At 46.7% G+C, this 60,948-nt stretch overlaps 3 protein-coding genes and 1 long non-coding RNA gene across 5 annotated transcripts in view; 2 read left to right on the top strand and 2 right to left on the bottom strand.

The window, feature by feature from the left end:
• Window positions 1-922: 922 nt before the first annotated feature.
• On the top strand, window positions 923-13,851 carry TADA1 (transcriptional adaptor 1). Its single transcript, XM_033093736.1, has 8 exons — window positions 923-1,104; window positions 3,618-3,709; window positions 3,976-4,041; window positions 7,621-7,718; window positions 9,147-9,356; window positions 10,596-10,747; window positions 12,530-12,692; window positions 13,077-13,851. The coding sequence occupies exons 1-8, from the start codon at window positions 1,031-1,033 to the stop codon at window positions 13,227-13,229; spliced, it is 1,008 nt and encodes a 335-aa protein (XP_032949627.1). The 5' UTR covers window positions 923-1,030; the 3' UTR covers window positions 13,230-13,851.
• Window positions 13,852-16,231: 2,380 nt separating this feature from the next.
• POGK (pogo transposable element derived with KRAB domain) lies at window positions 16,232-30,529 on the bottom strand. 2 transcript variants are annotated; one of them, XM_033092758.1, is made up of 7 exons: window positions 30,382-30,529; window positions 28,997-29,121; window positions 23,574-23,700; window positions 22,809-22,907; window positions 20,748-21,550; window positions 20,078-20,693; window positions 16,232-18,079 (listed from the first exon to the last, which is right to left on the bottom strand). In XM_033092758.1, exons 2-6 carry the CDS (start codon window positions 29,117-29,119, stop codon window positions 20,091-20,093), a joined length of 1,755 nt encoding a protein of 584 aa, XP_032948649.1. In that variant the 5' UTR covers window positions 29,120-29,121; window positions 30,382-30,529; the 3' UTR covers window positions 16,232-18,079; window positions 20,078-20,090. The 2 variants fall into 2 exon arrangements, with proteins under 2 accessions (XP_032948649.1, XP_032948648.1); XM_033092757.1 differs by having other exon boundaries at window positions 20,078-21,550; window positions 30,382-30,528.
• Window positions 30,530-31,443: 914 nt separating this feature from the next.
• LOC117014662 (uncharacterized) lies at window positions 31,444-45,029 on the top strand. The gene is made up of 3 exons (XR_004421575.1): window positions 31,444-31,924; window positions 33,443-33,516; window positions 42,524-45,029. It is a non-coding gene; the product is annotated as an uncharacterized LOC117014662 (long non-coding RNA).
• Window positions 45,030-57,487: 12,458 nt separating this feature from the next.
• Window positions 57,488-60,948, bottom strand: part of LOC117015160 (dimethylaniline monooxygenase [N-oxide-forming] 5-like) — a 12,858-nt gene continuing 9,397 nt past the window's right edge. Inside the window, exon 5 of the mRNA XM_033093607.1 lies at window positions 57,488-57,814. Coding sequence (XP_032949498.1) covers window positions 57,611-57,814 — 204 coding nt within the window. The 3' untranslated portion in view covers window positions 57,488-57,610. The remainder of the gene's footprint in view (window positions 57,815-60,948) is intronic.

Genomic DNA, 60,948 nt, shown 5'->3' with positions numbered 1-60,948 from the left:
CCTTTGCACTGTATTTGTACACAATTATATTGACAACCCTAAATGAGGACGAGCCTTATGCATAAAGTTTATTACAGTATTGCTTTTAACAGACAAAAAAATGAAAACGATCTGTCTACCAACTGAGAAACAAGCTACCCTGTACGTTCTGTCGGTGGGGTATTTATCTAGTGTGCTGTCACGAAAATTACGATTAAAAAGACACTGTAATACCAGTGGGAAATCTTTATATTATTATATTAAGATAAAAAAAAGGAACCCCAACCAAGATGCACAATTGAAGATAGAGTATGATTATAAATTATGGGGTGTGTGGGGGGAGAAATCTCAGGTAAGAGTTTGTGGAGGGGGTGGTGAAACACTTTTTCTTTCTTTTCTCCTTCTCCTGTGTGATCCCTAGTTTTCATAATTACTCCATTCACTCAGCAATTATTTATTATGTGCCAGGCACTGCGCTAGGAATTGGAGAAACAGCAGTGAATAAACCACAAATCCTGTCCTCACGAAGCTTCCATTTGAGTTGGAGGAGGCAGAAAATTAACAAGAGAAATCCATGAAATGGCATATCAGATGATTAGAGCTCGACGAAAATTAAGGCAAAGAAAGAGAAGAAAACTGATGCTGCACTTACTTTCTGACCTGGAGGGGAAGCTACTCAGCCAGGTGTCAGGACTCGGGAACGAAGGCCGAGCTTACGCAGCGGATGACACGCAGAAAGCGCGGAAACGCGCCAGCCCAGCAGGCGGCGCTGCAGGCCGGCCGCACGGGCGGGGCAGGCTGGGAGGGCGGGGCAGAGGGGTCACGTGAGGGGCGGAGGGGCGGAGCACTGAGCCGACGCCCGATTTGGCTCCGCACTTTATCTTCAGACAGGCGGGCGGGGCCGACAACCAAACAAACGTCTTCTGAGCGTCTGGGGGCGGGGCGGGCGGGAGCGGGCTGAGTCTCCGGCCGCAGTCCCGGGACGCGTTGGTTTTTCGGTTTTTGGTCGCTGTGGCCGAGAGGCCTGCGGTCGGGCTGAGACGTGGGAGCAATGGCGACCTTTGTGAGCGAGCTGGAGGCGGCTAAGAAGAACCTGAGCGAGGCCCTGGGAGACAACGTGAAACAGTAAGAGCCGGCCAGCGGCCTCCGCGCGGGCACCTCAGCCCCGGGGCGCCCACCTGCCCGGAGACGTCCCCGCCGCCCGGGCCTGTGCAGCCTCGCTCTTGCCGGGCGGCGGGGCCTCTGGGCCAGGCGGGCCGCGGGACTCAGCGCGCTGGAGGCCGGGCCTCCCTGCCTCCCTCGGGACCGGGACTGTGCACGGCTGGGCGGGGAAAGCGCGCTTCACGCCCGAGGGCCTGCTGAGCGGGTGCAGGCCCTGTGCGGGGTGCGAGGCGCGGGGTGCGGGAGGCCGGCGGAGCCCGCACCGCGCTGGGCGGCCCGCCACGGGAGGGCTTCCTGGAGGCGGAGGCTTATTGAGCTCGAGTGAGGTGTAGGCGCTGTCGGTAGGAGCGTGGACGGCAATATCGGAAGGCAGACAGACCCTCCAGTAGAACAATAGTCACCGAAGCAGTAGCGGACATTTATCGAGCACCTTTCGAGCGCGCTGAATGGATTGTCTCATCTCATCCTCACGGCGGAGGTGTGAGCTAGGTGTAATCCCCATTGGATAGATGAGAAGACAGATCTAGAGAGGTTAGTAACTCTTCGAAAGTCACAGCAGGATAGGGACCCTTGCGTCTGCTTTTTGGCTCTGGTACCTAAACGGGGTTGCAAAGGACCCCACAGGTGCCCAGCCAGACTTTCCCCCAAGTTACCGCAAGGGACCGAGGACACAGTGGGGTCAGATGCGGAATGGCAGGGTGTAAAATCAATAATTCAGCCAAGGCCCCACCAAGCCAGGCAATATGGTAGAAGGAACCTATGAGATGCAAGGACAAGTTTGGAAATTTTCAAAACATTAATTGTTATCACAATTTTACTTTTCAAAATACAGGAAGCCGATTTTAAACTGCACATGAGAATGCCTGTGTTTGTTGCAATTAAATGCGCGGTGACATTCTACACATTGGCGTTCCTCAGTAGATGCACCCTGTCAAAGGCTATTGCTGGAGGGACGCGGGGCGAGTTTTCTCCAACACTTTCTTTCTCATCTTTCTCTTTCTGTTCTTTATGAGGGCTGGATTGAAGTTACTTACCTTGAATGTCATACGTGATTTTTGCAGTGTTCCCTTCTTGTGCAATTTTGGGGTGGCAGAGTTGACAGTACTTCTCATCCTCACAAGATACGCAGAATTCCCACGGAAGACACCTTACACACTCGTGGCCTACATGGAGCGACTCAAAGCAAGATATCATTCCTAAAGATTATTTTAAGATTATGAATGTTCGTAAATCAAACTTAGTACAAACACGAGAATTAAAATCGAATCTGTTATTGTGGCATCATTTTTAAATTTTTGGCAAACATTTATTGACAAAGAGAAATGTTCTAACTAATATTTTAATATTCATGTGTACTGTCAATCGGTTTCTTTGCTTACTTAATTAAAAACTCTTAATTATTTTAACAGGTAAAATCGACAGCTTTCACTTCATTAAAAACCATACCTTATTACTTTTGTACTACCAGTAGCATTTACGTTTTTTGAAGCACAGTAGACGTTTCACTCTGTTACATCTAGGGTGCTTACAAATATTTGAAAAGGAAGGCTTCCATACTGCAATAAGTCTGCGGACCTGGCTGGTGAGTGTGATTGACTGGTCAGAGGTGACGGTAACCTCTGTGGTCCCACACTCATCACACAGGTTTAGGGTTGCCAGTAAGTGTCGATGTTAATATTAGACCCTATTTTGTCTGTAAAAGGCTAGCACTGGCTCCCCGACATTGGTCAGATACAGACTCTGAAGCTAAATTTGGAGCACGTGTGGGATGAACCTCACTAATGAAGCAATCACATCGACCTGTGTGCCAGCAGCAGTTAGTGGTCCTGGGTGGCTCGGCAGTAGCAGTTTTTCTGCTCTTTCAACGGCTTTCACCCCATCTCCTTAAAAAGTGCTTCTTGGTTGAACAGTCTGTAATATTGCTCTACAGTCACTGCTCACATTTCCTCTGTGAGCAGTTTGCTTTGGACCGTCTAAGGGTGGTCCTGGGTAGGCAAAACCTGTAAGGTGTATGAGGAACTCAGGTGTGAGTAGTTTTCTGCTCACCCAGTGGTCCAAGGGTCCTTTCTGTCAAGTTGTGTGCCCACTTCAGCTCCTATGGAGACATCCGCTTTGCTGGCTAACTCACTGTATGCTGTGCCCAGTCTCTCTCTCTCTCTCTCTCTCTCTCTCTCTCTCTCTCTCTCCCTCTCTCCCTCTCTCCCTCTCTCCCTCTCTCCCTCCCTCCCTCTGTTCGATTTCATCTTATAAGGACACCAGTCACATTGGATTCGGCCCCCCCACCGCAGACAATTCCATTGTAACCAATTACCTCTTTGCAGCCCCTGTCTCCAAATCCAGTCCGGTTCTGAGGTATCGGAGGGGATCAGCCCCTAACACCAGGGGGAACAGTGTCCTTCCTGGGCGTGGGAGCCGATAGGGTAAACTCGGGAAAGAAGCAACACCTGTGGTTCTCAGTGCTGTTCCTGCCTCTGCAGATACTGGGCCAACTTGAAGTTGTGGTTCAAACAGAAGATCAGCAAAGAAGAGTTTGACCTTGAAGCTCATAGACTTCTCACGCAGGATAATGGTAAAATGATGACCTGGGGAGTTATTTTCCTGTTCTGAAGCTTTACCAGAATTACAGCAAATTACAGGCTTTTCACTTACAAAAGTAAAGGTTTGGTTTTAGTGGCGTGCAAATGTACTTTAATAATGCGGATATTTAAAATGAAGTGTAAAGAATGGCAGAGCAGGGGATATCCAAAATCCTTAAAAGCTGGACGTTATAAAATAGTGATTTCTTTGTGTTGTAAGTATGTTGTGCCTAACTTGTGACACTCTTCCCTTTTTCAGTCCATTCTCACAACGATTTCCTCCTGGCTATTCTCACGCGGTGTCAGATTTTGGTGTCCACACCAGGTAAGGGAGTGGAACTACTCGCGGGGGTGCCCATCCGCAAAGCCACAGACACCTCTGCTGTCTGTTCTGCGAACGACGAGGGGACATGTTATTATGTAGGCATGGATTCCTTTACAGAACCTTGTGAAAGCAGGTGACTTCCCTGGATTGACCTTGACGTTTGGCCTTGACTCCCCACTTAGCTGGATTTTAGATACTGAAGTCATGAGCCGTGAGGGAGGGCTGGGTGGTCAGGGTGAAGGGAATGCACAGCTGGCAGCTGGTGTTAGGAGAGGGTTTCCCCAACAGAGGGAAGGTGAATTACAGGGAGGGGAAGTTTGGGCGGAGCTTCTGCTCCTGGGTGTGACAGATGATTGGTGGAGAACAGAAGGGCGTGGAGAGGTGGGGAGGTGGGGAAAAGCTCAGTCTGTCACTTCAACCTGGATAGGTATAGATATAGACACCCTTCCTCGGGCCCCTAAGTCTTTGGAGCTTACGGGGTACACGTTACCTGTTTCAACGATCTTATTAATTCATTAGTCAAAAACAAATAATTAAATACATTAAAAACTTGCCCCAGGATAAAATGTATCCTGGACTCTAGTTAAAACTTGGGTTCGTAGTTACCTCCTGCTGCAGATTAAGTTGAATGTATTTTGGTTTTAAAGGGCCATGGTGATCATTTATTAAAAGCCCATGTTTCTCTAGAAATGGCTAGTATTTTACCTCGATTGTCTGAGAGAGTTCAGATAAGATCACCTGGAGCCCACTAAGTCCCCTTTGGCAGGAAGAGTGGGACACGGTGAGCATCTGTTTGTGGGGAGGGGCCTCCGAGAGCAGGCGCCGTTCCCGTCACTGCGTGTGGGAGATTTCTCCTGTTCTATTGAATTTAAATAGAAGTGGACTTCAGCCAGTGGGATCATAAAGGAAAGCCAGCATTGTGAGGATCAGATGGTACTTTTTAGGTAGGCATCTTCTGAAGTGCCACACACTTCAGGTAAGTGGGACAAAGGGAAGTGCGAACCCAGGTTGGTGGGAGTCAAGAGACTGTGGTTCAAGTGTAGTGTAGATAAAGGAGTTAATTACTGGGTGTTCTTAGCTTTCACATTTATAAAATACAGACAGTAACACCTACCCTACAGGGTTATAAAAAAGCAGACGAAAGAACAAGTGAAAGAGTACTTTTCAAAATAAAAAATGTTAAACAAATAAGGAGACTCATTAGGAAGTGTAGGTGGCCGATTTAAATTAAAGAAAAGCCTTTGATATTCGTGCATGTTTGTTATTGGTTATTTTTAAATAAATGAAGAAACATTTGGAATCTGACAAGTTATTTCTGCATCAAACACCCAAAATATATTTCCTCAAAGTGAAATTAATTAGTATTTGCTGGCAACAAAGAGGTGATTTTTATTAAAAGTAAAATATAGATAGCTCTTTGCACTTACACTCATTGTGGGGGAGTTGTTTTATTTTTCTAAGCGAGGTAGGAGAGAGGATTTGAGTACTGTTATTTACTGAGTGACTGCAAAGCGTGACACTGTGTGCATTGTCGGTAATCCTTACAGATAGCTCTTCAGGGAAGGTGTTAGCCTCTTTTTATAGATTAGGACACAAACTTCCGAGAAAACAAACACCCCAGGCCCTGTCCAAGCAGCCAGCGGGAGTACTGGCTCCAAAGTGGAACCCAACGGCTGCCCGAAAGCCCCCCTGCTCATGCCCCTCTTCCGTCGGTGCTTCCCACGCTTTGCTCCCACAGCCAAGGTGTTTGGCCATAGGACGCAGTGTCACCTAAGGGCCACTGAGCAGGAGTGTGTTTCTTTGGGAAATCCTCTAGGATTGGCCGAACCTACCAAGTGAGGCCTGGGTCTGCCCAAGACACTGAATGTGCTGGAAAGGAGGAACTTAACTTCCCAGACAGTTCTTTTTGAAACTGAGGAATTGGGAGGCTTTCTCCTCCCCGCCCCCAAAAGCTTTAAAAACGCATCCTTCCAAAAACATCACAATGGAAACAATGTTTTGCTAGGATGATGGGTGATTTTTTTGTTGTTTTCTTTCTTAAAAAAATTTTGGGGGGTATGTTTTTCAAGGGAACGGTAATGAGCTTGTATTATTTTGACTTTTTTCGTTAACACTAAGTGTTCATGGTTAAAAAGAATAGTACAGAAGGTCTTATAATGCAGTCGACCCCTCCCTAAACCTGTTCTCAAAGACAGCTAGCTTTGCTTTTTGTTTGTGTGCTGGGTCCTCCATAGCGCCTCATACATGCTTCAATCTGTTCATGGATTGGCTGATTTTAGACACCTGTCATTGTCTTAAGGCTCCGTGTTTCGTAAGATTTTCTCCACTCTTATCTTTCAGCCATTGTGTCAAATGCATTCTTTAATTCAGCAATTTCTGTAGAATCTTTTTGCTTTATGGACACGTCCTCAAACTTCTCCGAGGATACCAGTCAGAAGTGATTTGTGTCCTTTGTGTCAGCCGGCTGCTTTTTCTCTCAGACCTCTGTTTTTTGTTTGCTTAGCTTGGTCTTTCTTATCGTCGTACAGATTATCGTCAAACATCTGGTGACTCATATTTAAGAATGAAGCATAAACTAATCGTGCTTTAGAGTGAGCTGACAGGAGGCCAGGCATTAAATTGGGGTTGCCCTCGGTGCCATCATCCAGACCAAGCCCCTTAGAAACCCCAGAAGGTTTGTTCCAGTCAACTAGAGGGGAGCCGTCCATTCTCTCCCCACCTGTTATAATACCTCGTGTGGACGGGAGGAACAGGGCTGGCGGTGAACTGCCCGGAACTCATGCTGTTTAGTGTCCCACCGCGGCTGTCTGAACGGGGGTCCCTGCGTTTTTGTCTTGAGCCCAGCCTGTCCTGGGGTGAGGGAAGGGGTTTGTGTGGATGACCTTCCACTGATCTTGTTTTTAGCTCTCCTGAGCCCGCCTGGTGCCCACTGCACTCAGCTTCTCCAAAACCAGAACTTCCGATTTCTGCCAGGCAGGTTGCCTGCTCCCGCCTCACTTACCAGCCTGTTACTTAGTAGATCTCTTGTTTTGGCTAGCTAGCCTGGGTTACAGCCAACCCGCATCTGCTTCATAAGGCAGAACCTTTCCAGACCATCCTTGAAATTTGTGGAGATCTCATCTTGTCTGCCACTCATTTTCCTTGTAATCTCTGTTGTGCAAGTGTGTCCCTTAGTTTCCCCCTGTTGTCATTTTTAGCAGGGTCTTGAAAGAGAGAAGAGGTAAGTACCGTGCTCAGTTCACCATCTTGAACTAGGAAATCCTGTCCCTACTTTTATAATACTGCTGCTACTGATAAGCCAACAAAACACCCAGTAAACGTCAACTAAGAATATGAAAGGCAAATTTGTCTTCCTAAAAGAATAGTTTTGGTCACAACAAGAAAAAAAATGTGATTTGAGAGAACTTAGGATTTTGTGTGGAGAGTTTAGAGAAGTAGAAAGAGAAGGTCTGGATTTAAGTATTTATAATTTATTTTCATTACTAGACCGTTCCATACTTTGTTAGCCCCAAATGAAATCAGGCTTAGCAGTTATCGGTTGTCATTATTTTCTCTTATGGTTGTTTTTCTGTCTCCTAGAGGGTGCTGGATCTTTGCCCTGGACCGGGGGGTCTGCAGCCAAACCAGGAAAACCAAAGGGAAAGAAAAAGCTTTCTTCTGTTCGTCAGAAATTTGATGTAGGTTGTGCTTCAGTAGACCTTGGTAATGACTGAGTTAAGTACAGGCGTGATAGAATTGGCTTAAGTTTTTAAATGAGTATTAAAATACTGGTAGTAGAGTTGGTAAAAAGGGGGGAGGGGGACATCCTTTAGGGAGAAAAGGTGTTAACCGTTTGTGAAGTTGGTGAAGGTTTCAAAGACTTGTCAGTCCAGGTGCCTGAATTTGTATAATTCTAGTTTGTTACTGCATAAATAGTAATTTGTTACCATTAGCACCTGATGATTTTTCAGTGATTCAGGAACTGTGTCTGGGTCCTTTCTCCTCCTAAATGTTTTTCCGGAAGGAATGGTGTTTCTCGGATTGACTTCTGCAGGCCGCTGGCAGGGTCCTGCTGGTGGCCAGCAAGGCCCCGAGCCTTCCCGGGGTCAGAGAAGTCAGGCAGGCATTTGGCTGTAAAGTTTGTAAACATGAGAGTAACTTGGCTTTTCCAGTTTCTATTTAGGGAACAAAGTGTCCCCAAAGTATCCCTTTTATAGATTTTGACTGGGTCTTGATAGCTTTATTGATTGACATCAGCAAACATTTCTACTTTTGCTCTGTGTTTTATGTCAATGATTTTCAATCTGGAGGCTATAGTATCTCCAGAGGGGCACACTTGGCTTCCACAGGCATATTCGGTACAAAATGCAGTTTTTTACCTGGAAAACGGAAAAACAAGTGTTGCTGTTAGAATACAAACTTCCAACAGGGACAAGCCTTGTTCGCTCCCAAATCTTGTGTGTTGGGCTTAAGCAGAATCCCCACGGATTCTGGAGAACATAACTGGGCTATCGGGATCTCCCAGAGGGAGGCTGACGTTTTGTGAGGGGAAAGAGGTTGAGAAAAACAGTTTTAAATAATTGGTATGACTACGTCTTGGAAAGATTCTGTATTGAGAATCGTAAGGAGAAGAGAATAGTAACTAAATGGTTACACTGCACAGCCTTATCTTGGAGTATTTTTGTTAGATCTGTTATGTTGCTTAGCTGAGCTTTAATTAAAGCGTTCAGTATACATTTAAATTTTTCAGAACCTGCTTACTTACCCGTAGACTTAACATGCTCCGACTTGTTTGAAAATAGTTTGATGTTTCTCCATCTCCCTAATTGTTATGTTTAGCACAGAGCTACCTATTCTGTGGTTACCCAGGTACTAATTGATTAGAATAAACTGCTATGCATACTGCCATTACTTCCCTTAATTCACGTCTTCTTTAATACCATGTAATGCACGTGAATCCGTGACTATTTGTGCGCAAAGTTGCTTTTTTTCTTTTTAATCCCTGTGGTCTGGTTTTGGTGGCGTTCTTCATTTGTGGGCTCTCAGGCGCCAATCCACTTACTTTTGTTTGTGTCTTATTACTCGCCACTGTAATGAATAACTTTGAAAAGTTTTCTTACTCGTAGCATAGATTCCAGCCTCAAAATCCCCTCTCGGGAGCCCAGCAGTTTGTGGCAAAGGACCCCCAAGATGACGATGACTTGAAACTTTGCTCCCACACCATGATGCTTCCCACTCGGGGCCAGCTCGAAGGGAGGATGATAGTGACCGCGTACGAGCACGGTCTGGACAACGTCACCGAGGAGGCGGTGTCCGCCGTGGTCTACGCCGTGGAGGTGGGTTTGCTGGGGGCAGAAAGAAGTTTCACCGGTTGCATGTGACGAGTGCGTGTGTGGTTGAGAGTTGGTACTGTGGGAAAAGATCCACAGTGTCACTCTGATTGCAGAATTGTCATCACTGACATTTTCTTTTGGGGGGAGAAACACATCCCATTGCCGACGGTTGCCTTCACTTAACATATGGAGCTTTCAGGAAGGTTACTTTGACATGACACTTCCACTTGATCTGATGCGTAATTTGTCAGTGAGGGAAGAGTTTTGAAGGGAAACAATGAGGGTGAGAATGCGGAAGATTCCAGTCACGTGTTTGTGCTGTGGGCGGGCGTTCGAAGGGTGTTCCACGTGATGTCTGAACACTGGTTGTCTCACCACACTTTCATTCATGCACTCATTGTATTCACTGAGTTATCTGACAAAATAGACACTGGGCTTCATGGTGCACAGGTACTGTCAGGTGACTTTGGGTCATCTTTCAATTCGCTGGGTCTCCGTGTCCTCACCTGTACCTCAAAGTTTATGTTATAAACATGAAATGAATCTGTGTGTGGAGATTATAAATTGTACCGTGAAGTCGTGACACGAGATGATCTTACTGGTATAATTGAAACGCCAGCCCTGATCCTGCTACCCTGCTAGTAACGGGAGGCTAGGCCTACTTCTGTTTCACAGACGTCCTCCACCCGTTATTACTTGGCTCTCATAAAGGTGAAGAGATGTGAAATATCTCATTTTTCATTTCCTATATATTTGTTGTTTATGTGGCTTCTGAGAGAGCCATGGTTCTTTTAGTGCAAGGATTTCAGTAGATTTGGCAACACAACCAGTAAATCCTAGATCTTGAAACTTTTTGTCCCGTTTTAAACCAAGTTTCTTTTTAAAAATGTGTTTATTTCTGTGCTTTTGTTTAAAGGTATCCGAAAGTTATTTTTGGGAGTGAGGAGACCATTTAGAGATACACAAACTTCTTTCATAACTTTCATGTAGAACAAGCCCAGCTTAAATAGAGCTAAATAAAAACAGCGCGTGTCCCTCATTCCTACACCCCTCCCCTGCCCCGTCTGGTCTGGCTCTGTGGCTCGTTAGTGAACATTCATTCATTTGGTTCCAGCCGTGCTAGTGTGTCCCGCGTCTCCATCCACCCAACGCCAATAAAAGTATTGGGTCAATGGATATTTTACGATTTGCTTTTAAAGAGGAGTTCATGCTTTTTTCTTTTTCTCTCTCTTGTTTTTACAGAATCACCTTAAAGATATACTGGCATCAGTTGTGTCGAGAAGGAAAGCTTACCGGTTACGCGATGGTCATTTTAAATATGCGTTTGGTAGTAACGTGACCCCACAGCCGTACCTGAAGAACAGCGTCGTGGCTTACAACAGCTTGATAGAAAGGTACAGAAGTGGCTCATGGTTCTGTGTCGTCCTCTGCCCTGCGATACGCCCCTCTGATGTCACAGATCATTGGGAAATGATTGCTTGTTGCGTTTCTGTAAGTCTAAGGTAGAACTTTTCTTTTATTGTGCTGGACTCGTGCGTGATAGCTAGCGAACTCTGTACCAGAAGCGAAGGTGCAGTTTGGCTGCTATGTGTGTTCAGTGTGATGTCCCCCATTCTGAGGACGAGTGCCCTTGGGCTCCTGAGGGGCAGCCCCTGCCTGCTCTCCTCGGAAGTGTGGGCTCTGGTTCTTGGGTCAAGGCAGGGTTCCTTGGTGGAGGGGGGAGTGGTAGGGGTTTCTCCAAGCCCTCACCTGGCTCCTGCCGCTGTAGCTCGACACGGTGGCCTGTGCCGGGTGTCATCAGATCACGCGTGGCTCCCTGCTGTGCCGAGCTGGGACCCCTGTCCGAATTCCACTGAGGGCTCCCAGGACCGTCTGTGAGGTGACCTGGATGACCCGTGGGTCGTCTGTTCTACCCCTCCGCCTCCCTTTCTACCCCCACCCACCAAAAAATTTTTGGTCCGAATTTTAAGCTTTTGGAGCGGGGGATACTATACTTTTCCTCGTGGTAACTGAAGTGACCGCATTTCCCTGAGTGCTGGACTTCGTGTATCTGGTTATTTAGGGAGAAGAGATAAAAAGATGACAGGGAGACGCAGTTCAGAGAAGAGAGTGTGATTGGGGAGCAGGCAGGCGGGGTGGGGGTACAGAAATGTCAGGGAGGGGCGGAGGCGCTGTGATGGGACAGGACACGGGTCAGTCTGAGAAGTGGTGTGGCCCCGCCCCGAGGCTCCCCGCAGCGCCCCGAGCCCTGCCCTGCCTCTGAGGGCCCACGCCCCCAGGGCCCACGGTGAAGCCTCCACAAACTGGGCTCCGTTTACATCCACTTCTCCATCTCAGGCAGACATATCTGTTCGGAATTACTTGTAAGGGATTCTTCTGTAGAGGAAATCAGACTCCACAAAGTGGCTGCTTGGAGTGGTGGCCGCTGGCCTCCCTCCCTCCTGAGCCGGGCGTGAGGGCTCCTGCCTCGGATCGCACCTCCTTCCCGGAACAGGCTGCCTCTGTCGCGGCTGAAACCCACACTGGGGCCCCCCTTGCCCTTTGCTCCGAGTCTCCTCCTCTCGGTTGCATCACCTGCCTCGTGCTCTTCCCAGCTGTACAGGTTCTCCCCCTCTGTTGATAGGAAAATTATGCCTCACCTCCCAGCGGTTAGTATATCTGGGTCCTATTTTGGGCCATTGGCAAGATCTGGATTCATTTTCCCCACCCTCCATTTCCGCCTGTGGCTTCCTCTGTGCCGGGTCTTTTCTGGCTTGTTATTTCTGATCCCGTCGTCCTCAGTACCATCTGCCTTCCTCTCCAAGTCAGTTGTCTTCCATTTCCTCTTTCTTTCATTGAGGTCTGTTATTGTTTCCAACTAGAAGGTCTTTCAGGGCAGGAAGCAATTCTGGCTCAGTCTCCCGAGCCGAGCGTAGTTAAGTATGGAACTTTGTGGAGGGAAGAGGGTAAATGTAGCTGCTGTACATTTTGTTTCCCGCCAGGCAGAGGGGCTGCCTTTAAAACGTTAAATGACAAATTTGTGTGCGCACTCGCTGAAAATCACTGGGTTTCTACTTCATTTTCAGATCTCTCTCGTAAGATGAGGATTCTTGTTCTCTAGCTCCCGTCCCTCCTCTAGCCGTCCAGTTGTCTCCTCCTTCGTTGCCAGGAGTGTTTCTAAAATACTCTGTTTTCAGCCCTCCAGCCTTTTCTGGTCCCTGTGCTGGCCAGAACCCAGCTTGCCACCCACCGCCCGACGACGCGGAGCAGCAGGCTGCGCTCCTGCTGGCCTGCTCTGGGGACACCCTCCCGGCGTCTTTGCCGCCAGTGAACATGTACGACCTGTTTGAAGCTTTGCAGGTAACTCTGGGCTCTGCAAGGTTTACCTAGATTGACAGCTAGGCCCCAGGTTTCTTCAGGTCGACAGAGATGAGGGAGTAGCTTTCCCACTTCCTGGCTTTATGTGTCTCAGTTTCTGTTGTCTGCTATTAACGTCACTCATCAAAGCCTCATTTTTCAAATCCTGGGCCTAGGGGTCCCTCCTAATTTGCCCACCTCCCCAACGAAAGCCAGAGAAGGAAAAACACCCCCTTGTTTTCTTATTCCTGTTTTGGAACCTTGTTATTGCCTAGTTTCTCCTCGGCTGGTTTGGGATTCGTTAGGTTCTGGTTTCACGTTTACAGGTTTGTATGCTGGAAAAGCCAGTACCTGCAGTGTAACGAGCCCTGCTCGTTTCCCTCCCAGGTGCACAGGGAAGCCATCCCCACGCATACTGTGTACGCTCTCAACATCGAGAGGATCATCACGAAGCTCTGGCACCCAAACCACGAGGAGCTGCAGCAGGACCAGGTCCACCGCCAGCGCCTGGCCGCCACCGAGGGGCTTCTGCTCTGCTGAGCCCGGCGAGGGGGTGCATGGCCCTCAGCACGTGGATGGATCGTTAGAGAACGGAATGCTTCCTGGGTCCACACTTTGAGACTGAAGTGTATAGTGTAAATATAACCTTTCCTATGGAAATGTGACATGGAGTACCTTTTGTGTTGCTACTGTGAAGCCATTAATACAAGTCTGATTTTGACAGTGACCCCTATGTGTGTATGTGTGTGTGTTCCCATTACGGGAGCAGAGGCGGCACTGATGAAATCCTGGGCCTGGAATGGAGGTGTTTAGGCCCCGGAGGTTTAGCGTCGTATGGCTGCCTGTAGGCGACCGACCTCCTAGAACTGTTGTAACTTAGTCCCCCACATAACTTAGTCAGCAGTATGTCATCTGTGTGTTCAGTGCCACCATCTGTTCTGTACCTGACACGTCTAAAATGTCTGCCTTTCTCCTGAAGAACCGTGTGCCCTTGCATTTTGAAGTAACCTACACAGTGTTCAAAGTCAGACCCCTCCTTTAGTGGTCAGTTTAATTTTTAACAGCTATAGGTAGCTCCCTAAAAATGCATCACAACTCCATAGAAAACATGACTTAGAAATGCTGTGCTGAAAGACAAAATAAAGTGTTTTGCATTAAAAAACATCAAAACTCTTGGAATGTTATTAACCTCATAAAACGTCTTCTCGTAACTCAAGCTCCTTTCAAAGAGTTAATATGCCCGGAGACTTTGGTCGGCAGCTTCATCTGTTAACTGTCTCAAGCCCGTGTGATCACACTGCAGTTACGCTCGGTCGTCTCCCCGTTCCTATGAAATATATTCCTAGCCTTTCAAATGACAAAGTGAAAATAATTTACATTTGGCAGTGTTTCTAATAACCAAGTTTGTTCTTAGAGATACGCTGCTTTTTTCTCCAGAGAGTGTTGGTGGATGTATAGTTGACACTTGAACAAGGAGGGGGTCCGCCGACCCCAGGCACAGTCAGAAATCCACGCCTTATGACTCCCCAAAAACTCAGTGTCCCTCGGTATCTGTGGGGGATTGGTTCCAGGACCCCCCCACATGCACACCCCCCCACCCCTATATAATGGTGTGAAATGGTACATACAGTCAGCCCTCTGGTATCTGTGGACTCCCAACCACAGATCTTAAACAGCACAGGTATTTATTGAGAAAACTACGTGTATAAGTGGAGCCCCACGCAGTTCAAAGCCGTGATGTTCCAGGGTCACCCACGTTACAGTGGGTTTCTGTGGGTTGAATAATATACGTACCAACATGTACACATGGTTTGCTGTCTGGATCTGTGTATTTGATTTTGTGCTTTAAACATGACAAACAAACCTTTTGGGAGAAAACTTTATTAAACAGATAAGGAATGCTGCCTTCTACAAAAATATGAAAAGCCCTGCGTGATAAGACCTAGAGACGTTGCAAAAGAATGTACTAGATGAGGAAGATTAAAAAGCTGGTTCCAATTAAGGTATGTCATCTCCTTTTGTGATACGTAGATTAGGACTAAAAAGAAAAACTAAACAGTTTCAGTTGCTAGCACCAGTCTAAAAGGCCCATTAGCGGTTCAGATGAGATAACCCTTGAGTATTTTAGTGTTTGGAAGAATTGGAACCAATATGTACCTTACTGTAGCGGTTTTGTCTTGGACTGTGTGTGTCCTGGGCCGTAATGCTGAGTCTGTGTTCAATTTCATGCGTTCCATGATGCAGAGGCAGCCAGGGGCCTCAGCCATGTCCTGCTGCCCATCTCAAGGGTGGGTTCCATCCAAGTCCAAACAGAGAAATTCCCCAGGGCCCTCTAGGACCTGACCTAAGTCCCCAGTCACCTGCTCAGGTGGCACCATGCCACACCAGAGGGCTCCCTTGGCCTTGCGTTTAAGGCCCACACTCCAAGGGCAGGAAGGTAGAGAGATTCTTAGGAGGGTTTTCAAGAGCCCCCTGTAAGACGTTCGGACACCTCGGTTCCACCGAAGGCCGGCTCCAGCTCCGGCACCACTGCCACCTGTGCGATCCTGAGTGAAACCATGAGTGCTTGTTATCAAGTCTCACATCGAAAAATCGTGAGGAACAAAGCCATCGAAACCCGGTAATTTCAGCCTTAGCATAAGGCTTATTTCCTGCAGGAGTTTCAGCAACTCCTTCAGTTACAGGTGTATCCCTGCAAAACCAGGTTCACTAAGACCCACCCGACTTTACCCCGGGCACATGTCATCACCTTGACCAGCCATCACTAGGAGCCACCAAGCACAGTTCTGCAAACACTTCTCATTGCCTGAGGTGACCGCGGTGTTCTGATGGCATTTCAGTTACCCTCTGAATGATCACGCTGCTTTGACTAGAGAGAAATGCCTCAATTCATCAGGGCTTTGACCCCTCACCACATGCCTCCAGGATGTGAAAGCAGCATAAGGATGCCAGGTTTCAGGGGTCAGACGAGAGGCCCTGGCCAACAGGCAGGCTCATCTCACTCTGATGCCTTAAAAGGAAAAAGGTCTGGATTCTTCTTGGAGAGCAGACTACTACTTCTCGAATTTACAGGTAAATTGTCAGGACTAATCTTACTAAAAGCACAGTGAAAGGGCCCCTAGGTTCATCGTGCTTTCATCTTTAAAGACATTTATGAACGCAGGATACTAAGTTTTCTGTCTGTCAACGTGCTAGCGTGTTTTCACTCACTCAAAATCAATATCCTTTGATGGATTTCCTTCATGTGATTTTGGTAATGTACCACTCGTGACAACATCCAAAACATGACTGATGGAGGGAAAGAGCTATTTATGCCAGGGCCCCCCACCCCCCACTTAAAAGCCAGTTTAAAACCACACACCTCATGTTTCCTCCCTTTGTCTTCAAAGACACTGTATTACTTACACTGCCACCCTCTAAACAGATCCAAGGGGGCACCATATGGTAGAATGGAGAACAGAGTGTAAATGATAGTTTGAAATGGGACTTTGTACTAGACAGTACTAGAGGTAAACGATAAATAAAACCACCATAGCCGATGGTCTTTATTACCAAAGTTTATTGTTGGGGTCAGTTCCTACCTAGTGGGGGGACAGCTATGTGTCAGTGTGTGCTATAGTAACTCTAGGGGACTAGCCCTTCTGCAGACTGGTTGCACTGGGGCTCTGTCGGACGTAGGTCGTAGCTAAGTCAGTGGAAGCGCGCGCCCAGGAGAACCCTGACAGTAGAGCCATCACTCTCGGAAGGTTCCAGTGCTGTGGAAGCTCTAAGGCATCTTCTATCAGCGGATGAGACTCGAGGACGTGTTGGTGGAATGAATCAGGAGTTGAACCCATTTTCTACTCTTCTCTGCGAGATAAATATGGCTCCAAGGCAGGAACCCAAAATTAGGGTTTGGAAAAATCCTTTAAGCTCCCCAAAAGCAAGTAAAACGACATCAAGAGGAAAGTGCCGGGAACCAGGAAAATGGAGGATAAATTAAGTGGAAGTGGAGGGAATGGAAACTTCTGGAATGCAAAGTAGCTGGGTTTAGATGCCATTTGAGATGACAAAGAATACAGTACAGTTTGCAAGTGGGGAAACAATTCAATTATTGAAAGTTATTCAGATACCAGAAATGAAGTGAGATTTCCCCTCTTGGAGGACAACTGGTTTTAAAAAAATGAGAAAAGTGCATCACTACTAGGAAAATGAGTACCTGAGTAGAAATAGGTGTTTCAAGATGCCAAGAACAGTATCATACACAAATAAGCTGAGTCTGTAGGACGGGAAAGTGGTAGTAGCCTGTTACCAGATTTGACATTGGAATGACATTTCCAGCAATGGCTTTGTCGGTAAGGTTCTGGCATATTTTCTGTAGCACAGATAGCTCTGAAGGAATGTTTTCATAACACTCGACTTATGTGGGAATGCAAATGACTAAGCGTGGAAAAACTCAAAGACCTCCCCCCCATTCCTGCAGGGTGGAAGGAGTAGAATTCTCGAAACAGCTGTAGCTAAAGGCCCTCGCACGACCCTCATGAAGAAAGTATTAAAGAAATTACCAATGTCAGGTGAGTCAGTGAACCTTGTACCATGGAGACAGCAGATGACGTGTGCTGACTTCTGCAGGCAGCCTGAGAAACTGAAGAACATGTATACTAAATGCTGCCCTACCATTAAATATAATAAGGACAACTAGGGCCGTTAAATGAGACCCGGAAAAGGTCTAGCTGCCAACCAGACTGGGAAGATAAATAAGACAGCACAGTTTTTTAACCTGTACCTTCCCCACGAAACTAGTTCGTCATAGAAAAGCCATCTGCTGGCACCAGGCCAGTACGTCTGAATTACCCTTAGTATGTCATTCTTCTAAAAGAGGAAATGTGTTAAGTAGCAGGTGTACATCAATGACACGTTTCTACGAAGCCTTCTCCACAGTCTTGACCTGCTGAGGACAGGCTCTACTCTTGGAAGCATTGTTAAGGGCAGAAGAAAATGATGATTTGCTTGAGGTTTTCTCCCCAGAAAAGGACACCGGTGGACTGGGGCGCGTATGATGAGTCTCTTGTTGGAGCTGAACAAACGGTCTCTTCTTCAGGAGACACCTTCGTTTGTTCATCATATTTACAGGTTTCTTCTGATGGACACGTGGAGTCATCTCCGTGAGGAATGGGGCAGAAGCAGTTTCTTTCCCAGTCACGTCTCTGATGAAATGAAGGATCCCAGACTTTTCAGACACCTGGCTGTGGGGTGGGTGGGGTGGGCTGTGTCCCGGGATGGGATGCACGGACGGCTGTCGGACCTGGCTGTTCCCGCCCCACGGCCTTTCCTGCTGCGACCTGTGCGTCCACACTGCGAGGAATCGTAAGGATTTTCCTGACCAACTGTTTCAAACACAGTTCCATGTGCTGGAAAACAGAGAACTCAAGTGTGAATTCACCCTGGGATTTTAGACAGCGGATTTTAACAGGCATAACGATTCCATCAGTCAGAATTCCAAAGAGATGAGGTAGTTTAACGCCCAACTGTGTCCTGGGTCCCTTGTTCATTTCCAGAGTCCCTAGCTACCTGTGTCACTTAGGGCGCTGCACAGACCACTGTGGAAGTCCAGAGCTCATGGGTGACACAGATGGACATGCCTACGTTCACAGATGCACCTAAGCATCGCTTTGCTCCCTTGCCTCTTCTGGCAGTTTTCAATTTAGTCCTTTGGGTGGCAAATAGCTTAGAAAATTAAAATTAAAATGCACACAAATGTTATCTAACGGGAGCAGAAGGGAAGAAAAGGTAAAATGAGAAAAGGGTAAAAACTCACTGTAAGCCAAAGTGTGATATCCAGGGGAGGCAGTAATATGGCGAGCAGAAAAGGGAGGCTGAATTCAGGGGGTAATAGAGCAGGGGACATGAGGAAAAACAGCGATTTTGGTGATTTTGAACGTGATAGTAAGAACTTCTTCTTGGCTCCGTGGTAACTCTAGGGATCCCACAATTACAGTGGGGTTCAGCGATAAGGGCACCGCTTGATTTAGGGGCAATTTGAAGGAGACCTAAGTCACTCTTTGACTTCCATAGCATGAAGTGGGGTGGCAGAAGACTTCTATTAGCATTTCATTTGGAGAAAAAAGCAAATAGGATGGGAACATCTCATTACACTTTAAGAAAGAGAGTTTAGTCAAGACAGTGTAGGTCTTCTGTAAAAGAAGGAATGGCCTTGGGCGGGCCGGTTGGCCCAGTTGGTTAGAGCACAATGCTCATAACACCAACGTCGCCGGTTCGATCCCCACATGGGCCAGTGAGCTGCACCCTCCACAACTAGACTGAAAACAACGACTTGACTTGGAGCTGACGGGTCCTGGAAAAACACACTGTTCCCCAATATTCCCAATAAAAATTGAAAAAAAAAAAAAAGAAGGCATGGCCTCTTCATATTAAACACTGTTTGGAGGAACAAATTAATTGACAACTAGAGAAAGGAGAACGAGAAGGTAAAATGAATTGTTCTTTCTGTGTCTCCGCTCCTGTACGTCGTTATTCTCTCTCAAGGTGGAGGGGTGGGCAACTGTAGGCTCCTTCCACTGGTGTTATCTGTTAGTCCTCAACTCCCCACCCCCACTGAGAGCTGTTCCCCTTTTGTACTTGATTGAACATTCCAGACCTATCATCAGCCCCCAAGCTCAGCTGACCAGTCCTAGATATGCACCCTGTTTTATTACTATGTTTTCGGTGCAAAGATTCCATGTAAAAATACCTTCCTTCGGACACCTGGAATTATTATACTTGCTCACTCCAGGTGAAGGTCATTATGAAAATAAGGTGATGCTTTAAAACACTGGAATTCCTAGGGAAAAGCAAGCACACGCTATTACTGTGATTTCCTAGTGGGCTCCTGCCGACCAGGGCGGGACAGACCCGAGGCCCAGAGGACAGTCTGCAGGCCCCCTTTGTGGTCTCCCTCCATCCTGGCCCTCCAGCCAGCACACGTGAGCACCGCTGTTCCCAGGGGATCAGGCCCACACAATGGCCCTGAGTGGGTAGCCCGATTGAGAAGGGAAAGAAAAAGTGGGCTTTTCAGACAAAACGCTTTGTTACCTCAGCGTTTGGACTATGCTCCTTCAGGCCCAAGTAATTTCAGCGTAACAGCTGTCAGATGAAGTGTCCCGGCGGCTCAGTCCCTGTTCATGTTAAGTATGACATACAAGTGCTCCTGGGTCCAGGCCACAGAGCACAGTATAAAGTGAGCCAAGCAACTAAAGTGCCATCTGAGGGAGAAAATGCCGGTGATGGACAGGACCACGCTGTGGGCTCTGAGAGGCCTCGGAAAGAGAGGAAAAGAATGGCAAGGAAAGGTCCTGGTGGGGCACAGGCATATCCCTCAGCGAAGGCACGCGCTGACCCCGGCAGCTTACCTGGGCTGTCCCTTCAGTTGCTCTCTGCGTCACAGTCCTTGGGCGGTTCCCCGCCTCCTGGCAACTCGCTCTCGATTTCCCACAGGACGTCATCTTCGTCTTCCAAGTTGCTGGAGATGTGGCACTTCTTGAACCCCTGGATGATGGATTCACTCGGGATGCTATTCCAGGCGACCATGACCCACTCCAGGAAGAGGCCGAGGGGCGGCTTCTTGGCATTGCCGGTGGGGCTCAGCGCCAGGTTCCCCGCCAGAAGCCAGTTGGAGTACTGGGCCCGCACGCTGTCGTTCAGCGGCTTGTAGACCACCACATCCAACACCTGCAGCTGCGAGGTCAGGCCCCCGGGGATGATGACCATGTCAGTGTTCATGTTCTCCATGGAGCTCTTCACGGAGTCGGTGGCGTGGCCCCGGAAGCTGTTCAGGATCAGCATCCCTCGCTGCTTGGGCGCCGCGCCCGTCCTGCGTCTCCACACCACTTCCAGCCAGTCCTGCATCAAATCCTCGGTCATCCAACCGTAGCGGTGACAGCGGATTTCCATCCCGCTGGGGAACTTCCCGGGGGGGATGTATGTGCCCCTTAAAATGATATACGGGGGCAATTTCCTGCCATCGGCCAAGACGCCGAGCATGGCTGTGATCTTCAGTTTCTCCCTGCCAGGCGTCTTCACCAAGACGGGCTTTTCACCCTGGTTGTCAACAGTCACCCTCGACGGCACCTCTAAACAAATGGGCGTCTCATCTGCATTTCCCATCTGAGCCACCTGGTAGTCATGTGCCCTGCGCAGAGCCAGGACGCTGCGCTGGTAGGTGACGAGTTTCTCCGTCAGGTCTTCAGGCAGTTGCTGGGGCACCGGCACCTTATGCCTCAGGGACAGGTCATACCTTCGCATCATTCGTCGACACCAACCCAGGCTGGCCTTGAACCCCTTCTCCGGAATATTCATCTCCTGGGCGATCTCCAGAGCTTTCAGCTGCATGGCCTCCCTGGTGATCGGGTCCCCCTTGGCCTGCATGTACCGGACGTACTCCGCCACCCGCTGGTCCACCAGCGCGAAGCGCCCGTTCTTCGGGCCCCGGAACGCCCGCCGCATGGCGTGCGCGTTCTGCAGCTGCGGCTTCACCTTGCGCCAGTCCCGCACGTTCTTTTCCAGCACCCCAAACTGCTTGGCCGCCTGGCAGTTGTTGGTGCTCTCGGCGTACTCCACCACCATCAGCTTGAACCCCGCGTCGTAACTGCGGCGTATGCCCCGGCTGAACTGGAACTTCGCCGCCAGGTCGTCCGCCGCGAGCTCGTAGCCCGGGAAGCCCATGGCCATGTAGAAGGGGTAGCCCTCGCTCCACTCGGGCAGCTCGGCGATGTCCCGTGGCAGGCGGAGGCCAAAGCCGTCCAGGGGCTGCGGCTGGGCACACGGGGAGGCAGCCTGCATCGGGCCCACCCAGTCTGGGGGCTTCACGTCAGGATCTTCATTTTCTGGGAGACAAACAGGCGGGGGCCAAGGTAATGCCAGTAAGTAAAATGATGTCTGGCTTACTCCCTGATTTTTGGGTGGAAATGGCAAGAATACCTTAATCTGAGGTTCACTGAAAGCAGTAACTTTAAAAACAGGTGCCGTTTCTTAAATCCTTACCCACGTGCCAATCCCCACGGATTACCACATCTAAGTCTCACTAGTGTCACTGAGAGTCGCTGTTCCTTCTTCGCAGATGAGGCTACACAAGGTAAGTACATCAGGGCGGCTGAGCTAGACCGTGGCACATGTGGGAACAGGTACCACGCTGGGCTCACAGTAATTTGAGGGCTATGTTTGGGCCCAAATAATTTTTATGTGGACGAGAAGCCAAATATACCCCATACTACCGTAACGCCACAGAATCTAGAAGTGTCATGGGCTGAGCTGCACCCCATGAACCAAGAAAACCTACAGCAAAAACCACACTTAGCAGAGTTAAGCTTCTAAGGCAGAAAAGTGGTAGAACTGGGCTTCACTGTACGTTTATATATGTGGAAGGTGGTCAAAGCACTGAGTATGATTCAGGGAAACTACCATATCTCACCCAAACCCAGATGCCATCATTTGCAAGATGCACCATCATTTTAAGAGGCATTCTCAATTTCAGAGAAGTTAAAGTGGTGGGAGAAAATGTGTCTCTGAATCAATGAAATAAGGCATCTGACACTCTTACCTAGAGAGAGAAAGTAAATAAAACCATTCTGGTCGCTGGAAGTGGTATTCATCCAATGCTACCCCTCCTAACTGTGTTTCTTGATAAAGGACCATGTGTTTCTTAGACCTGTTCGCTCAAATGTGTGCTACGCTTGGTGTCGTGCCTTCTATGCAGGATGAAATGGCCAAGGTGAATTAACTCTGGATGTGTGCTTTGTCACACGAGTTTCCTTAGAGGTGTAAGGGACACCGCTGAGGTGGCCTCATTCACACAGGATGTGCGCTGGACCAAATGCCACACAAGCTTCAGTTTGCTTCACCTGCACACTAGGCTGCACTTCAAGACTTCTTACCCATAGCTGACAGAGAAAGACATGGAGGTTCAGAGAGGCAAAAGAAGTCGCTTAAGGCCACACAGTAAACACTGGGAAGGAGATTGTTAAACTCCAAAGTCCATAATCTTTCTGCCTCACACTCACGTGCCCCACAGAATGAATCCGGAAACTTAAAACCCCGCTTCGTAAAGCCCCCTGTGAGGGATGCTGCCTTGGTTTAACCGTTTACCTGCGAAGGTTCCTCCTGGGAGCTGCCATCCGTCGGAATTCTGAGGCTCCTCCTCCCCTTCCAGCCGAGAGATCATGTCCGGCTTTGGGAACGGGAATTCTGTTCACAGGAAGAGACGCAGGGAACGGCTGTGTGTTACTGTCTCAAAGCACTGCCCGAATCAGCCCTTAGAACACCTACCCCCACCGTCCTCTCAACATTTATGAAAGCCAGGGGAGAAAAGGGCCTGGGATACTTAAAGAACAACTACGGCGGCACACAGGCCTGTCCAAGGGAATTCCTGGATCTCTGCTAACGAGGGCTGGTCCCAACAGCAAAAAAGAATGGCATTTAGCAAGGCGGTGGGTGGATGCAGCTACCGAGCTGGTCAACATTCTGACACCTGTACATGCAAACTGGGAAATTCTAATACGGGTATGAGCGCTGGGAGGGGAGCAAGCCTTCCCCAAGCTTCTGAGGCTGACAGTGACAGTGACAGTGAGGCCCCTCACGCCCGCCCCGTGATGACACTCCTTAGGTTAGGTCTGTTTTCGTTTGTTTTTGATGCGAATGCCTGGGCTGAATGAGGGGGTCCTGAGAGCGGCCCAAGTTGCTCAGGGAAACGACACATAATGCTATCCCTGCCAAAGTCCAACGGGCACAGGCATGGAGGGGACAGAGGCCAAGTGCAGGAGACAGGGGTGTTAGATATAGCAGAGAGGAGAGACCCGGGAACAAGTGTCTGGGCTCAGAGCTTCCAGGAGACAAAGGAACACAAAGCTTTACCCAGGGACAGGACAGTTTCATAATTCATCCTCATGACTTCCCGGTACAGAGCCTTTTGTTGCTCGGTCAAAACTTCCCACTCCTCATCGGAGAAATATATGGCCACCTCATCAAATAGGGCCGGCACCTGGAACAGAAGAGACCTTTCTCAACGATTAACAGGCCCACGCAGACCGACGCACACCCCCGTGTCACGGGGAGGGGCTTTGGCCTGGGGAAGGGCCTGCCCAGCCACACACGGCCACGAGGCACAGCAGGACACGAGCGCATACCCCCGTGCCCCCTCAGTTCCCAGATCAAGCAGACAGCACCTCAAGAAAACGGCCCCCACCCACCAACTGCCAGGTCGGGAGACCCTCCTACAGGCAGGAAGGGCTGATGACCCCTCATCTCTCTCTGGAGCCTGACACCAACCACGCCCGGGCTTCCATCACCACCCCCCTCCAGCCCTGCCGTCTCCCTCAGGCACTGACCCGTAGCGGAGCTGCTTTGGTTCGTAAGCGCCATGGGATCACTGCTCTGCCCGGACCCCAGGGGTTCTCGGGCACCATTCTCCATCCCTCACTGGCCCTAGTGTTGGATTCTGCACCCAGAGTAGCCAGGGAGGAGCCACCGAGAGACAGGCCACCCGAGAGCATGAACAGGAGAAGAGAGGGGCTAACGAGAGCTTAACTGTGTGCAACGAGCTACCAGAGCAAACGGTTTGCCTGGACCCCGGCAGAAAGCCCCAGACAAGCGCTGCCCTGCCCTGGCCCCACCCATCAGCCCCAGTGTGAGGGGGGCCCAGCAGCTAAAGGCAGCCAAGCCACCCAAACCAACCTCCTCTTATTTATTCAACTATTTGCTTTTCTTTTTACTATGCTTTTTCTTTCGGTCACTAAAAATCCTTTTCCAAAGGTCATCGTATTCAGTGGTAAGAAATCACTGGGCCATTTGTTTCAGGCCCGTTGCTTGGTATTACTGCTTTCAAAGCTGTTCCCAAAGCTGAATCGAGGGCCTGGGTGATTAGGATGGTTTCCATCAGCTTAGAAAATTCACTGCCTGCATAGCCTGCAGCTTCTTCAGGAGTCCGGCCATCAGTCACTCAGACACATTGGCCTTTCCTCCTGCTCCCGAAGTCCACTTGCTCCCTCCCCACGCCCACAGCATCCCACACACAGGGATCACGTCCTAGAAAAGGCCCAGAACTGCGGCATGTAGTTCCCCAGTAACAACCACATTTCATCAAGGAGGAAACGGGCTCAGAGACACCTTGTTTCTGGTCCAAAGTCACACAGCCAATAAATGGCAGGTAAGGTGGAGATTTGGACTGGGCACCGTCTGACTTCCAGGCTCCAGACCTTACAGACAACAGAGTGGCCTCCTCCGTGACCAGGCCTCCCCTCTCCAGACCTCCATGCTCACCTCTGTTCGGCCACTGCAGCTCCCAGAGCCTTTCTCCGACCCTCCATGTCTTGGGGTCCCCACGTTTCTGGACAGGCCCACACCCATCCTGCTTCCAGGACTCGGCCCAGATCTCACGTTCCCCGGGAAGCCCACCCAGCCCTGGGCTGTGTGCCCACCTCCACGCCCCTGTCATGCCCTGGGCTCAACTCTCTGGTGACACTTATTATAATGCATGTTCTTTGGGTCTGCTTCTTTCAGCAGAATACAAGCTCACGGAGGGCAGAGCCCGGCTCTTCCGTTTGGTTTCCCTCAGCCTAGGACACTTCCTGTATATAGTAATCACTTACACATAGTTTCGAATAGAAGATTTAGGCAAATACTCTCTGAATTTCCCTTCTCTTGCTCCACTTGGAATAGTTTCAAGTGATCATTACATTTTATCTGTCACAAAACCAAGCCCATACTTCGGAGTAAGAGTGGCCCGAATCCCGAAGTGTGAAATACCAGGAGGGACCAATGCATTGGTCTCCAGGCTTTCCATCAATCTGGAAAGCCAGTCAGCCAGGAATTTTCCACCGCACCCCTTCCCACTTCCCAGGCTTTCAAACAACCGCCCCCTTTGGCCTTTTCTCTCCCTAGGAAATTCCAGATGTAGGCCATACCTATTTATAGTCCCTTTGCTGATAAAGTGGGACAAAAGACTGGCTGTCCTGTCATTTCAGAGGGGTTATCGCTCCTCGTTCCATTCGTAGACGGTAACACGTCCCGGGCCTGCCTGGTAAAAATACCCGGGGCCCTGAAGTCGCGAGAAGGCGGCTGGAGGCGGGGCCGATTCGTCTCCTCCTGTCTGCCACCGACCACAGAGGATCTTCAGACAAGCCCACATTATGCTCCACAGGCACACAGGGCAGCGGCTTAGAAATGCTGCCACAGCAGCCCTCTGTGAGAACGGAGCGAAGCTGCAGCAGGCCCTGCGGTGCATGCCCCACCCCTCTCCACACAGGCCTTTTCTCCGGCGGAGCATAACAGAAGGCAACCAGGCCCAGGCCCGGGCCAGACTCAGAGGGCGGGCTGCCCGGGCTCCACCCCAGCCAGCCAGCCCTCCTGGGCCTGGCAGGTAGGGGCCCTCCTCCCCGCCCTCCTCCCTGTCTCAGAACATCCAGGCCTCATCGGATAGGGGGCCTTCCTCCAGCCCAGCTCGGCCCGCAAGCTGATGTCCAGGGGAGGTGCCCACAGCCCTCACTCTGCAGGTCTCTGCAGGTCTCACCAGGGAACACAGTCTGTCCCCGTGCCCCGAGAACGCCTGCTGTATGCATGCCAGCATTGGGAGGGCACGGCCTCTCACAGGTTTAGATATGGTACCTTACTGAATGCTTTAAATAATGTAGGGATACGGGGACCACTACCCCGCTTTCAGGGGTGAAGAAACAGAGCTGCTGAGTCACGTGCAGTGCCACAGAGTGAGAAAGTCTGACTCCAACGCCTGTGCTTTCTCAGGCCACCAGGCCTCCTACGCATGGAGGCTGCAGGGAGCCTGGGGCTTCCTGTGGGAAGATGAGCCAGCCTTGTCCCTCAGAGCCACTAAGGAGGGAGAGAGCCAGCCAGCGAGCTCAGACTCCCGCCAGGCACACCACGCCCTCCTGGTGGCCCTGCCCCTGCCTGGCCCACTTCTCACCCCAACTCTGCCCACGGCTCTTCTCTGAGAAGAAGCCAGTGCCTTCCTGGGGCCTGGCGTGCAAGCCCCCACCCTGCCCTTGGCTGCTTCCGCTCACAACGAATGCCCAGTTCAAAGCACACGTTCCCTTTTCTCTACTTGAACTTGTATTTTTGACTCCAATTCTCCTATGGAACATTATGCTAATACACAGCACGGTGCTTATGTTTGCAAGGTTTCCACTGATCACGCGAATTCTCCACAAAAACACACATTTAAGAACCGGATTCTTTTCTCCCCCTAGTCTGATGCCTTCGGCAGGGTTTGTCAACATAGCACTACTGACACTTTGGGCCAGGTAAGTCGTTGTTGTGGGGCTGTCTGTGCACTTGACGTGCAGCAGCACCCCGGGCCACTCCCCAGGACAGGCCAGTAGCATTGCCCACTCCCCAACCCACACCGCGAGTCCTGACAACCCAAGGTGTCCCCAGACGCCAAATGTCCATAGGAGGGGAGGACGCAGAACTGCCGACTGCTCAACAACAGGTCCATGCTTGCCTTCTCCGGGAAGCCTCCTGACTTGTCCAGCCTGAATGCAACCCCCCCAAGCTGACTTCCCCCACGACACCCCGAATACTGGACTTACTCCCCTGTCTTCCTCATGAGACCAGCACCTTCACAAGGCTGGGGGTCTCGTCTCAGTACCACCCGCTAACTGCGGGTGGACGGCAGACTGCCTGGAGGCCACGCCAGCCCCCTTCCTCCAGCTCCTCCATCACTTCCCACTTTCCAGGTGGGACACGGTCTTCACCTTGTACTGTTCTCCGTCCCTACACACTCAGACGCCTGGGAGGGCCAAAGCCCAGGGCTCCTGCTGCCTTGAGGTGGTGCTCTGAGCTACCGGGGACTGACTCCTGCCCTCCCACCCCTGTCCCCCCCCGCCCATCTGCATGGGTCAGAACCAGGAAGAGGACAGGTGGGCAGAGAACACAGAAGAGATGGAGCAGTGCAGCCACCATCGCTAGAACGGCGAACCAGAGCCTGGTGGTATGTTTTTATTGTGTATTATTAGTATTGAGGTATAACGCACACACAGCAAAACACACAACTTTTAAATGTGTCCAGCTCAGGAGGCTTTTTAAAGACAAATGTCAGTGTATGTGCGTACCCTTGGGGCAAAGCAGATAACCTCCCTGCACCCCAGTTCCCTCACGTGAGAGGGGTCCTGGCCCGGATGACCTGGGAGCACCATGATTCTATGAAGACACATCTCGCTGGGAACAAGGAGTATTGTGTACTCTAATGCTCACAAGCAAAGGAAAACTAAGCAGAGAAAAGAAATGCCAACTTGTTGCTTATTTAACATGTTTACCATTCATAACCAATCATCATGAAGTCCCGGAAGTTCCGTGAAAAATTACACCTAAGTGTAACGATCCCTATCTGTTGCATTGACATTTTTACAAGCTCACCCCAATTCTCTTACACTGTCCTGTTTGGATGTGTTCCATATTCCCAGCTGCCGACCACCCCAGTCGCCCCTCCAGGCCAGCTGGAAATACAGCTCTCCTCATGCCAGCTCAGTGCCCAAGTCTTGTTTCAAGTGGTCCCCTTCAACCAGCAGCAGGTGACAAGGACGCTCTCCTTGCCCAAACTCAAGTCAGGCTCCTCTGAGCCCTCTTCCCACAAGGCCTCCCTCTGGGCTCCCGTCCTGTCCCCAGTCTGCCTAGCCCAGTTTTAGCAAGAGTCCTGCTCAGTCAGTTGAGAAAGAACCCCTCCCACCCTGGACATCTGATCCCCCTGACCTGCCTTCTGCAAGAATCCTGTTAAATCAGTTTAGCAAGAATCCCCATCCCCGCTGTCTCCTCTTAGTGCTTTTCCATCCACAGACCCCTGCACTCTGCCTCTCGCCTACAAATCCCCACGTGTCTTTACCGTATTCGGTGTGGGGCCCAATCTCTGTCCCCTATTGTGACAGTCTTGACGTCTACCTCAATAGTTCTGAATAGAGTCTTCCTTACCTTTGTAACAAGTGCCAGGTCATTGTTTTCTTTAACATAGGTCAGCGGGCATTTAGTTGGTGTCGACAACAACCTGCCCGGCATGGTGTAGGGGATCCAGGGGACAGGAGAGAGACTGGGTGGTGGCCTCTCGGACTTCCCATGCTGACGGTGATAAGCTACACGGCTGGTGCTCAGGTAACCAGCGCCTCCATTCTTCACAGCCTTTTAAAGCCACAGCACTGTTTTCTCAGGAATGCAAACACAGGCCTGGGCTGGGCTATTCTTACTTCCTCTGTGTGCCCAGGAGAAGGCCTACCACAAGGCCTGGCTGCCAGGCCTGCTCCCACAGCTGTGTGCAGACCCCACGACTTCTCACTCACCCATCCGCCTTCTGAGATCCGGACCTTCTGCATGTCTGTTGGGCCATCCTCCAGTTCCCGAATCTCTTCTTCCTCTTCCTCTACTTTCAGGGTCAAATTGAGAGGGCAGGCTGTGGACTCCATGTCTGCAAGCAAGATTTGGTTCAGAAATATCAGGCGCTGGTGTGACCTCTTCAAAGCCCCAGCTGGAGGCGGCTCAGCCTACACAAACCTCTGTAGCCCGGAGCAATGTCAGGCTGGAATGAAGGGAGGGGACTGAGCTGGGCCCCCGGCTTCAGGAAAAGCACCAGGAAGCTGGAAGGGGATGCATTTAATTAAGATAAAGCAAAGTGAGGGGCTGCATGCAGACAGCGTTAGCTGGCTGCCTTCAAATATTTCAAAAGCTATCTGTGGAAGAGAGACCAGACTACTTCTGCTGAGACCCAGGGGCAGAACCGGCCGGTGGGTAAACATTCCAGAAGAGTGCATCCAAAGGCAGAATTCTCGCACAGCCAGCGCCACCCAAACATGGAATCAGCAGCAGGAGGGGGCGTTGGCTTCCTATCAGTGAAGGTGTTTGAACGCAGATAGGACACTTGCTCAACCGGGTTGTTCCTACCGGCCAGTTAAGCGTCAAGTGGATTGGTGGGCCGGGAATCCCCATCACCTGGATGTCCAGATTCAAAGGTTCTGTCCCTGAGCCGGTTCAGAAAATAGAATCATTCTGGAGTCAGTGACACACAGTGAGGGGTAACGCCTGGGTACCCAACAAGGTGCATTAACCTGGCGGGGCCCGGCCTGGGCCTAGCCAGCGGCACTGCCTGGCTGCCCAGCACAAATGCCCACTAATGCGGAGCTCGGAGGCCGGTACAAAGGGCCGTGCTCCTGCCCTGTGGGGACGGGCAGTCCCTAGGTGTGCGCTGAGGGTGCATCCTGGGGGCTGCATCCTCCCGGGCTGCCAGAGAAAAGATCGCTCCCGAGTTCAAAGTCGGCTTCTTCCATATTTCCAGAAAGGACGGACGAACGCGACAGGGAGGAGTCTGGGGTGCGCGGAATAGGCTTCTCATCCACCGAGATGGGGCCCCAACTTGGCCGCGGCCTCTCCACCGGCTCCTGGGCAGTGGGTGGGGAGTGGAGGGCGAGGTGCCCGCGGCCAGGCCTCCGCCCGCCGCCCGCGTCCCCGGGCCCCGGGTCTCTCCAGCCATCTTGTCCCATTTCCCTTCTCTGCGGCCCCCGCGCGCCCCGGCCCGGCCCGGCCCCGCGCACCTGCCGAGCGCCGGCGCCGCCCGCCTCCCGCGGGCCCGCAACAAAGGCGGCGGCGGCCGTGCAGCTGCAGCCTCGGCCCCCGCCCCGCCGCGTCGCCCCGGCCCCGGGAGGGTCCCCGCCCCGACCCCGCGCGCACTCACCGCAGGGCCGGCGGCCGGGGCGCGGGCCGGGGCGCGGGCAGACGCCGAGGGCTCCGGCCCGGCTGTCACAGCGCCATCCCTGCCGTCTCTCCGGCTGCCCGAGCGCGCGGCCCCTCGGGAGGGAACGCGAGGACACGTGGTGGGAGAGGGAGGGTCCGGCCGCGAGCTGAGGGTGTTGGGAGGCGAGGGGCGGAGCGCCGTGATGTCAGCAGGCCCGGCGCCGGGGGACGCGCCCGCGCCCGCGCCCGCGCCCACCGTCCTCCCGCGGCTTCCGGCCGCTCCGCGCGCCCCTCCCGGCCGAGCGCGGCGTCCTCCGGCCCCCCCCGCGCGCCCTCGCCGGCCCGCGGCCCTGCTCCCGGTGCACTCGGCCTCCGGTGCCCTGTGCGCGACCTCAGGTGGAGGCGGCAGGAAGAGCCGCGCTCTGTGTTTTTAACCGAGTGTGACCTGGGTGCACACGCCCGTGTGCTCACGTGCGCTCCCCAGTGGTTTGCACCCTGGGCGCCCTCGCCTGCTTCGAGGAATGCTCGCGCAGAACCGACCCGCAAGGGGCGGCAGGGGGCTGTGCGTGGTGTTTGGGACGATCCCGCTGGTATTCCCGCAGGCGTGCGGGCACAACTCCGTAATACACATGGAGAAGGAACTTCCTGGTTTGTGTAGTTGTTGCCTGGTGAATCCCCGGCTTGGAATCTCGCGAACGAAGCGTCCAGAAGGACCCTCTCCGCAGTGTTCCAGAGTTGTTTGCTTGCAGCTCTGTGGACAGTACAACAAAAGTGAGTGGAGAAGCCCGGCAGCCCTTCTCGTTCCAGAACAAGATTCTGGGTTTGGGATTTTGTTGGAAAGGCGTTAAAGGAAAAACACGATTATCCTGACGCTTGTTAAAATGCAAAGGAAGACTTCATTTGGGATTGTTGAGATAGGTGTCCAGACTGTCGCAATAGGGAAGAGATGTCGCGCTTCACTGAATGCAGCAAAGACTAGTTGGAGAATTACAGCCCGCGAACAGAGCGACGGGGTCAGTGGGCGGAGATTTACTAAGAGGAGACATGCAGGTAGAGGGTTTCCTGCTAAACAGATTTAACAGGATTCTTGCACTTGGCAGGCCAGGTTGATCAGACAGATATCAAGGTGTGGGGACGCGGGTGGGGGTCCTCTCTAAACTGACTTAGCAGGATTCTTGCTAAAACTGGGCTGCGTAGGCTTAGGACAAGAGTGTACACGTGCGCCCAAGACAGAGGCCTGGTGGAGAAGAGGGCTCGCAGGAGCCGGTCTAAAATTTGGTGGAGGAGCGAGTTTTGTCAAACTTTTCAGATTATCCCTGAGACTTGAGTACCTGTGGGAAGGATCACTCTGCCAAGTTTTTGTGGCCATTTCTACGGTGTTTAGACATGAATTTTACTTCTCCCTGCCACTGGAGAGGCTGCTGTAGAGCTCTTCATAGGTAGAGTATGACAGACATCTTTGAAGTGTAATTACGGCTGACAACCAAGACCTGAGAAGGTCTCCTCCTCGATGGATGGAGAACGTTCAATATGGGAGAGAGGAGGTGTTAGAAATTTTTGTCTAAACGAACAGCTCTTCTTGGGTGTAAAATTAGCATTTTTAGAGCAGGGTGACATGTGAGCTCACATTGATTGACATTCCTGTCTTAACTTTTCTGAGGAAATGGCTGGTTGAGATGGAAAGGTGAGGGGGGTGTCAGGAAGGAGGCGGGGTGGGGGGGCGTCACTGGCAACTCACCTTCTTACAAACAAGTATGAAGACGGGGTATGAGCTAACCAAAGAGGAATATTATGTTAGGGGATGTAGTCTCTGAGAGGCTTCATGTTCTCACGAAGCTTTGCTTAGGTTTTCCCTGGCAAGAGGCCAACCAGTGGTGACCCACCTGAATCCTTGACTTTGAACCCACAGCCACATGATCTCACCTGTGGGCATGGGACCCAGCTTTGCACAAATCCATACTTCCCAGCAAGACAGTCGTAGGAACAGAGTGCTGGACTAGGTCCATGTGAAAGTGGCTTTGTGAGTCAGGTCAGGTCACTGATCTCTGCCTGGGTCTCGTCGTCTTCAGAAAGATCAGTTGAACAGGTGCTGTCCGAGGGTCCCCTCAGCCGTGTCATTCAGCGATTCCGTTCTCAGGAAGATTTCATCTTAGTCTGCATGGCGAGTGATGGAAGCTAGTCCTCGAGGCTTTGACACTTTAGGAGGATGGATTTCTGTTGGTGGCTGGTTGGTTAATAAATATAAGCCGAGTACGTGAGGAATCAACACAATCTTTAATGGTGCTACGGAAAGACTCCATCTTCCCTCCTCTTGAATTATTGCAGTACACGAGCCATAGGGATTTTTAAAAGGCCATGCCCCACAAAATACCCACAGCGAACTGTAGTGTCTCCTGGTGAGTACACGTTTCTGGCAGACAGCAGAGACTGCGTGGCCCTGGGGTCAGCCTAGCTCCATTCCTCAGGGACTGAGATAGATTGAATTACTGGTCCTGATGCCTTGTGTCCCCGTGGTAGTACACCTTGCTGTGATGGAGAGCTGTGAGCTGAGGTCTCGTGTGTGCAGTGTACTTCGGCGCCCCTGCGCTTGGCCAGGCCACGTGACATGCTTTGGCCAATGGAATGTGGGTGGAAGTGATTGTGTAAATCCTACAGGTCACATGTTTCCACTTGCACCTCTGGGAGCCATGACGAAAACATGCCCAGGTAGTCATTGCCCCTCCAGCCTGGGCTCCCGAATGACACCTGTGCTACACAGCCATCCTTTGAACAGGAAAAGCTACTGAGTCTCAGGGTGGCTGGGTATGTGGCATTTTTGTGGCAATAGCTAATTGAGGCAGTGAGAGCAGGCAACCTTGGAGTTAGGGCTCCCAACGTTGGCTCCCATGGGGACACTGAGGCAGGGGAAAGGAGAATTGCTGTTTCATGGTAGAATTTCTCAGACATGTGGACAAGGAAACTCCTAGACTGGGAGGGGAGGAGGAGAGAACCAGATGGAGGGGTGGCACGTCACTGCTGATGGTATCTTTCTCTTCCCTGGGATGCTGGCACTTCAGAAGAAGATGACAGTATGACCTCAACTTTAGATATGTGCCAGTAAAGCCTCAAGATATTCCTGGGAGATCTTGATAAAATGGTAAGAGAAACCCTGTTCTGGACAGTTCTTGGAAGGGCTTAGAAGGTTCCTGGAGAGGAGGTGTGTGGTTGGAGGACCTCAGAGGGCCAAGGAATACTTAGAGGTTTATCTAGAAAGAAAGATAATTCTAATACTGAGTGTACTACTAGCTACCGGAACAAACAGTTCCGTATAAACAGTTCCAAATGTATAAACGCTCAAACAATCAAAATTTATTTTTCATTCACTACTAGTCCTTTGTGGGTGTTTCTGGCCCATAGGTGACACTCCTCCACACTGTGATTTAGGGATCCAGGTTCCTTCTGTCTGGTGGCTGTGCCACCCCTCCAGCCTGTGGTTTTCTTCATCTGCCAGAGTGAAGGGGAGAGAGCAAATGGAGAAGGCACACCCTTTTCTTGTCCCTGAAGTAACACACATCTCTTTGGCTTACATGCCATTGATTAGGATAAGTTACATGGTGACATTTATATGAGAATGGGGCTGGGAAATACAGCGTGTCTGGGCAGTGACAGCTCCAGTGACAGCTCCACACATGGACAAGGGGAGCCTGGGTGTTTATCTCTGCCATAGGGATGCCTTTTTTTTCACCACTTTAAATTAAAAAAACAGTGCGACCGTATTTTTCAATCCCCAAACCACAACACCCAATGTGACAAGGTAGGAGATGAGAGTGGATAAGCAGTAAGGTGGCTTATTTGAAATTGAGACCTTCGAACGAAGTGAATGATGCTCATTCTGTGAATGCAGATGCTTTGAATTTAATCATTTGTTTTGAGGTGAGTGCAGTGTGCTGTCGTGCTCAGGAATTAACGGGAGCAGACCGTGAACAAGCTGCTCACCTAGTTCTGTTTGACCCCACGGGAGTGGTAGCTCGGGGGCTGGCCGTGGTCCCCCATAGGGTAAGGTTGTGGGGCCTGAGGCTGCGCCCCAAAGACTGAAGCTGTGTCCCCAGTTCTGTCAACAGTGTGTAAGAAACTCCCAGAGCAAAAAGAAGATGGGAAAAAGGAGGAAAGAATTAGATTCGCTCATATGATGTAGGCATCAAAGTGGGTATGGTTATTCCCACTTTCCTGGAAAACAAACATTGCGATTCTGAAATACGAAGTACAGATCCACGCAGCTAATGGCAGGTCGGATGTTATTCATCCCCAAAGACGGTTGCTTCGTTCTTTTTCTTTTAGTCACAGTGGTATTTCTCTGGCCTTGGTGCTATCACTATGCCTACATGCGCAGCTCTTGGAAACACTGCCTGGCACAGGGGAAACACTGAGCAGTGTGTTTGGAAATTCCCCCATCCGCCCCTGCATGGCCCAGACACACACAGGCATTAACCCTTCAGACCACTTTCACCCCCAATTTCTTATTTGATCCTTGCAACCATGATGAGAAAATTGAGAGTCAGGTAGAGTAAGTGCCTTTCCGTGATAATATCGGCTGGAAGAGACGTCCTGACTGGAGCCCCGCCCCACGCACCAGACCCCCGGCCCCTTTGCCCATGCTGCCCCCTGCTCCCCACACCGAGCCCAGGTAACCACGGCGCTTTTTTCCTCTGGAGTGTCCAGTTGGTCTCTTCCACCTCCTCCTCGCTCCCCGACTCCTTAAATATTGTGTTTGAGGATGGCGCTTTCGAAACTAGAAGGAAGGTGGCGCCACAACTTGTAGCCATCCGCCTTGCAGAGTGAGGGAGGGCTGATGGCGCCCTCTGCTGGCCATTTCGAGTAGGGCAAGGGCTCTGAACAAAGGCTGGGTGTGCCAGTGAAAGGTCACCATCCCTAAATTACTCCCAAGAAATGGATACTGTGGCAAAAGTCCAATAATAAGCCAGGAAGCAAGCTCTGAACGAATTCATTTTCCTTACTTGTTATTTGTAGCATCACCAGAAAAAAAGAAAACACTGTAAGATTTTGGAAATTCAGGTGAGATTATTAGAAGTAATTAAGAATCGTATTTGATATATATATATATATATATATATATATATATATATATATATGTACGTATGTATTTGTTTTGCTTTTTTCATGTTACAATGAGCCTGGACTTTAGAACCAGACACATCAAGAATCGAATGCCAGCTCTTCTATTGATCAGTGTTTTGACTTTGGGGAAGTTGCCTCTCACTTCTCTAGCCTCACTTTCTCCTTTCTTGAAGAGCAGATGAGCAAATTTAGTTCCTTCCACAGTGGACGCTCAGGGGAAAAATGAAAAAGGAAGAGAGGGAGGAGACAGACGTAGTGAGCATTAAAAATGCTTACCGTAGACTACCTTAATGGAAAGCTCTATTCAACTTACAACATTTTTCGTTAACTCTTCTATTCCGACTTTTGCTACTTTATCTTTTTAGACACATAACGATTATGGAAATTAGTGAACTTGTCCTTAAAAGTGGTCACCTACTGATTTCTGTAGCCACCGGGAGAAAAGGCATCCTCCTACAAAAGAGGAACCGTTTCCATCCCTGGGACATGAACCAAAACAAATGAATGAAAGACCAAAACCTTTCTTTCACCCCTTAGCACCTCTGTCCCACAGAATGGCTCAGGGCAGAGCTGGCTGATCAGGGGGGCATCCTGGAACAGGTGGGGTTTGACACAAACTTGAGTGTTAAGTCAAATACGTAGAAACGTGGGAAGGACTCCCTCACAGGCCTGGAGATTTACAAAAGGGATGAAAGGCTAGTGGGCTGTACGGGAGAAAGTAGTATACGGGAGACCAAAAGGATGTGTCAAGAGAAGCCATGAGAAAGAGCCCGTTTGGTGTGCAAAATTACATTTATAATTCATGGAAACGTCAGAACACTTACAATCTGATGAAAGCTTCTAGACGCTTATCGTTAACTCACAAAAATAGCTCAGCAATGATATCACTCACGTATGATCCATTGTTAGAGCCATTAGAATGACCAGATTAATAAATGAAGCAAGTACAAGTGGGGTAGGGAGCTCCTTAAAGCTTTCTGTCTGCACGCTCTACCATTCCTAGTTTCAAGACAAGACGCGTCCAGGAACGAGGCTTATTCTGAGCCTCCCTCAGACGCCAGCTGGCGTGGTCTCCTATTAATCTCGCTGCCGTAGACGCCTACACACGAAGTGCGTTGCATTGGTTTACCCTCTGCCCTCTTTCCTGAACTAACATCTGTCCCCAGTCTGTTCTGTCCTCAACAGCTTAGGTATCTGCATCCGTTTACCTTGTAGCACATTACTTATCTGCTGCTAGCAATGAACGCGGTGTTTGACTTCAGCCTACCCAGTTGGAGACTTAATATCCTGCTCAGCTCTTGCCAGACTGCACCTCTGGGGGTCACTTAGCTTGATAACCCAGCCGGGGGCTGAGATTGTCTTAAAAATAAACAGATTCCTGCTTCAAATAACAGTGCTGCCACGCTTGCCACCGTCTGAATTTCCCCGGGACGCTGGAATTCCTCTTGTCGAAGGGCGGGTCCTCCCACCGGGTCCATTTTTCTTGTCCCCTTTCACCCGCTCAGTTTGGGCTTCCTTTCTCTAGCCTCACTAGACCATGTTGCTAAAGTTTTAGCGGGTTTCAACCCTGAGCCTCAGAAGTTAAGTCTAAACTGAACATTAAGTAGAGGAGCAGTTCTTAAAGCCTAGTTCCCAGGCTCTGGTGGGTCCCTGAGCTCTGTTCAGAGAGTCTGGGTGGGCTGGAGAGAAGAGAAACTTTTCATAATTGCATTGAGTTAGTTTGTCTTTTTGACTGCAGTGACATTTGCACTAGTGACATGAAAGCAATGGTGGGTGAAAGGACAAACAGGCAGTGGTACCACGCAATGCTAGTTGTCATGGCATTCTTTATCACCACCTAACAATGACCTTGGGGCATTCTGAAATACGATGGTTTTTTGGGGAAAAAACACTTGTGTAATTGTTTAAGCTATAAGCCGAACTCATGGCTTTTCTCATGGAACACCAATTTTATTTGAAAGAATGACTGACATATAAACTACGGTTATTTTGACTTGGGTATTTGTTAGACATTTCTAAAAACAACATGGACGAAGTAAGTCTGTCTCTTCAGGGAAAACAACTGACAGCATTTGTTGTCAATGATAAAATTAGAGCATTCAAGCAAAAAATTTGAATATTGGAAAATTGTACTTGCTACTTTCAGCTTGCTAGCTTCCCAATACTTCAAGGCGTTTCTGATGAGAAATGCGATTCTTAGATGTTGTAGAATGACAGAATGTCAATGTTGGGGAAATCTGAACAACTCAGGAAACCAGTATTTTCTAAGTGACCAGTACATGATGCTACAAAATCATGCATGGTGAAAAGACGTGTTCAAAGTGCAGGATAGACCAAAAGATTTTAGTGTAATAAGACTACAAAAAGTAAAAAAAAAATTAAAAAAAAAAAGACTACAAAAAATCCGTTGAGGTAGTTCCAGGTTTTACTGCGATTAACCTATAAGACACTACCACTCGTTAAGTTTTGTTTTAATATCAAAAAGAAAGTGCCACAATTATCTTCAGAGCCTATTAAAATGTGCTCCCTTTTTCCAGCTATAACTGAATGAGGCTGCCTTTCCTTCAGAAACGTCAATGAAAAAGCATACTGGAACAGATTGAATCCAGAAGCAGATATTAGCATCCAGCTGTTTTCTGTCAAGCCAGACACTAAAGAGATTTGCAAAATGCAAAAGTAATGCCACTTTTTCACTACAATGTCTTTGTTCTGAAAAAGATAGTTACTCTTCATAAAACATGTTAATAGGCATTGGGTTTATTATTGTTATTCATAAATGAACAAGTAAATATTTTTAAATGTCTCAGTTTTAATTTCTAATATGGTGAATATTAATACACGTAACTCACATAAGGAATTCTTTTGGAGTCATTAATGATTTTAATGGTGTACAGGGGACAGAGAACCAATGATATTATTTAAAATAAGGGAGAAATATTGCCATTTATTAGATGGTTAAAGGTTCAGATTTTTCACATCATTCCAGGTAATTTATGCAATTTATATTTTCTTCATGCAGTAAATACCTTAGGGATAACGTGTTTTCTAAAAAGTATTACTCATTAGAGATAGCCTATTAAGAATATGTTTAAATATTAATAACAATTAACTATACCACAAAACAATTCTAGGCTAGAAAGGAAATAGAGTAATCTCCTAAATTAAAAAAAGAGAGAGCGAAAGAGAGCCAAATAGGCACAGAGCATCCATTCCCAAATTCCCAAGGGCAGAAACTTGGACATTATAAAGAAGGAAATTCTAAGATGGAATGTTTTTGATATAAAAATAAGCCTCTATTCTCATCTAATAGAATTCTGGGATCAGTAACAAGAATACATTCACTGATCATAATTGTTGCAGTGACGGAAATTAAGAAGGAATTAAAACAATTTCTCATTGTAAATATTCATCCTGTAGAGTGTTGCGTTTTGGCTTGAATTCATCAGACTGTTCACATCTGAAATGTAAAACGCTGAGGTTCAAGTTGTAAATTTATTAAAGTGAGTGGCAGCTGGAACTGGAGCTCGAAGGGTCCCTTTTCCAGTGGCCCACACATTTGTCATTGTCCTTGCTGGTTATTAAATAATAAGTCTAGGAGACAGGAAGTTTTCGTTCTTCAGCACTGTGATGCCATAAAATACTAACCTGTTGATAACGCAAACTTTAAACGCCACACTTAGAAACACAAGAATGCTTCTCTGCTTTTTTTTTTTCATTTTTTAATGTAGCAAAAGAGATTTGGGATGAATCGGCAGATGTAAGTCATTTTTCAAAAAACTTTCATAAACTTTACACATAAAAAATTATTTTAAAACAGAGGCATCATGGCTGTCAGCTGGAATAAGGGTGGAATGCGTTGTTGGTAAGGAATAAACAGGGTTCAGAAATAAAGGGTTGAGATGAAGCATTACATTGGGTGACGACCTGTGTTAAGGCTGGTCCTACTTTTAAATAATCTTGAAATTGTACCGTTTATGGAGGATCACATGGTATTCCGGGGAGGGAAATGCTGGAATAAGCTGTGGGAATATCTGTCATCATAGGGTACGGGGTGGCAGGAAATAGTCAATTAACCATAAAAGGGATTCTTTTCCCCTCTGCACTTTATTGGGCATTTACTATAGGCCAGGTAGGTAGAGTGTTTGGCCCTTTGAAATGATAGTTTGTGAGATACCATTTTTCCATTCTTACAGATGAAGAAACTGAGGCTTATTGTGTATGATTCCATGACTTATCCCAGGGATCAGAGACTATAAGTGATGGGGCTGGGGATTTGTTTTGGAACCTACATTCCATAATTTCTTTTCTACTTCTGTGTTTCCCTGAAAATACGTCTGGGTCCTATATTCATTTTTCCTCCAAAAGACACATTAGGGCTTATGTTCAGGGTACGTCATCCTGAAAAATCATGCTAGGGCTTATTTTCCGGTGAGGTCTTATTTTCAGGGAAAGATGGTAATGTCTTTTCTAGTAGAGATCATTTAAATATTCTGTAAAAAAGAGACTTTGAAGCATGAGTTACAATCCAGGAAGGATACCCAGAAGTAAGTACCAATGAGTGGTTCTCAGTGGGACAAGAAGTTGTCATGTGTCGTCTACACCTTTATAGGGACACCGAGTATCGTCTCTAGATGGAATAATGGAATCTACAAATGGGAGCGCTATTGTGAAAATAGCTCCCACCCTACGTGATGCTATGGTTGGTAAGATAGGAATTTATTGAAATCGTTGAGCAGTGGTTTTTGGAACCACATTTTTTCAACCAATAGTTACCGGAGGTATCACTAGTTTCCTCTGAGGGTGTTGACATTTTTTAAAGTTTTGAAATGGCATTTTCACCCTTAACGTGGGGAGGAACCGCCATTGTAAGTTATTCTCCAGCCTTTTCTGACACCGTCGGGAATGGGTTGATCGCGCTTCCTTTGTGGTCGCATGGAGTTCAGTTGGATGCCTGAATTCCATTAACAAGCTTTTATTAAGTGTGTTTATTTAATCAATTTATTTGTTTAATTAAATGTCTTTATTCCATTAAGAGACCGGGCTAGGTGCTGGTAATACAAAGCAAAGTAAGATCTACTTCCTCTTACTTGTGATGACATATCTGGTTAATTGGATGTTCCATGAATGTCACAGGGAGCCCAGGTGCTAAGGAGCACCCTCTGAGGAAAGGGTTTACAACCCTGTTCTCTTTCTTCTTTTTTAAATTAAATTTATTGAGGTATAATTTATTTTAAAAATGAATACATCTACTCATCTAATGAATACCTCTATTTTGATGAGTTTTGGCAGACATAGATTTATGTTGCCACTACCCTCAAAAGTTCCCTCACGCCCTTCCCGGTAAATATTCCCCCAACCCCACCCAAGGTCCTTTGAGGCCGAGGCAATCATTGATATGTTTATAACGAAAGAGGAATCTTCCTGTTCTAGAACGCCACCTAAATGGATCCCACAGATTTAAGATTGAAAGAGCACCAAGAGTCTGGGGAATTTGGGAGCAACACATAGCACGGGCCCAGTGATATAGGAGAGTCTCTCCAGGTTTTTTCAGGACGGTGGAGAGGCAGTGAAAGAATGGGGACTCTGGAAAAAAGAAATAACTGACGGAAGATCCTTAAGTGACAGGATTTTGGGCTGAGGAACGCTACGGTCAATAAAGCATTGGGCTCTGTTTGAAAAACTGGGAAAAGAATGGCAGGAAAGAGCTGAAGCGTCAGATGAAGTGGAGTCTTGGGGGCAGATTGAACACCGTTGGGATCAGAGGTCAGGTCACCCTCGTTACGTATTTGTTTCATCTTGTAGCACATTGTATTTGCCAAAGATGGCTGCAACTCTACAGCCCGTTCTGCACGATTTTCTAAAATCTTCCTGTGCCCCCATCAACAGGTGCAGTCTAATTCCTTTCCCTCTGAATCTGGATGGGTTTGTACTTGCTTGTGACCCTTAAAATGCAGTAGTGACACTATATGACTTCCAAGACTAGGTCAGAAAAAGCAATGCAACTTTCCTCTTGCCTGCGGGGAGCCCTCTCCCTGGAGCTTTAAGCTGCCATGTAATCAGGCTGAGGGCGCTCTGGCTGCCATGTAGTGAGGAAGCCCTCACGAGCTCATGTGAGGAGACCACGTGGGAAGAGCCTAAGCTACAGAAAGAGACAAATGCTCAGCCATGCCCCACCCTGCCCCAGCTTCAGCAATTGTCATGAGAGACTTCAGCCAGAACCTTCCAGCTGAGCCCTTCCTGGATTCCTGATCACACACATCATGAGAGAGAATACAATTATTGCTGGTGTTTTAAGTTACTAAGTGTTGGGACGATGTGTTATGCAGTAATAGGTAACAAGACTCAGTTTTAACCTTAAATTATTAGTTCTGTCTTCTCCTTTGGACTAAAACCCTTAGGGACAACAATGTCTGGCTTTGATCTTCGTTCATTTTTTCAGAGCCTGAAGAAGGAGCACTCCACATAGGGGAGACTTGTGGGTGCCCAAATATACATTGTTGCTCAGTGATTGCCATTGACATGTTGAATGGTTGGCTGTCACTCTTGGTTTACAGCTGACACAGTAATTCTCTGTTATTTTAAGAACAGGATCCAAGGTCAGGCCATACCTGGGCTTAATCCGTACACACAGTTACAAGTCAGTGTGGCACCTAAGCCAGCAACTCAATATATCGGTTCCAAGAGGATGAAGAGGCAGTAAAACTTTGACATCCAAGGGCTATTATACAGGACAATTACTTGGCATTCAGAATTTTTTTATGTGTGTAAAAACTGAACTTGGAAATAAACTCATTGGCTCAGATAGAAAAACCACAAGCCCAAACTAAATCAGTTTAAAGGGTTGGTTCCTTCAGACACAGTTGAGTCCAGGCAGGACCTTTTTTGAACTTTCAATATCAGGGCAGAGGAATTTGGTTGTCACAGCTGTGCATTTCAAAAGGAACCCTAAGTTCTGAGTGGTCAGTTCAGATGGGATGGATAGCAAACTTTTAATGTAATAATCATGGCAAAAGTCTTATTCCTTCCAGATGGAAACCAAGGGCTTCCTCCTGCTCAGCTTCTACAAAGAGGGGTCCATGTCTTGAGATGCTTCTTCAGGAGACTGAGGTTGGTCCCAGGAGTCACAGCCAGTGTGCAGGGGCCGCTGAAGATCCTGTGATGAAAAGGGATTCTGGACTGGCCTCCTTGCTGAAGGAAGATCCTACACATGTCCTTCTCCTACATTCCTAAAGAAATCAATACACACCCAAAGCATCGCAATGCTTGTTTGGGATTAAGATGTTGCCTTTTAGCCTTTTCTATTCAATTTATTTAAACACTTAGGCTGTGGTTTTTTTCTCTTTCATTTTCTAGACCTGTCACCTAGAGAATTGTCTCAGTTGGAAGATGGCTGTAATCTGTAGGCTGTATCAGAGTCCCGATGTCTGCTTGAGGATGGCATTTGACAGGGGAAAACTACATAATCATTGAGAGTGGGCAGGCAGTAGGGTGGGAAGGGGGAGAAAAATCATAAGCTTTTGTGTGTTTGTTTTTCTTCTTCTGGTTACCAGAATGTTGCAGGTATGGGTACGGGGAAGACACTATGGCAACAGCCAGCAGAAACACTGGATATATTTCCTCCTGTATGTCGCCATCAGGCTGACTTCTACAGCTGGTTGAGACCTGGAAGAAAGGCAGCAGATAACACAGGAAAATGACTCTTCTGTTAAGGGCACAGTTGAACGTTGTTTAAGATGGAGTTAATATCTTATGTGATTTGATTTTGGTTAATCAAATTAAGTGTTATTTTGTGAATAAACTAATTAAACATTGTAATAAAAATAGAAGTAAAAAACAGATCTTATAATCAGTGGAGAGAATATTATGTTGTTTGATAAACTGGATGGAATGAACTTGTGTATATTTACGTGGTAAGGTTTTGTTGAAATCTTTAGATTTAAAAGCCAGATGTATTAGTTTGGGTTCTCCAGAGAAACAGAATCAATAGAATAAATTATACCTATAAATTATACATATACATATATGTATAGATAGATAGATAGAGAATAAGGGATTCGCTCACATCGTAATGGAGGCTGAGGAGTCACATGTTCTGCTGCCAGCAAGCTGGAGACCCAGGAGCGCCAATGCCATCGTTCCAGTCTGAGTCTAGGGTCCTGAGACCCAGAGAAGCCAACAGTGGAAGTTCCAGCCTGAGAACCTGGAGAGCCGATGATTTAAGTTCCAGGTCTGAGTCTGCGTCCGAAGGCAAGAAGAGGTCAGTATCCCGGCTCCAACATCCGGCAGAGACAGAGCAAGTCTTCCCTTCATCTGGGAGCCCCAAGTATTGGAGGAGGCCCACCCACACTGGCGAGAACACACTGCTTTACTCAGCTGACCAATGTGAATCTCATGCAGAAACACCCTCACAGACATACCCGGGATAGCGTTTAACCAATATCTCAGCACTTTGTGGTCCAGTCAAGTTAAAACATAAATTAACCATCAGTGGTCTACCCCTGTCGCCTGGGCACCCAGACACAACTCTTTCAACCATACTTAGTCTCCACATAAGTCTGTGATATTCCAGAGCCCCTCAAGCTTGAATAATTATTATACAAATAAAACTACAAGTTCATTTGCCCTAAATTGTAAGCTTCTTGAAGGCAGAGGCCATTTCTTAGTCATCTTTGTACCCAGGGGCCAAGGACAGAGTCTGGAATATTGTAGGCCCACAGCCACAATTGTAAATACTGAGAGAGTTCAAGGCTTTGAAGTTCAACATACTCTAGCACTTTCTGATCTTTTCATGCCAGCTTTTCTAAAATTACAAAAATCTAGGAACAAGGTCACTGAGATTTAACTGACATTAATTGTATTCAGTGGGTTCAAGCTCAGATTTATCTTTAGCTTATTTTTGAAAAGGCCCAGGAGCTAATTATCTCTAATATTTATCTCTAGATTTAAAGTCCTACCTTCGTAGTGAGCCAACTGTGCAATGGGAAGAATTCCTATCTGCTTCTGAAATCTGTTTTCTCTTAGTTACTTCTTTATCAGCTAACCCTTGAGCTATTAAATATGCTGCTTAGTCAAAACTGTCAAGCTGTCTTCGCGAAGCTCGTGGGATTATGGTTGCACACTTTTATAGACAGGGGATTTACCTCTGCGGGAGAGAGAAAATGACAAGGCACACGACCAGGGTAACCTCACAGTGGGAAAATGTGAACAGTTGTCAGCCGTAAAAAGAAATATTCTTGTCACATGAGAAAAACACCTAAAGCACTGAATTATTTTGAGGCAAGTGCGTGGCCCTTCCTACCTGCCCCAGAGTACTCAACACTCAGTAATTATACATGGCTGAGAGAGCACTTTAAAAAATGTGTCCCAGATGTGACTTCGCTCAGTGGGGTTCGCCTTCCTTTCATCTCTTTAGTGAGTGATTTTGCTTCTTATAAAACCCCTTAGTGGTTGGAATCCTTTTTTTTTCATTCACTGAGGAAATGTTTATAGCGCACTTGTGGTCTCTGCCTTCTCCTGGATAGCGGAGAACAGACTGACAAGACACTGTGAGATACTGGTAGGGTGAGGTGGGGCTGGGGGGGCATCCATGCCAAGTCGGGGAGTTTGCCCATTTTGTCACCTTCCGTAAAGCCAATCTCTGCTTCCTGGGCAGAACCAATCACTCGTCTCGCGATTCAAATTGGTATATTCTTATTCTTACCCCTTTCTTACTCATAAGGCCTTATATTATTTACACAGTTCTGTAGTTTTTTCTACTTCATGAGTATGCTAGATTCCTCCCTATAGGTACAGAGAGGTTACCTTATGCTTTTTTCCCTCAGCTGTAGGGTGTTCCTTTGGGTGGCCGCACCATATCTGTGTAACCAGTATCGTATAGATAAGTACTTGGGATTTGAAATGTTGGCAACGTTTTGAATTCTGAACAATGCTTTAATAAATAATCTTCGTAGACGTCCTTTAAGTCAAAATTAAGTTTTGAGGACCTATAGTGTTGACTTAAGGTCTTTTAATGATATGATTGCTTAAAACATGCAAACATTAAAACCAGATATAAATTACTTACGTAAAGATCTTCCATAACTTCAAAAGCAAATTTAAAAATGAAATACAAACAAAACTAACATTAATCTAACCGAAGTAAAAGGCTTCAGTATGAACATGGTACAAACTAGTCCTTTTGGCCTTGGCATGACTACATCACGATGTGCTGAGTGACAAGTTGATTTTTTTCCTCTCTTTTTTACTTTTCTCTCTTTAAACTATTAATACTATAAAACCTTTGATTAGCCTTCGCTTAGTTGCTCATCACTTACCCACTAAATCCTCTTCTGTTGTTCTGAGACAATTAAAATCCGGTTTCTTTTGGCACTAACGCAGTCGTGAAGACAAACAAATTTGGTCACTGGTCATCCAGATGACCTCAGCTACGCTTATATTATTTTTTTAAAGAGTAGCATGTAAATAATTTTGGAGAAATATTTTACAGTAGTTTCCCGCCCCATCTATGATTTTTGCTTCCCACGGTCTCAGTTACCTGCGGTCAGCCAGGTTTGAAAATAATAAACGGACAATTCCAGAAATAAGCACTTCACAAGTGTTAAGTCGCCCACGCGCTTAGAGGCGGGACGAAATCCCTCGAGGCCGCTCCGCCCTCCGGACGTGGCTCCTCCCTCTGCCCGGCGTCCCCACGCCCCGGACGCCCCCCGAGTTACAGCCTCCTGGGGGTCAGCTCCGCTGTCCCGGGCGCGGGGCTGGTGGCCACGGCGCCTGATTGTCCTTCGTAATCGGCCCCAAAGCGCCAGGGTCGTGACGCTGGCAGCTCGGATGCTCCGAAGAGAAGCCGGAAAGCACGTGTCACGTGGTCAGCAGGTCCTCGCAGCCTGACGCCGTGTCACCGGGCCAATGTCACCTCCCTCCCTCCCTGCATCTCGTCACGTCGGCCTCGTGTCACCTCAGCATCATCAGAAGGGTGAGTGCAGGACAGTGAGGTGTTTGGAGGGAGACCTCACTCACCTGACGTCTGTGACGGCCGTTCTAGTTCATTATTAGTAATAATAATTAGAATTGTTTGTTCATACTAAGAATAGCTGGGAAAAGTTAATTGGCTCTCCTTGGCAATTATGTAAAGTCCACGTGATCACCTGTGTCCGGTGAGGATGGTTTTGCGCATGGCCGCATCGATACGTGGGTGGCCTCGGCGTATGGCTTCAGCCCTGCTGTCCATCTGGTTATTCACTCACTTGGGCTTCTGCGGACATCTGCCTTTGCACTGGACTGAAGGCGTGAAAAGGCCGAAGTTCATAATTTGGAGAATGAGCTTGTGACCGTATCATCTCAGAAAGTTCGAAGTCTGTTTTTGTCCGTATGGTTTGTTGTTACCCATCGGCCCTAGATTTGTCCTAAATGATCTAATTAGATGGAGTGAATAGGGTGCGTTTCATAAACTGAATTTTGCAAATATAACTGCTACAAGGACTTGCTTACCTTGGAAAGCCGCCTCTGGGGTCAGAATACTGCCAGCAGGTGGCAGTGGTGTGCGCATCTTAACCACGAAAACAAGTTGCCAGAAAGATTCCTACAAGGCCTTTCCTTCCCACCTGCTGCTGCCCTGGTTGTCTCTTTCTGACTCTCCAATTTGAACAAATTTTACAGTTTCATAAGCCACAGGCATACCCATTCCGGGAAAAGAAGAGAAACTGCTTTTATCCAAATTACGTGACTATGACTATTCATATTTAGCCCTCCTATGGAGGTAACTTCTCAGATGTGTTTAAACCAAATATTGATGCTCTGGTTTATATTATTTATATGTTTATTTTCAACTTTGAAAAGGTTTTTATGTTTTGTTGAACTTTGAGCAGTCTATCCTTTCCTGAAGAGGCTCCAGAAAGCTATATTTTGTGAAGTTCTGAGCTTCTTGGGGGGTGGAGGGAGTGGGGTAGGGAAGGAAAGAACAGAATAAAACTGCTAGAAAGCTAATGTCCAAAATAACCCGAAAGGGAGCTTTGAAGGTCGCCCAAACGAGAGGGCACATGAGGCAACCACACGTGGGCTGGGGGCTAAAAATAAGGGCCAAGATTTAGGAACAGTAAGGACTGAGAAGTGGGGAGCGAGTCTCGTGCCACGTGTCTGGTTCACCTCAAGTTGTCAGGGCTGGAGTGCGGATGTGCAGTGCAGGATGTGGCCGAGAGTGCATGGGACTTGGGGTAGAAGACCCACACGAAGGCAAGAGGTTAGGTAGAGGGAGAATGCCACGGGGTCAGGCAGGTTTATATTGTTACCAGTAAGGGATTTGTCTGTTTAAGGAGGGAGCCTGATGACATTTCCTGCTCAGATGATCTTTCTTGGTTCCCGATGCCGAGAACAGTAGACCTTGGACTATTTCCTGTGAGTTGGACTGGCTCATAGCTCTCCGGGTAACGGTAGATTACGGAGGGGATGGCGGAATTAGTAGGGGACCCACAGCTACTGTGTAGGAATTTTCTGCATCAAGTGCAGTCACGCGCTAAGAGCAAGCTGGTCAGCGTGACCATGACGTTTGGATGTTCCATGGACATGTTTCCCAGCCTTCAGGCTTTTCAGTTATGTAAAGTCTCCCTTATCTGTTATCTCGTATGTCATTAATTGTTGGTCAATTGTTTTTATAAATTCCAGTATGTTAAAACAAACTAAATTCCAACAATTGGTGCGTTAGTGAACTCAATTATGGGAGTTTACAACAAAGTAGGTATGGTATGCTCCAATTTCACAGAAAAATTGTTGGGTATTTGTATGCGTCAGAAACACTTTCTCTTTCCTTTCTTTCTTTCTTTTTCTTCCTTGGCATTATGTTCCTCTGTATGTGTAGCATCTGTCTCTCACTAGGCTATACAGCTGCACAAGGCAGAGACTTTGACCGTCTTGTTTCCTGCTGTCTCCCCAGTGCCTGGAGCTCAGGAAACGTTTGTTATACCCACGAATAAGGAAGTGAATGAGCGAAATTGCATAAATGGAAAATACCACTAGCACAGTGTAAAAACAGCAGTGCTTGTTGGGGGTTCCGAATAGGTTTCTGCTTCAGCTGGCTAATTGAACAGAAGGCCCTAAACAGCTAAAGGAAGGGTTGTCTGAGCACACAAGGACCTCATCATACTTTGAATTGTATCCAGCAGGGGTACTAAGGTACAAACCACCCGCTGCCAATACCCCCTTGAATTCCAGTAAACTGGGAAAACTGGGAGCCTGTGAGGCCCTGTCACCAAGGTGTCATTGCACGAGTGTGGCGCTGCCTAAGGCGGACACTGCAAGGCAGCCGGTGACCTCGCCTCCTACAGCACTGGTTACTCATGGAAGAGCATTTCCTTCAAGGTTTTGGAGACAGTGACAGTGGAGACAGTGCAGCTGTGGGCTTTGAAGCATGGCATCTGTCTACCTGGGAGTTCCCGGTCTTAATCCCCGCTCAGTAGGCCTTGGGCCAGCCAGCTGCACGTGTCTGTTTCCTCACCTCCTACCTGAGGGGCTATTCAGGCTTCCTGGCTTCTACAGGACACTATACAATGTAAGTAGCCCGTGTGTCAAATTGTTTCACACTTATAAGTATCATTATATTGAAAGATCCCTTCGAAGATTTAGGGAAAAGGACTCATCAGAAATGCTAAGTGTATAACATGTCTTCCTACTCATTTACTTCCCTCGGCCATGGGCTTTCCCAGTGGGAGGTCTGTAGTCAGAAGTATTTGTTCGGCTTTCACTGGGCGCAGTTCTCTGTTGGGTGTTGTCTGAGAAGAAAGAGAAGGGGGAGGCCTGTTCAAGCCTCACAGAAGGGTCCATTTGTTCTGAGGAGTCTCTCTGGAGTGTGCCGTTCTCAGCGGTGCACACATCACGTTGTGTGCACTTATCAGGGGCTTCCTGATGGAGTTGTACGGGTTATTCCTCCCAGAAGGACAGATTGTAGAGTCCCTATCTAGCCCTATCTTTTCAAATACCTTGGGGGAACCTCCTCACCCTATAGTGTCTGAGATGCCTGGAGAACCCAGGATGGCAGAATATTCGTCAGCCGTTTGTTCCCAGGATGCACACACTAAATGCCTTTGGAACAGAAAAGGTGCTTGAGGGCTTGGAGCCACGTCCTCACTGCCAAGAAAATTTTTGTTTTAGAGTCAGTTCAGCACGTTTTTGGTTTTTAACTTTCATAAAACAACATCGTCAAAATTAACGTTTTTGGATGGTTTAACGTTCGGGACTATAACCGTTGGGAGGGACTTGGCTTCAGAAAACTACTCTGGTAGTTCCTCTAAGAAGTGAAAGTATGGAGAATTAGAAGTTGAAAAGTATTTTCCTTGAGGATTTCTCAGGTGTGCCTTGGAGAAACTTTCAGGCACATCCATGAGTTCAGGGGGACTTCTGTTGCCCTGGCCATCTCAGTAGCTTTGTGTGATCCGTTTTTCCAGGGACCAGCATGAACTTGAATTTCTGACCTCCCCAGGAGGGTAGGAACACAGCAGAGAATCTATTATTAGGGACAAGGGAAGAACGTCCTTCAGCTAAATGACAGGCTGAGTGCGGGGAGGATTTCACATAATCAGTTATTGGGAGGAGGAGGCCTTGGGGGGCAGAGAACCCTTCTGCCCTCCCCCCAAATCACGACTATCCAGGGTAAAGAAAAAGCTGTAGTGAAGCTGGGCAGAATGAACAGGTCAGCCAGCCAGTAGTTGTGTTTGGTCCCTGAAGGTCAACCTAGGCTTTGATTAATATAAGGTAGCTGTCATACAACATAATTGTTTGTTTCTAAATATTGACCCTTTAGAGTAATTTTTTGAAACATCTGAAATATATTGCACTTTATTTTAGTTGTTTCTTCAAAATAAAAGGGTTGCTTTCAAATGAACTTAAAAGAAACGCATACTTAATTCATGTTAGGTTGGTGCAAAAATAATTGGGGTTTTTGCAATTGTTTTTAACCTTTTAAACCACAATTACTTTTGCACCAACCTAATAGTAAATGAACACCTAAGAGTTTTTCCTTGTGACTTTTAATTTCTGTGCTGTAAACATTAGCATAAAAAAAAGGCTCAGTTTAAAAAGGTTCAGCTTTCATTCTGGATTAGAATATGATGGAATTACGCAGAGGAAGAAAGATAAGATTGACAATAAAATCAGTGTTAAAGTAACATTTTATTTATAAATTCCTTTAAGGAGATTTAGCGGTGCGAAACCAATTTAGGTATACTGTGTGTTACAAACACAATCTTAGATAAGCTTTTCTTGTGCATTCATATTACACGGAGAAGTATGACGCATACCTATTTTTAAAGAAAGAAATCTATTTGTAAAGTGTATGGAGATAACATTTTCTGAAGTGGATATAGTTATCCTAAATAATATTGAACGTATATTACTGACTTACAAATTAAAAAATACAGTGATCCAGGAGCAGTACAACCTATCACCTGTTTTCTCTACTCACTGTTCATTCACTTATTTCTATTCATCACCATGACGGATGTATCTAAAGTAGGCTAAGGCAGCAGCCAGAAGGGCCAGGCCAGCTGCTGCCACCTTCAGCCAAGGAAGCTTTGAAGACGAGCCACTGTCCTCACTGGTAATCCGAGTCCTCAGGGGTTTGATGATCCGCTCTCTCTGGGTCAGGATGGCTCTCCGGGCCCCGTCCCACTTCCCCGGCCCCTGCAGCCTATACTGGTACGGGGTACATGGGCCAAAGACAACCTCCAGGGCCAGCTTGGGGTCCGAGAGAAAGAGGACCAGCAGGTTAGGCTTCACCCCCACCAGGGTGGCGATCTCATCCATATACTCCATGTAATTCACTTGGAGTGTGTGGCGGGGTGTCTTCACGTACCTGAAACAGGTGGGAGGACAGAACTGTGTATCATTTGAAAACTACAAGACTTTGACTGCTGCTCAGTTTAAAGGTGAAGGGACTGAACTAGAAAGCTAAAGCGACCCACTCTCCACAGTCCTATTGGACACACTTAGACATTCGCCTGCCATAATAGACACAAAATAGATTTTTAATGAGTGAATGTTCTTCCAAATATTGATGAGAATGACACTTGAATCCTTTCTCAACCATTGGTTTTCTGTGGTGCAACTTTTGTAAAACTGATTCTAAAATGGAGTAGGTTAATGGGAATGAATTTTACTTCTTTATCTGAAAACACATACGTGCACACTAAAGGCTTTAGAATCCTGAAACAAAGTGGCAAGGTGGTTAAGATATTAATTTGTGTATTTTCTGTCTGTATTCCTCTCCTCCACCAGTCTATCAAAGTAGTCCAGCCTTTTGGGTTTCCTTGTCTCGACATTTTTGTTACATGATTAAAAAAACATCTTCCTTGGAAAATGTCTCCCCTTCTAGCTATTGTTTCCTTCAATTGTAGGCGCACAGAAGAGGATATGATAAATATCTTTGAAGGCAAACAGAGGGGAGCCAGAGGGACTTCACATAGTGCATGAAATAGAAGTGTGGTGTGAAAGAGTCTTGGAGTCCGTGGCAAGATTTCAGAGGGAATGGTTGTGTGGGGTTCCTGGGGAGACTGGACCCTGAACCCAGCTCAGCTGGAGCCATGTTCTCACCCTCCTTATGGCAGGGACGTGAAGAGCTCTCGGAGCTTACAGAGTGTACTTTAGACTCAGGCAATGAAGATGTCAACTAGGAAAGTGATGTGGTGACATTCAGACTATCCCCACGTTTGGGGGACTCCCATAGGTTTCCTGGGTTGTGGTGAGACCCTGGAGGAAATCCCGATAATAACTGACAGTGAGGTTAAGAACTGAAATTCAGACTTAATACGATTGAATGAGAATCCATACATGGTTATTTGTTGCGTAACTAAGATTCATGCTTGGTTTTGTTACGTAATGACATAGGATATGGCGAGGACTCTCACGTGCTTGAGTGACATGCAGTGTGGGTTTTGGTCCCAGTTAAGCAATCCCGTGCTCCCTATGTGGGTCCCCACCTAGTCGTTACCAATTATTTATTTACCGTTTTTCCAAAGCCCTTTTCCTCTGGGCGATGTCTGCCATCATGTCCTTCACTGAGGGTAATTGGCTCAGGCCTAGAAAAGACGATTGAGGGTCAGTCGGGAGTGTAGGGGGCAGCAGGCGTGCGTTGTGTCGACAGCAGAGCACTCGGGGCAGGGAGAAGTGAGGACCAGCTTTACCTGAACTAGGAGGTCTTTCTCCACCATTTGTTCACGTACCTTTGAACACTCGTGTAGCCCAGCGAGACTGGAGCTCTGCAATAGTGAGCACGCTGCCCACAGGCTGGATGAGGCCGATGAAAGCCAGTGTGGGCTTCTCCAGCTCGGGGGGGAACACGAGTTTGTACAGGGACACTTCATTATTAGTAACGTTGATCAGATCGTCAAGGAAAGGAAAAGAGAAGCTGTATCCTGTAGCAAAGATGACAACATCAATATTCTCCTCTCTGCTGCCGTCCTCGAAGATGGCGGCCGTTTCTGTGAACTCCTTCACATTGGGCTTCACTTGGACTCTTCCAGAAATTAGGTGATTTGGCAGGTCATCACTGAACGTTGGAGCCTGACTTAAAGGCCTGTATATATATGGAAAAAAATCCCAAGTAAACAAATAACGTATACTAAAAGAAAGTCATGTATATGAGAAGGAACTGAATCAACAATTTGTATTTTCCTCTGAAATCTGTGTTTATCCAACTTTCTGCCTCTAATAATGGAGGAGGAGAGTGATTTTTGTATCCTCAGTGCTTTAGTGGCTACCTCAGCTCTACATGTTCTGAAGTCTTATGTTTTATCTTGAAAATTTGTGTTCATCTTGCATTCTGTGCCGTAGTATTTTTTTAATGGTTAAACAGGTTTAAAGTACGTAAATTGAGGAAAAATGATATATTACTCTGAATCCCAGTTTGAAAAGGACAGTTATTATCATTCCCTCCATCTCACTTCCTACCAAATTATTATTATTTGTAGGAAAATTCATTCTCCAAGTTAAATGTATAATATACTTGATGCAGGATTAGTCATAAATGCACTAAACACAAGTGTTCAGCCAAACATTTGTTTATGACTAAATTGTTGTCTGAAATCATGCTACCTACCGGCCCTGGATCCATGCTCCAGGGAGGAAGAAGGAGAAAGGGAAGAGCACAGATTGATGCTTGCAGAGCATGAGGCTTTTTCTAGGCAAACAATAGCCTTCCCAGCAAACCTGTTTAGTGGTCTCGCCGTTCCTCTCACTGGAGAAAACTGGGTCCCATGACCACCCTGACTAAGCAAACTTATGTGGCAAAGAAGGAGGAGCTACTTCGTGAATAACTGGAAAGGTGTCTTACAGATAGGTAGGAGCTGAACTGAAAATGGGGTACAGGGAAAGAAGTAGACAAAGGTGCAGACATAGAAAAACCAAGTCAATATACAAAAATGTATGGAATTAAGTTTACCTTAAGCAACTCAAAGTCAACAAGTGGAGAGCAAAAAGGGAGGGTCACTGGGTTTGGACTGAATTGGAGGGCAAAAGGGAGAGTTACTACAAGCATGTAAATACCATTAGATTCTTATAGTAACCATGTTGAAAGTAAATTCTAAATTGATTAAAGATTTAAGCATAAAAAACTTAAAAAGTGAGAATCTTGCAAGCTTGGAGACTGATTTTACAATCCTGGGACAGGGTGTACCTTGTAACGTAGCTTTCAAACTCTGAATTTGGAACAGGAAAGGTAGACATATGTGAGTTTTGAAAATTCAAGACACTTGTGTTTTTTAAAAGCACTGCAAGCTAAATCAATGGAAAAATAATATGGTCAGAAAAAATGTAACATGATAAAAAATTGCATTGATCTTTATAACACATATAGTTCTTAAAATCCAAAACTCATAACAATGAAGAGGAATCTTTGGCCTTTGGTTTCTATTGTCACCGATGGATTAATTTTCTGATGTGCACCTCTTCTGTTCAGCTGTCTACTGTCTTTTCTTAGACCTCTTCATGCCTCGATTTTGTTGAGACAGTTGGTGCCTTTATTAGAATTTCCCTTTGCTAGGGCTCTTAGCTAAACAACATTTATTTAGTACTCAGATCACGCAGTACCACAGGGTCCATCTTTATCAGTTTGGACTTAGCTATAGATCGCTCACACTGGTTCCCTTTTTCCTCCTCTTCTTCCACATCGAAGTGTATATTCTGATTGATCTGTTGACGATATACCCTCAAAGAACTTTTTTTTTCCTTATTACAAATGAATCATATCTCGTCAGGTTTTAGGATTCTTAGGATGAAGACATTTTCTCTGAGAATCTTTAGATTCTGTGCCGCTATATAGAATCCGGTCTTGCAAATGTAAAGTCTGGCGAAATCTAATTATTTTTTGTTTGTAGATAACTCGTTTCTTGTGGTTGGACCATGATCATGGAATTCACCTAAGGGTGTGTGTGTGTGTGTGTGAGTGTGTTGTTAATAATCCATCCTGGAAATTTTTTCTATTAATTGTTTGAATATTGTGTCTCCTCCATCTGTCTCCATTTCTCTAAATCTGTCCAGTAACGATTTTCCCCTTCAGTCTGTCTACTGTCATGTTTAGGTCGGAAATATTTTCAAGCTTCAAAGAATATCTTGTGCTGTCTTTGAATCTTCTTAAGATCTCTTCACGTTTTTTATGCAAATTGACTTCTTTTCATGCTTCTATTTTCCTATGCCTGTATTCTGATTTTTTGATTCATCTTCCTGTCTCCAGATGCAGATATCATGTATATGAAATGGTATTTGTCTTTGACAGCTCTTGGGGCCAAGGTCTGGTCACGGGAGTGCGCCTTGAGGCAGCGAGCTGTTCTGCGGCTGGTAAAGGTGTAGTGGACCACCTTGATGGGCCCAAGATGTAGAAAGAAGCAAGCAGCCCTTCTCTGGCTGAGACGCCTGGAGACAGCTTTTGTGTCCCCCACTCTGGGGCCTTTCCGGCCTCAGGGAAGACTCAACTTTCTCGTGCATCTTTTCTCACCCTTACCAGTGCTGGGCCAGGCATTCTTCATGAAGGGCTGCTCTTGGCTTTCACCAAAGACTTCCACACTGGGTCTTGCTTGCCTCTGATCTGTCAATCTGGGTCCTTACCTTGGAGATTTCGGAAGCTGGTCTCCAGACACTGGCCAGGCCCATGGGGGAGAGAGACTGGCATAGAGATCAACTCCTTAATTGATTCCATTTGCCCTTGGGTTCCAACAACTGTCTGGCTCAGGGGACAAAGGTAGACAGAGCTGAGATTGGAGGGAAAAAGAGGGACATATGCATACTGTTGGCAGAATCTTGCTTTCTGCTTTCCCTTGCAGTCAAGGATTTTTAAAGAATAGGCTGCAATAGTTACAAGATTGTGCTTGAGTGAATCAAAGAGAACTTATTCAGTCACGTAATTTTTATTCTTCCTGTTTTATATCTCAAGCTCAGGCGTCTCCGCTGAGTTCCAGACCCACACAGCCAACGGCCTGCCTCTCATTTATCTCCACCTGACTGTCTCATAGGAACGCCAACTTTCAGTTCTCACCTCCAAACCTGTTCCTCCTCCGGACGGCTTCCCATCCCCGGTGCACTCAAGGGCCCCTTGTTCATCCAATTATTCTAGTAAAACACCTGGGTGTTCTTGATTTCTTCTTTTCCTTCATTCCCCTTTCACATCCAACCCATCAGCAAGCATTTCATGTTTTATTTTCAGAGCCCATCCTAAATCTATCCACTTTATTTCCTCTCCACTCCTATGATACTAATCCAAGCCAATTTATCACTCTGCTAGATTTTTTCTTTTGCTTTGACCTCTAATCCCTAGTCTCATTTTCTACAACAGTATGAGTGATCCTTTAAAGTATCCATGAAACCACAAATCCCTCCCAAGCTTAAAATTCTTAATGATTTTTCATTGTTCATAGAATAAAATTCAAACTCTGTACCGTGGCCCAGAAATATGTGATCTGGCTTTTGCCTCCCTCTCTAGGCTTCTCTTGTACCATTCTCCCCTTGCTGACTTGATCTGATCACACTGACTTCGTTTCTGCTCCTCAGTTTGCACCAGACCTCTCCTGGCTCAAGAATTTTGTACTTAGAGATCCTTCCATTGGAACCCTTTTCTACCAACTCTTTTCATTGGTTGTTCCTTCTTATGTTTTAAGTCTTAGGTTAAACATTACTCCTCAGAAATGCCTTCTTGATCATTCCATTAAATTACCTGGTCTGGCTCACGTGATCCTTCACAGTTCTCATCACATTCTGCATAATATTCTCCTCCATTTCCCTCAAGTAGAATACAGTTTCATCTGCACGCCCAGCGTAGTAAATGCTCATTAAGTATTTTGATGAATGAATCAATAAATGCCACATTCCTACATCTCATTTGCTAAAACATTTCAGGAATTTTTCTTTCAGAATTGCCATTCCAGATAATCAAGTAGTAGTATAAGAAAAACAAGTATTTTTTACAATCTCAGACAATTATTTTTTAAATTGATACTTTAGTTGGTACTTTTATTTTACTCTTTTAAATCTCATTTCCCCAATCTACTCCTTTTCCTCATCTTAGCTTAGTACTGATTCTCACTTCTGTCTTTTACTTTTTCATCAGAAGCTGCAGGTGGTTTCTGAACCAAGAAACCTCCATGGGATTGACGTGGAATCACAGGGGTATTGAGGAAGGCATCCTAAGTATGTCTGTTTTTTGTGGTCTCTCCTGACATTTCCACCCCAAGCTTAGTGAAATTGACTACTTCTTACTTTGAGCCTCATGTACTCTACCCTGACGTGTCATAGTACCAATCACACTTCTTTGCTCTAATCTGTTTTCATGTCCATTTCTCTCCTCTAGACTTAAAACCTGGTTGAAGGGAGGGGGTACATAATATTTATTTTCTTGTGTTTGGCACATTAACAACTGAACATTAAATGATTGCCAAATGAATGATAGAGTGAAACATGGCATCAAAAAACATAGTCATACTTATGTGCAAAAACATATATCATAGATGTGTTCTACTATGTGTTTATATGAATTAATGTGTGAAGTTAAGTGGCCAAAATAAATGTTAATTTCCAGAAGTTGAATTGCTTTTATGGCAAATTCCTTTTTACACGTCCACATAATGTCACAAATTCAGACTCCTTGATTATTACCTGTGCTGAGGCTGTAGGCCATAGTGTGCATGATTGAATCTGGAGGTCATTGTCTTCTCGAGGTAGTTATTGACCATTTCTGTTGTTACTATTTTCTGGAGGAAATTATTGAACCGAGTGAAGAGTGAAATATCACTGGGATACCCATGATCCCACACACGGTGTAAAATCCATGCTCCTCGTCTAGTACTGAGAAATACCTGAGGGAGACAGAGCAAACCAGCAAAAGAGAGAGAACTCTCTACATAAGAGTATTATTATTCATTTTTACCCATTACCCCGTTTAGGGAATATAGGTTACTTCTAACTCTCTAATTAAACAATTAGAGGTAAAACACAAGTGTCCACCATTTAGTATTTCACCAGAGCCGCTTACTGATTTCCAGGAAAAGGCTGCTCTGTGATACCAGATTTCTGAATGAAAAAAAGAAAATTTCATCACTTATCTTATGTTTCTGAATTACTTTTTTTGTTTGTTGTTTTTAATTAAAGTTTATTGGGGTGACAATTGTTAGTAAAGTTACATAGATTTCAGGTGACAATTCTGTATTACATCATCTATAAATCCCATTGTGCGTTCACCACCCAGAGTCAGTTTTCCTTCCATCACCATACATTTGATCCCCCTTTACCCTCATCTCCCACCCCCCCACCCCCCTTACCCTCTGGTAACCACTAAACTATTGTCTGTGTCTATGAGTTTTTGTTTCTCATTTGTTTGTCTTGTTCTTTTGTTGTTTTTGGTTTATATACCACATATCAGTGAAATCATATGGTTCTCTGCTCTTTCTGTCTGACTTATTTCACTTAGCATTATAATCTGAAGATTCATCCATATTGTCATAAATGGTACTATGTCATCTTTTCTAACCACCGAATAGTATTCCATTGTGTATATATACCACAACTTCTTTATCCATTCATCTATGGAAGGACATTTTGGTTGTTTCCATGTCTTGGCCACCGTAAATAAAGCTGCAATGAACATTGGAGCACAGGTGTCTTTATGGATAAATATTTTCAGATTTTTTGGGTAGATGGGTCATACGGTAATTCTATTCGTAATTTTTTGAGGAACCTCCACACTGCCTTCCATAAGGGCTGCACCAGTCTGCATTCCCACCACCAGTGTACGAGGGTTCCTTTCTCTTCACAGCCTCTCCAACACTTGTTACTATTTGTCTTGATTATAGCCGTTCTGACTGGGGTGAGGTGATATCGCCTTGTGGTTTTTATTTGCATTTCTCTGATGATTAGTGATGTTCAGCATTTTTTCATATGTCTATTTGCCATTTGTATGTCCTCTTTGGAGAAATGTCTCTTCAGGTCCTCTGCCCATTTTTCAATTGGGTTGTTTGATTTTTGTTGTTGAGTTGCGTGAGTTCCTTGTATATTTTGGATATTAGCCCCTTATCGGAGGCAATGTTTGCAAAAATCTTCTCCCATTCAGTTGGTTGCCTCTTTATTTTGTCGATGGTTTCTTTTGCTGTGCAGATGCTTTTAAGTTTGATATAGTCCCATTCATTTATTTTAGCTTTTACTTCCCTTGCCTTTGGAGTCAAATTCATAAAATGCTCTTTGAACCCAAGGTCCATAAGTTTAGTACCTATGTTCTCTTCTATGCAGTTTATTGTGTCAGGTCTTATGCTTAAGTCTTTGATCCATTTTGAATTAATTTTGGTACATGGTGACAGATAGCAGTTCAGTTTCATTCTTTTGCATGTGGCTTTCCAATTCTGCCAACACCATTTATTGAAGAGCCTGCCTTTTCTCCATTGTATGTTTTTTGCTTCTTTGTCAAAAATTATCTGTCCATATTTACATGGGTTTATTCCTGGGTTCTCAATTCTGTTCCATTGGTCTGCGTGTCTGTTTTTCTGCCAATACCATGCTGTTTTGATTATTGTTGCCCTGTAGTACAAGCTAAAGTCAGGGAGTGCGATACCTCCAGTATTGTTCTTTTTTCTTAAGATTGCTTTTGCTATCCGGGGTCTTTTGTGGTTCCAAACAAATCCGATGATTTTGTTGTTCTATTTCTTTAAAAAATGCCATTGGGATTTTGATGGGGATTGCATTGAATCTGTATATTGCTTTGGGTAAAATGGCCATTTTAATTATGTTGATTCTTCCAATCCATGAGCACGGAATGTCTTTCCATTTCTTTGTGTCTTCTTCAATTTCTTTTAAAAATGTCTTATAGTTTTCAGCATATAGGTCCTTCACATCCTTGGTTAAGTTTATTCCTAGGTATTTTATTCTTTTTGCTGCAATTGCAAAAGGAATTGTTTTTTATTTCTTTTTCTGAGATTTCATTGTTAGTATATAGGAATGCAATGGACTTTTGTACGTTGATTTTGTAGCCGGCAACTTTACTGTATTCGTTGATTGTTTCTAATAGCTTTTTGGTGGAGTCTTTAGGGTTTTCTATATATAGCATCATGTCATCCGCAAAGAGTGACAATTTAACTTCTTCATTTCCAATTTGTATGCCTTTTATTTCTTTCTCTTGCCTGATTGCTCTGGCGAGGACTTCCAACACTATGTTGAAAAGCAGAGGTGATAGGGGACAGACCTGTCGTGTTCCTGAACATAGAGCAAAGGGTTTCAGTTTTTCATCGTTAATTATGAGATTAGCTGAGGGTTTGTCATATTATGGCCTTTATTATGTTAAGGTATTTTCCTTCTATACCTATTTTATTAAGTGTTTCAATGATAAATGGATGTTGTATCTTGTCAAATGCTTTTTATGCATCAATTGATATAATCATATGATTTTTGTCCTTTATGTTGTTTATGTGATGTATCACATTGATGGATTTGCGTATGTTGAACCATCCTTGTGCCCCTGGGATGAATCCCACTTGGTCATGATGAATAATCTGTTTAATACATTGTTGCATTTGATTTGCTAGAATTTTGTTTAGGATTTTTGCATCTGAATTACTATTTCAAAAAAAATTCCTGGATATGTGTTTCATATATAAATAAGAGTATAAATTTAGAAGTAAATGAATTATCATCAGAGCTGCTATATATTTCTACTATATTGTTTACATCAAAATAAAAATGTATATTAAAAACTTTAATGAATCAGATTATTCAGGACTAGTATCTTGCTTAACAGAATGTAACCAGAATCACTTTCAAACCTTTCTGTAATATATTTGCAAAGTTTCAGTATTCTGATGAAAAGATAATGAATTATTTGTTTGATTTTTATGCTTTGGTAATCTTGAGGTGATCGTGTTGAATCTCAATTCTTGTTGATCAAATCTGGAAGTAGAAGATGTTTAGACGGGTGCTGGAGACAGGCATTTACCTCTTAAAATGCTTA

Source organism: Rhinolophus ferrumequinum, chromosome 22 (genome assembly GCF_004115265.2).
Source record: "Rhinolophus ferrumequinum isolate MPI-CBG mRhiFer1 chromosome 22, mRhiFer1_v1.p, whole genome shotgun sequence".
Taxonomy (NCBI): domain Eukaryota; kingdom Metazoa; phylum Chordata; class Mammalia; order Chiroptera; family Rhinolophidae; genus Rhinolophus; species Rhinolophus ferrumequinum.
The sequence above is the reverse complement of the archived record's forward strand: the minus strand, read 5'-3'. Positions and strand labels throughout refer to the sequence as shown.

Bases quoted from the DNA above. Each gene is read 5' to 3' on its own strand.
- TADA1 (XM_033093736.1), top strand. From the start codon at position 1,031: ATGGCGACCTTTGTGAGCGAGCTGGAGGCGGCTAAGAAGAACCTGAGC. The intron at 9,357-10,595 runs GTGGGTTTGCTG...TTGTTTTTACAG, and splicing joins CCGTGGTCTACGCCGTGGAG to AATCACCTTAAAGATATACT. The intron at 12,693-13,076 runs GTAACTCTGGGC...TTTCCCTCCCAG, and splicing joins ACCTGTTTGAAGCTTTGCAG to GTGCACAGGGAAGCCATCCC.
- POGK (XM_033092757.1), bottom strand. From the start codon at position 29,119: ATGGAGTCCACAGCCTGCCCTCTCAATTTGACCCTGAAAGTAGAGGAA. The intron at 23,701-28,996 runs GTGAGTGAGAAG...CTTCTGTTCCAG, and splicing joins GGATCTCAGAAGGCGGATGG to GTGCCGGCCCTATTTGATGA. The intron at 21,551-22,808 runs GTAAACGGTTAA...TTTGTCTCCCAG, and splicing joins CCCAGGAGGAACCTTCGCAG to AAAATGAAGATCCTGACGTG.